The following is a 56008-nucleotide window of genomic DNA, read 5'->3' on the forward strand; positions in this document are numbered from 1 at the left end:
TTTTAAATAACTGGATTATAGGGCGAAGGAGCAAATGACTTTCGATCATGATGCTCTCGGCCCTCCATAAGGACTTATCTATCGGCAAAAGCTAGGATTGACAGTGCAACCAGTGAGAGTCATATGGCTCTGACTTTAGCTCAATAATAGGATCTTTTCTAGCTTGTTAGAGGTTACTTTATGGTGCAAAAGGGGCTTGCCACGTTGGGTATAGGACTGCCTCTGTTCCTATGTGTATAGCCACGATGGATATGTGCTATAGGAAAGGGGTTCCTACATCTGTCTGCCAAGAAAACCTAGCGGCCCTAACTTGTTAGAGAAACCTATGAAATGGACTTCATAGTGTACCTTGCCCGCTCACCTTGGCAGTGATATGGGAGTAATTAACTCGGACATATGGGAATCATGACTCGCGGTGAATGTGCATAACCTCTACAGAGGGTTACAAACTGTTATAACAGTCGTGCTCACGGTCACGAGTGGTCCGCAAAACTCACAGAATAATTGGTTACTTATTGTTGTTCATTTAAGATGTTCTATGATGATAAGATGATTCAAATGATTCTGAGATCTGATCATGTGGGTTTAAATGGGAGCTTAAGCATAACTTGATAATAATTGATGATAAAATCTTGATTTACTAAAAGTGCTAACTGCAGTAAACCAGAGTCAACCTTTTTGAGCTTTCATAACCCCATGTTATTTTGTTAAGTACGGGAAGTACTTACGCTTGTTTACTTTCAATATTTAGGATAAAAATCCCGGATGAATACAGATGTCAATGGATATGAGAAGTTTCCAGAGGACTTTTAGGCTTGTGGTTCACCAATCGACCATCTCTGTGTTGAAGCTTCTATGAGAGAGCTATCTTTTTATTTTCTGCTGTGTTGAGTAAGACTACGTTTTGTTATTAATCGTGATGTAAGATACACTATGATGATACTTTTTATAATTTATTCAGCTTATATATGTGACTAATTTCTAGACACACATGAGTTTAGTGCATTCAATTTTATCTTTAAAATTGAGTGTGACAGCCGCGTCCGGAGAGAGGGTGGGCGACCTGGGGGCGCCGACAGCATCCTTGTAATAACAAGCTGCGGCGGCGACGTCCTGGCCGAGTCCGCGGAGGCTGACTCCGTGCTGGGGGTGGAGGGGGAGTCCCCGTCAATAATCCTTGTAATCACTTGGCGAAGAGAACGCCTATGTCCTCCAAGCTGCGGCCTTTGGTCTCCGGCAGCCGCACGTAGACGAACACCCCCGCTGCCACCGCCGTGCTGGCATACAGGAAGAAGCACCCGGCCATGGTGATGCTGTTGGCAAGCGAGATGAACGTCATGCTGATGATGCTGCACGTGACCCGGTTCGCGGCGATGCCGAGGCTCATGCCCTGCGCGCGCAGCTGCAGCGGCAGGATCTCCGCGCTGTAGGTCGGCGCCAGCGGGCCGAGGCCGATGGAGAACGCGGTGACGAACGCGAGCACCGACGCGACGCACGCCAACGCCACCGCGGGTGTCGGTGTCGTCTCGCTCTCGTCGGCGCCGAAGCACAGCGCGATCCCCAGCGACGTGAGCGTGAGTGCGTGACGGCAATGCCGGCGGCGCTGGCTAGGAGGAGCGGGCGGCGGCCGAGGCGGTCAGACAGGAACGTGGCCACGAAGATCGAGAGCGTCTTGACCAGTCCGACGGCGACGGTGGCGGCGAGGACGGCGCTGGTCGACGAGATGCCCGCCTTCTTGAACACCAGCGGCGTGTAGAGGACGATGGCGTCGATGCCGGACGCCTGCTGGAAGGAGTAGAGCACGAGGACGTTGGCGAGGATCCGCCGCACCATCGGCGACGGCCGCACGAACAGCTCCCTCCACACCCCGGCGCCGCTCACCTGCGCGTCCACGGCGCGCCTGATCTCCTCGAGCCGCTCCAGGGCCTCCGCCGGCGCGTCGGAGGTGCGCTCCAGCACGGCGCGCGCGTCAGCCACCGCGGCGACTCCGGCATGGCGAGCACGCCCTTCGCGAGGAGCAGCGGCGGCGGGACGCCCAGCGCGAACATGGCGCGCCAGCCGAGCCGCAGCGGCAGCCGGCGAGCGCGTAGTTGGAGACGTAGCTGAGGAGGATCCCGGCCGTGATGAAGAAGTCGACGAGGGAGGAGAGGAGCCCGCGCGAGGACGCCGGCGCGATCTCCGCCGCGTAGACCGGCGCCACGACGACGGCGAACCCGACGCCGACGCTGGTGACGAACCGCGCGGCCATCAGCGAGGCGAAGCTGCCACCCAGCGACATGGCGAGCGCGCCCGCCATGAGGAAGGCGTTGGCGAGCACCACGGTGCCCCGCCGGCCGATGGCGTCCGCGGCCCAGCCGGCGGCTAGGATGGAGGCCAGCATGTTCATGGACCCCGACAGCACCTCCACCTGCTCGTCCGTGAGACCCAGGTCGTCGCGCATGAACAGCTCCGCGCCGCTCATCAGCGCGAGATCTGCAGGTGGATAGGGAAGAGAAGAAAGCACGGCCGGACGCCATTGTCATGAAGGATGACGAAGATGAAGCACGTACGAGACGAGAGTAGCAGTGACGAGTGGACCACACGTACTGTAGCCCATGAGGATGGTGGTCATGGAGGCGAGCGTGGCGCAGACGAAGGCGAACATGTTCCGGCGTGGCGGGGATGGCTCCACCTCCACGGCGGACGAGGGGAGCAGCGGCTCGGCGACGACATCGGCGGCGCCATGGTGCTCCGTAGTGCCCACTGTTTTGGTTTTTTTTGCCTTGTCGCTGGTGAGGACGACTGAGATAGTGGCCTGGCCACTGAATATATCGGATCCCAGTGTGTGTCAGTGTCAACTCGGATGCTGGAGAATTATTTGGGATGCATCAGGAAAGTAAAGGGGATCAAATCAAAGTGTTGGCACCTTGAAAAGGAGCATATGAACATGGTCCTATGAAACAGGACAATCATACAAAGCCATGCGATTCGGTGGTAGGGTAACGTGATTAGCATAGCACCGGGTTACCTTTTTGTTTGCCCACGCCACTAGTTTATGAGGATTAATGACAGTGATTATCACCTAACACGTACGACATAAGGGGCCCTTGCTGACATGAATACCACTAGCTCGACTCAACTCGCTCTGCTACGGCGTGCATGCTTGTTGTCGAAGCTGAAGGTGTGGCGAGTGACGACGGGAAGAAGACGACGCTCGGGGGGGGGGGGGGGGGGGGGGGGGGGGGGGGTGTCGGAGTATGCCACAGATCCTAAGTTTGAGTCTCTTCGCACTAAATGCGTGCATCCCTTCTTTTCATTTTTCGAGCAGCAGCACAATTAATGTAAATTTGTAGTTTGTAATGTATTTGAAATTGTGCTACAAATACTTTGTTGATCATGTGCGTGTATTAGTTAACTAATTCACTACTGTGTGTTTATGAAGTTAATTTGAATCATTTGCAATCAGGTCTGAAATTGGGTGGGAAACGCGATTTCAAATATGGCAAGGAATTTCAAATTCAAAAGTTTGAAACTGGTTTTCAGAGGCGTTTCTGTTTACCGGCCCTAAAAATACATTTTTAGAGGTGGCTGCAACCACCCCTGAAAATACCAATTTCAGGGGTGGATTTCCTAACGGAACCGTCCCTAGAAATGTATTTTCAAGGGCGGTTAAAAGACGATGGCTAAAGATGCCCCATCTTTACAATCGGTTGCATTGTAGCGGTTTGGAAAATCGGCCCTAAAAATCCAATTTAACCTGTCCCTAAAGAAGTTTTCTGTACTAGTGATGGTAACTTGTATGACTTTGAGATTTATTCAAACGATCGTATCATACGTTTTAGTTCATTTTAGTAGTAACTGTACAGTGTCTGGACGCACACTGCTCTAACTGTTATGGGCTCGTGAGATTAATTTGGAGATTTATCGGACCGTTGTGTCAATTTGGAATCGGACTTGTCACTGTGCACTACTGTAGACAAGTGGGCGCGCTGCCGTTAATTTGAAGTGAATACGAACCGGGCCAACTCTTGACAAGTGACAAAGAATCTAAAAGCAGCTACATACATGTCATAACGGTCATCATCTCAATTATTTGGTGAGCCGACATCATACAGTACATTGTTTTAGATGTATACAAGTATAAAGGTAGTGATAAATTAAAAGAGATATAAGGCTTATTAAGAAATATAAGCAAACACACGAATTTGGCGAATATTCAATAAATACAGTCCCTGTAGTAGTATTTATATGGACTATGCACACGCTTAAGAACCTGCGGCAGTAGAATTAAGACGCGTGGGCTGCATGCATTTTGCATCATCATATATATCAGGACGATCCAGGAGTCAATTGGTCGTCGTCGTCGGCGGCGGCTTCTTCTTATTCTTAAGCTTGCGGTAGTCGTAGAGGAAGAGAACCGCGCAAAAAACGACGAGTGTGGGGACGAGCAGCATGACGACTTTGGTGGAGGTACCCCACTTGCGAGCGCTGCCGGCGGCGTAGGCTACGAGGAGGGCGAGCACGTCCAGCAGCATGGCGGTGTACATCGGCCAGAGTTGGAGGATAGTGCTAGGGCTTGCCGCCTGCTGCCCAGCTTTCTTCCCACCCTGCAGTATCATCCGCAGCAGCAGCGCGGCGATGATGCTGATGGACGCCATGAAGGAAAGGGAGTTGCTGTAGAAGAAGACGTTGTACCGCGTCTTGCCTGTGTCGTGGAGGACCGGGTCGCCGGCGGCGGAGTGCCCGCCGCCGTCCTCCCTCCACAGCCCGCCAGGTGGCTTCAGGCCCGTCAGGTACGTCACGCTGGCGCCCAGTGTCCCTGCCAGCATCAGGTACAGCACCGTCTTCATGTCGGCCTCTTGGTCGTCGTCTTCAGTCGCCGGCCGATCAGTAGTACTAGTACCTGCGCCTTGTTTCCAGGGGAAGCATCTCACGTAGACCGCCACCAGAATGGCCGCGGCGGCGAGCACGGCGGCGAGCACGAGCACGATGATGGAGGTCTTCAGATGCATGGAGCTTCCGGCAGAGTAGGCGCCCATGAGGCCGAGCATCCCGGCCACCATGCAGACGTAGAGCGCGTAGCAGTTGATGCCCGGCCTGTACAGGTACCTGTTGCGGAGGAGGACGATCACTACAGGAAAACGCCTCTTTGCCGACTGCTTGCCCCGGTCGGCAAAGGCATAAACCCAGTCGGCAAAGGCTTTGCCGACCGCAAAGCCACGTGGCAGTCGGCAAAGAGCAGTCGGCAAAGCCTGGGTCGGCAAAGGCGGATTTGCCGACTGCCACGTGGCACACAGTCGGCAAATCCTTTGCCAACTGCCACGCCAGCAGTCGGCATAGCCACGTGGCGCCGTCAGCACTGACGGCAGGCTTTGCCGACTGCTGTTTCCTCGGCAGTCGGCAAAGATTTTTTTTTTCAGAAATTGTTTGCCGACTGGCCGCCAGCTCGGCAGTCGGCAAAGAAAGAAATTTTTTTTTTGAAATGTTCTTTGCCGACTGCTTTCGGAGTTGCAGTCGGCAAAGGTTTGACCTCTTTGCCGACTGCCTCCCATTGCAGTCGGCAAAGACTCTGTCCTGGGTTTTTTTTGCCCAGCTTGGCAAAGCTGGAATTTTTTTTTTTGCTTTTGTTTTCTGTTTTCTCGCATCAAAACCCTGCAAAATCACAAATTATAATCCAATTTCACCAGAAGCACCGGTAGCACCATTTATATCACAATTTCATCACATTTGTCGCCAACATCACCACATATATCACAATAACGCACAACATCACATATATCTCACATATATGTCACAATAACAACCACACAAGTGCATTACAACCATCACATGAAGTCCAACACGTCGAACACCACAAGTCGACGTCCATCACACGAAGTTCAACATAACAAGTCTAGGTCCATAACGAAGAAAAGAAATACATGACAACAACTTCGACGATACGGTGGATACATGATAACAGAATCGACAAGTACCTAGCTCGTCGCGCCGTCCCCGGTCTCGTCGTCCGCTCCACCCCCAGAGCCCCCAGGGTTTGCCCACGGAAACCCCCTTGGACCAAATTGAGGCGCCTGCGCGTACTGCCACCCTCCGCGCACCGGCGGCCACGAGTACGTCGGAGGAGGGCCACGCGGAGGTGGATACGGTGGATAGGGTGCAGGTGGTGGATACGACATCATCTGATGGCCGGGACCTCCAGGAGACGGGTTCGAACCCGTCGACTGTACCTGCACAAGTTAAACGCCAAGTGATGTCATTAGTATCTGCAGCATGGACGCACAAGTTAAAGCAAGAGTCAATATACTCACCGGGGTCCCTCCAGGAGCGACAAGAGCAGGCACAGGAAAAAACTCTGAAGGAGGAGGCGGTGGAGCGAACATTGGAAGAGGAGGCGGTGTAGACGCCCCGGGCGTCTGCATGGACTGGAAGAAGCTGGCCATGTTCTGCATCTGAGTGTTGTAGTGCTGCTGCAGGCTTTGCTGGTAAGCCATCTGTTGCGCCATCATCTGCGCGTGCAACGTGGCGATCCTCTCCTCCATCTTGGCCTCCATCTGGGCCTGCAATATTACATCCGCAGTGTTGATTGTATGTACAGGTGCGAAACGAGTGAACGACGAACGAAACGGCACTTACCTGTGACGCTGACTGCCGCCGGGGCGCTACGGGGATGTCGCTGGAGCTCGTGGGCGTGGATCGAACCTGGGTCAGCGTAGGAACCTGGGACGGGTCGAGGGCGCTGTGGGCCATGTAGTAGCGGCCGTGCTGCTTCCCTGGTCCCAACCTCTGCAGGAGGTCTGTGTCCAGGGGCTCGGCGGTGGGGTCGAACGTCTCCCCGTAGCGCTGGCGAGCCGCGACGGTGTACTCGGTGGCCTTCTCGTAGGCGGTGGGGTTGGTGTACGCATCGGGCCCGTCCTCCGGGTTGTAGACGTTGTTTGGATCCGTCGCCTTGCCCTTGTGAGAGAGGAGGTACGCGGTGTACTCGTTGATTTCCTGCCCACCGTGCGTCTGCGTCTGCATTGAAAACACAAACATGGTTACAAGTATTGACAATTGAGCGCAAGGATTAAGACATGAACGGACGCATACCCATCTTGTCGCGAACTGGGGGAGGGGCTGATTCCCTTGGTGGTGTGACACCCCTCGCATCTGCGCGCGGCGGCCCTGACGGTCGGCGCGCCTCGCGTACGCCTCATCCGTGCGCCACATGCGCACAATCTCCGTCCAGCATTCCCTGTGGTTGTCGCACCACGACGGACACACCTGCATGACATCAAGTATTTGACATGCGAGAAGATTAGTGTAATGTTTCACTGAAGGAATCTGAACGAATGTTGTCATACTTAATTACCTGCTCGTATTGCGCTTGGGTGAGGTCGGCCTCCCTCGAGTTCATTCTCTGGCGGATTTGGGGCTTCTTGATGTTCTCTCCAAGCACGTTGACGTGGAAGTCGCGGATGGCCTGTATGCGCGCCTCATGGTACAGGTCCTTGAGACGATCTTTGCAGACCGCCTCCTGCACTCGCGCCGCCTGGGCTGCTTTACCCTCCTCGCACGTGAAGAAGTCCTGCACACAGACACATCATGTAGCATTTCCTTTTTGCAAGAAGTCCGACGAATGCGTACTATTTAGCAATGCGGTGCGATGAAAGACTCACCCAAAACTCCCTCTTTATCTTTGCCGCGATGGTCTCGCCACCCTCCTCGACGAGGTAGAAGTGGGACCACTTGGTGGGCACCTTCATCTCGCCGTTGACGTTGACAAGGCCAGGGTAGTACTCCTTAATTAGGAGGCCCTGGATGCCATTGATATGGCGTGCTTGACCTGCTCCACTCACAATCTTCCAGGAACTGCACGAGTCATTAAGAACAATTATTAGTCTTCAGTTCGATTTTTGACATGTCATATGAACAAGTAGCGAAATCAATAATGGTTACTTACGTCTGGCCCACGGGTGTGATCACCGGGCGCTGGTGGAATTGCGGCCGCACCCTAGGAAGCTGCGTGGGCCCGCGCGAGTACACCTTGGCCACGCCTGACGAAGTCGAAGCCGTCTCGCCTGGTGTAGGCGCGTCGTCGCCGTCGTCGTCGTCATCGTCGTCGTCGTCGTCGTCGCCGCCGCCGCGCTCGTCGTCACGCGACGTCGTCCCCCCTTGCGAGGACGAGAACGGCAGCCTCCTGGTCGCCTGGCGACGTCCGCTGGGGGGCTGGGACCCCCTACTAGACGACCCGCGCACCAACACCTCCTCCTCCTCCTCGTCGTCGTCGGTGGTCTCCTGCGGGGGGACCTGGTACGCCGAGCGTACTGCTCGATGCGGCCGCTGCCGCCGTCCGCCTGGCATTTTGTCGAGTGCCTGCAATGACAAAGAACAAAACTGTTAGCATAAATAAATGACAAGTACTTGTAAAGGAACATAATAATAACAATATAGTATTACATGGCCTCGTAATTATCTCCGCGAACGGCAATATCTCGGGCGTGGAGTCGTCATCTCTATCACTATCGTCGTCATCGCTATCAATATTGTCGAGCTCCCTTAAGTCATCACTGTCATCATCATCCTCATTGTCTCCATAGTCATCATCATGTACCTCCTCCTGGACAACTCCATCGCGCTGCATCTGCCATCGCTCAAGCATTCTTAAGTCCCTAGCATCCTGCACCTCCTCACCCTCGTCCTCATCGATTTCGTTGTCTACTTCCATGCCCATGAGCGAACCAATGTCGATCTCCAAGGTACCTTCTAGCCCCTCAGGTTGATAGAACTCATCGGTGCTTGGGTCAAAGTTGTAATCGTCGTCGTTTGGGAGAGGCGCTTTGCCGCGCGGCGACACCAAATGCACAAGGCTCCACCCCGCAAGCTTCTCGTCTTTTTGGCACGCCCATGGGAGGTACTTACTGTAGCAAGGCAACACAAAAAAACTGGGATCGAAAATCGAAAAAAAAAATTAATTCTTTGCCGATTGCCATCAGTGGCAGTTGGCAAAGAGCCTTTGCCGACTGCCAGGGAGGATGGCAGTTGGCAAAGCCTGCGCCTTTGCCGACTGCTGACGGAGTGGCAGTCGGCAAAGGTGACGGCGTGGATGGCGTCAACCATGGCCTGCCTTTGCCGACTGCAATTCTTTGCCAACTGCCTGGCAGTCGGCAAATCCAGGCAGTCGGCAAATCCTGCTTTGCCGACTGCAGGAAATTCCAGTTGGCAAAGGGACCTCTTTGCCGAGTGTCGAAAAAAAACAGTTGGCAAATAAAATTGCAGTCGGCAAAGAGCCAGTTTTCTGTAGTGGATGAGCGCCACAGACGCCATGAAGCTCGCCGCGTTGCAGTAGTAGAAGACCCTGTAGTGGACGGGGGTACTTGTCCTGGAGCACCGGGAAGCCGGCGCGGTGGCCGCACCTGGCGTCGTCTTCCTCCCAGAAGCCGCCCGGCGGGGTCAGGCCGGCCTGGTACGCCAGCGTGGCGCCCAGGATCGCAAGCATCAGCAGCACCTCACGCTTCTTCTTCAACCGATCTTCTTCTTCTTCTTCCTTCTTCTTGGTCGTGCTCGTGCTCGTGCTCGTGCTGCCGCTGTCCGCAGCGGCGGGCGCCGCCGGCTCATCGAGCGTGAAGAACAGGATGTGGATCACCACGTAGATGAGGACGACACCGGCCAGGGCGACCGTGTAGACGGAGGTGCTGGCGTCCCTGGAGCCACCGGCGGCGTACGCGCCGATGAGGGCGAACAGGTCCAGTATCATCACCGCCTCCAGCGCGTACTTCCTCAGCACAAGCTGCCGGTAGAGCAGCATCGCCGTGATGACCAGGGACGCCACCAGCGCCGCCGAGTTGAAGTAGAAGAAGACCTTGTACCGCACGGGGTGCGTCGTCAGGAGTATTGGGTCGCCGACGTTGTGACCCTCCCCGCTTCTTGCCCACACGCCGCCAGGTGGATCCACACCTGCTGTGTAAGAAATGGTTGCCGCAAGAATGGGAAGCAACTGGATATCTTCACGATTCTTTTGCCAGTCGACTTTGGGTTCTCCCTCCTGTAGACATCTAGTACGTACAAGAAATTAAAGGATAATATATATTATTAGTTGTTACCGATCGAGTTTACTTTCTTTTGTCACTGTTAACTACTCTATTTACTATTTTATTATTATTCACCATCATACTGTTGTGACGACCCAGCAATTGATTAATCTTTTCCTTACTAACATATAGTCCACCCATTTTGTTGTCAATTGAGGGTAGCAAAAATGGACCCTACCAAAGGTTCAATGGTTTAGAGATTTTGGTGTTGAGTGACAACATACCCAATGGAATTAACATATATTGTTCGCTAGTATACAAGTAATTGGTCTCATGGATGTGTAGCGATAGACTTAGGTATGAGGTGGCTTATATATCCAAGTCCATCACTGCACATCCATGGAATTGGTCTGATGCGCAGGAGAACTCTAGTGCATAACACCGGTGCACATAGGAAAGCTGTGATGCTCTCTTCGATGATCACACAGGAAATATGTATGACATCCATTCGTCCAACGGCTAGTTTTTGTCACAGGAAAGCTCTGGTGCCCTGACTCTAGTGTACACAGGAGAAATCTGGTGCTCACGTAAAGGCAAGCAACGGCTAGTTTTTAGCACCGGAAAGCTCGGCCGCAGGAGAAACCCAGTGCTCACTATATACACCCATACCAGGCCATTTGGAGTGTGTAAGTGCTTGGAGAAGCTAGTCTGCAAGATTTTTTGCCTTTAGAGATAACAACACTTAGAAAATTCTAGTTTATATTTAGATAAAACTTGTGTAGATTTTTATCAGCAGGTTTTAGTCTTAGTATTTAAGGGACCTAATTCAACCCTCCTCTTATCCGTCACGGTCCCTTCATTGAGACTTTTTTTACCTTCAATTCAACCCTCCTCATATCCGTCATGGTCCATTCACTGAGCCTTTTTTTTACCTCACTAAACCCTCATATGCTATCACATCAATGACAAAAAAACAGTGGGTTTCAAAATATATTGTCATTTTATTAGGCTCTCCATCGGTAGTAGTGAACATACATACACCCATCTATCTTCTGGAAAATTACCTAATTAGCTCTCGGTGAGGATGAGGCTGTGTATATTTACTGCTTGGTGCACGTAGATTTGAAACATTAATTTTTTCGGAGAATGATAGCGTACAGCTACATGTACAAAAAAAAATACTATAGATATATGAATTCTTCCAGAATTGTTTAAGATGTTAACAAATTTATGTAGTAGTAAAGAAAAATGTTTTACATGTCATAAATTGGATGAATGCAGCACAGAGGAAATTAAGTTCCAACCTAAAAAACTGAACTATATATGAATGCTAGTGACAGAAAAAAAAAGGGTATGTACTTGGTACCTGCCGCCAGTGTCGGGCTTCTGGGCAACAAGCAGCAGGGTGGAAATGGCGGCCGCAACTAGGACGAGCAGGAGGACAATGTAGGCGGTGCGCTCGCTGTCCCTGCAGCTCCCGGAGATGTAACCGCCCCCAAGGCCCAAGAGTGCTATGACGATGGGCCCATACAGCGCCAACCGCCTCACTCTCAGGTCGAAGCGCTCCTCGAGCTGCTTCTTCAGCTTGTGAAAGCTCACAATGAGCATGACGGCCAGCAGGGATGCGACGAAGGCGGTGGTGTTGAAGAAGAAGAAAGCCTTGTAGCGGGTGGGGTGGAGGCGCTGCAGCACCGGGTCGCCGGCGGTGTGGTGCCCCTCCTCGGTGCTCCGCCAGAAGCCGCCGGGCGGGTTCAGCCCGGCCACGTACGCGTCGGTCGCCGCGAACACGGCCAGCACCAACTGGATCTCGCGCTGACTGGTGATGGTCTGCTTCTGTCGTCGTTCCGCCGCCTCCTCCAACGACGACGACGACGACGGCAGACTTTTATTCACCTGAGATTTGGGATCAACAACGTTGTAAGTGAGGCAGGCGATGGCGTAGGCGAAGATGCCGGACGCCAGCAAGCAGGCGCCGCAACGGGTGGTGAAGTCGTCGTGGCTGCTCCCGGCGCCGTAGGCCCCCATGAGGCCCAGCATGTCGACCATCATGATGAAGCGCACGAGGTAGAGCAGCAGCCTGTTGCCCAAGTGCTGGTCGTCCTGGTGGACGATGAGGAGGAGGCCGACCAGGAGCGACGCGGCGAAGGAGATGGCGTTGAAGTAGTAGAAGACGATGTAGCGCGTGTAGTTAGTGTGGCGGAGGATGGAGTCGCCGACCAGCTGCCCTTCCGGCGTGTCCGCCAGCCATGAGCCGCCGGGCAGGTTGAGCCCCGCCGCGTAGGTCACCGTCGCCACCAGAGTCGCCAGGAGCAGCAGGCACTTCTTCAGATCGTACTCCGTCGATCCGCCGCCGTTGGCATGTCCGCCGGAATTATTGTTATTGGCCATTGTATTGTATTGTTGGGTGCTTGCATTGGACTGATCGAGCGACGTGGATGAAGCTTTGCGTTGGGTAGAGCTAGCTGATGTCCATGGCCTGGATTTATATAGCTCGTTCTGCGATGATGTCTGCATGCGTATGTCCCAGTAATGGCATTGCTTGATCAGGTCATCCTGTTTTCGACTTTATATATAATTCCCTTGTCATTCCAAGGATCTACTTTAAGTAGTAAATGTTTTATGCATGCCCTTTATCTGCTGCATCCGGTACTCTCGTGCATGCAAGTGACCATTGCCAGCACGTTAGGTTTCGGTCCGTCATGCATGTCTCGTATTTTTAATTTCCAGCCGTGCTTATGGCCGGTATTCCCACGCAACGCGACAAAAGACCTCGATCTGATCTACACGGCAGGTTTCGGTTCCTCATGTCTTCCATACGTACTTGTTGTGGAGTACGTCATGACTTTAATTTCCGGAATTGATTGAGTACCAAATTTGGGCTATCATTAAATTTATCTCAATGCCGGATGGATGGTTCAGGCTTTGTTCAGTTGCACGGTTGTTGATCCCCGAGAGCATTATTTCTACTCCGGGAATTAGTGGATTCCCATGTTGTCACCCTATCCCTGTTGGGAATTAGTGCGAATCCGAGCTGTTCCTCCCACGCCTTCTTTTGAGAGGCTTTTACTTGTGTACCCTTAAAAAAGATGCCACACTTCTGCGTACCCCTCAAAAGTTGGTCGTCACCTACGTGCCATCGCTCGAACTTTTCTTTTCCCTCATGCCATTCCGTCGGCATTTGCTCCTAACGGTGGGTAACGGCTCTGGAGAATGACTCAGTTGCCCTTGGGCTTGTATGGGTGTCTGAACTTTTTCGTTTCCCCTGTGCCATTGCCAGGCCAATTTTCATTTCCTCTGTGCCATTACTGTTCATCGGAGCCTACTCCTACTGTCCAACCGTGACCTACTCCTACGGTCCTGCACGATTTCTTTTAACTATCGGAGAAAAATGGTGCTGTATTTGCATTGCTATCATTTCAACTCTCTCATCAACGAGCCTTGCCTTGATCCACATGATCCAAGAAGATAGCTAGTTAGCCCTGCATCCCTGGAGCAAAAGAATAAGCCCTGTCAGCAGCGAACCACTGTCCAAGGCAGCTGCCAGCCAGACAGCCCGCTCAAATTCTCACCCCACGCAAGACCCCAAACCACACTACTGTTGACACGTTTGGTGTGGCTGGCCTCCACCTCGATCGATCGATCGTATTCGTCCGCACGTACCTACGCACGGGGTCGGCGGGAGACGCCGCATCGGGATCTATAGTTTGATTAATTATTTTTCTAGATATATGTACGGCATGGAGTACATACGTACTAATAATGTAGATTATACGGCCGGGAGTAATATTCTTACGACGTATAGTTTGAGACAGAGGAAGTATGTATCCTGTTGAGTTGTCTGCCTCCATCAGCGATGCAAAGACCGTCGATCCAGACAGTTGTCTCGTGGCAGATTATATATATATATATATATATATATATATATATATATATATATATATATATATATATATATATATATATATATATATATATATATATATATATATATATATATATATATATATAAGGTCGATGGTGGTAGCATGCGTGGCAAGCAAGGTCACGGTCGCCGCACATGACACGCCCATTATTGGCAAACTAGCTAGCAAAATATAAAAGATGATGGCATCTGCCTGCATGTATTAGCTAGTCGTTGCTACATACACATGAGGCCATTATATTGGCCTTAGTTTGCAAGAGATGCATGGCATGCAACTGAACTTAAGCCGCACGTCATGGCACGGACGGATGATGCATCCGCCATTCCGGCCCATCTCTCGCGCCTGGCCTGATTCTGTACGCTACCTCCAGGTGACCAGGCCTTGACATGTGCGTGACCCGTGTCGTGTCGTGACGTGTTATTGGATGATGGAGACGTGCATGGCCATGGCCGGGTGTACGCACGCACGCACACTTGGACGGACGGAGAGGACAGGTTCTGTCTGTTCCTGCCCTGTTGGGTCGCATGCATGCCTCTTGGCCCTGCCGCCTTGCCCTGCGCTCGCTTTTCTCGTCGTCCTTTGGAAGGGAGTTGGGAGTCAGGAGAGATTTGAATGCATGGGCATAGAGGCCTTGTTTAGACCACCTCCAAATTTCAAGTTTTTTCACTTTCTCTATCATATCAATTTTTAGACGCATACATAGAGCATTAAATGTTGGTAAAAAAAATAACTAATTGCATAGTTTAGTTATAAATCACGAGACGAATCTTTTGAGCCTAGTTAGTCCATGATCGGACAAAGTTTGTCAAATACAAACGAAACGTGCTACAGTGTCCAGATTGCAAAAATTTGCAATCTAAACAAGGCCGGAGTATCCGGTACGGTTGAGTTCACCGTCTTTGTTTTACAGCAGAGCTCACCGTCTTTGACGATAGCTTTTGGTCCCACATGGAGATTTGCATGCATGCACGCACAAGTGCGCGCGACTTCGTGCAATTTATCATGCATGCATGCTGCCACAGTGATACATTTTTTTTGAGAGAGAACACAGTGATGCATTTATTTGTGTCACTGCACGTAGAGCTACTAGGCACCAGAGCTACCACATACCTGACGCAACTGATCATCTGGCATCTGCGTTTCACATTTTGCTTTGCTGGACTCGGATCCGAGGGCACGTACGTGTGCATCCATACGCCAGTAAAACAGCTAGCATGCATGTTGTGCACTGTTGCACTGTTGCACTATCGAAATTAATTGAACATGTAAACAGACGAATCGACCTCGCAAAAAAAAGCATACACCGTACCAGTGCACCAACAGTATACAGGTTAATAAACAACAGTAGTACGTTCAATCAAAGTACTGTGCTCAGTAGTACGTGTACGTGCATGCATGGCCCCTGCAGTTCATTTCTTGAAAATATGTGTACGTGCGTCGGCCCCTCCAGCGCACGTTCAAAAAAAGGACCGACAGGCTTGAAAATATGGCCCCTCCAGCGCTCATTGCAATGATCCAGGGGCAAGGATGGTATTTTTCTAGTCCGGTCCCACATGTCAGAGCCGCCAAACGGTCAACACCTAACAGAATGCCGACGGAATGGCATGAGGGAAAAGAAAAGTTCGAGCGATGGCACGTAGGTGACGACCAACTTTTGAGGGGTACGCAGAAGTGTGGCATCTTTTTTAAGGGTACACAGGTAAAAGCCTCTTCTTTTGATGATCGAAAGGTATAGATGATCATAAGGCCCGAGGCCCATCGACACACCAAATGGCCCATCGTTTTGGCCTGGCCCAGAAATGGCACGGCACGATGGGACGGCTATGCCTAGGGCACTCCCTTAGCCTGACGTGCCTGTCTGTCCTAGCACTTTTTTTTTTGCAAAAGGTATGTTATTAAGGCCCATATCAGTCATCCCCTCTCATATAACAACACCAAAACCTAACTCACCGTAGCCCAACTTCACTACACGTCCTCTGACAACTTCTCTCTTCCGCTCCACACCTCTCCTCCACGCTACTCTAACTAACCCTGGGCAAAAATAACCGAGAACCGAACCGAAATAACCGGAACCAAAATCGAATTAACTGAAACCGAAAATTTCGGTTCCTAGTTCAGTTCCTGATATTGAAGAACCGAAATAACCGAAGAAAATTCGGTTCCTACTCTCGGTTAACCGAAAGAACCAAATTACATGAATTATACTTCACTTAGGATTATGTTTGGTTTATGTGTAGTGTTTTATATTTGAACTGCTATATATTTGTGTTATTATATTGCTATTGTTTTCTTATATATTATTATTATTAAAAATGAATATAGTGTTGCATAAATTTGCCTTAGAACAAGTATATTTATTATTGTCTTGAGGTCTTCTGAAAAAATTCGGTTAGTTCGGTTAGAACTGGAACCGAATCGAAATGACCGAGAACCGAAATGCTCGGTTCCTAAAATTTTTTGGAACCGATCGGTTCCCGTTTTCTAGGAACCGAATTTTATCAATAACCGAAGGAACTGAACCAAAACCGAACCGAGAACCGAATAACCACCCTCAACTCCAACGCCAGTGCCTCTCCCATTTCTTCTCCACCAGTGTGCAAGGCGGCGGTGCGGTTGTGTAGGGGCGTGGATGCGCACTGCAACAGCGTTGGGCACAGTGGGCCCCTAGGGCCTACCCGGAATGGCCCGACCATGGTAAGAGGTGTGCCTAGGCCATAGGCGGAGCCCGTGGGCTGGCATGGCCCAGCATGAATAGCTCATCGGGCCATGCCTTTAATGGGCCCAGACCATATGTGTCGAGCCCTGCCGTCCATATGTGCGTGGCTTCTTATTTTCCGCATCTTGGCAACGTCGCAGCCACGTAATCAGTTCTTGGCAATGCATGACCGGACAGTAATAAAGCGACATCATTGCAATGAACAGATAGGGATTGAGTGTTTTTGTAGCAGTGGCATCTTCTTACGATCTGTACAGCACATAGCTCATTTAAAATACCATGTTCAGAACTTGAATAAAACCATTGTCATCAAACTACGCGTCCGAATTTTATTATGTTCCGTAACAAACAAGAACTTCAAAGCAAGACACCACTTGAGAGTGTGTGTGTGTATATATATATATATAATATTTCTGTAGCTGGCTATAGAATAACTTATTCTGTGGCCACTTTGAGTTACTATAGTTACTATACTAATTTACGAGACTACAGTAACTCCTTACTAAGTGATTTACTATAATATTATGATAAATATCACCATGAGTTGTAGTAACATGAGTATCGTAAATGCATATTCATGTTATCGTAAATTGGTATAAACATTATCGTAAATCAAGGTGGCTATAGAATAAGTTATTCTATGACCAGCTGCATATATATATATATATATATATATATATATATATATATATATATATATATATATATATATATATATATATATATATATATATATATATATATATATATATATGGAGAGTATATCAGTAGCCAGCTACAAAATAAGTTATTCTTGTAAAACAATTTTCTTGTTAAGCGCCTTATAACATGTTAATGCATTTTAAACTTGCCTCCGATTTTACAGGAACTTTCATATATTACCATGTTACATTTGATGATTGACAGTTTGACACTGAATTACTGATGCTGATGGTGTAAATGGTACTGTCAGTGTAAACATGGGTAACCATGCATGGAGAAAGAATGAACTAGTCAATTAAATAGTACATGAATGTCCTTTAATATTATATATAGGCAATTTTGTGTCTGTAAAAAAGATGCAATTAAAATTATAGACCAATTGATCTTGTTTTGCTGATAGAAATGTTAGGATTAGAAATGTTAGTACATTTGAATTATGATTACTACAGATTTTTATCCTCAGGGCAAGCTAGAACTCTTGTTCTTGTTATTTCTTTTATTAAATCTCATTTTGTTAAACTAAGAATTTTAGGGCTTATACTACGCTCTTAAGTACTACAATGGCATAAACAATCATTTGAAGTCTAAACCATCTCACTTAAGCTCAGCAGTAGGGTTTAAAGTGAGATCTAGGAAGAGGTAGCCATGCTAAACTCAAGAGGATATCAATATTTAAACTTTATAATGACTATTTACTCCAAAGGAATCTCAATGGCCATTATGATATAGCCTCATGTAATCCGCATTAACCTCTACCATTTCTCAAGAATCATGTTTGTGGTAGTGAGTGATGAATGTGGTTTTTCACGTAGCAGGCGAAGGCGAAGGCGGCGCCTGACACCAGCACCGAGGCGCAGATGGTGGTGAACTTGTCGTGGCTGACCCCGGCGGTGTAGGCGCCCAAGAGGCCGAGCCCGTCGACCAGCAACACGGTCCACATGAGGAGCAGGTAGCCGAAGCTCGCTTCTCTGTGCATGAGGAGGAGGCTGACGAGAAGCGACGCGGCGAACGAGATGGTGTTGGAGTGGGCCTGTTTGGTATTGCTCCAGCTCTAGCTAAAATAGCTTCGGTTGTGGCTTCTATGATGGAGTAGATTCTTTAGCAGGGCTGAAGCTAATTTGAGGAAACGTTTGGTAAAACAGCTTTGTCTAGTATTGAAAGAAGTGAAATGTCCATAGCGCCCTTCTCTTTTTTTATTTTTCTTTTTTTTCTTTTCTTCCTTATTTTTCCTTATTTATTTATCTTTTCTTCTGATATTATTCTCGGCTTGGACCGGCCTTCCTGGGTAAAACCTTCTGGAGTCTTCTTGGTGGCGAAGGAGGTCGGCTCGAGGGGCTGACGCGCGGGCCCGAAAACCCCCGAGCCCCCGGAGGCCGCGGGAAGTTTTGTCTTCTTGTGTCACGCTCCGGACATGACCCTGTCGGAGGAGCAGTTAGCAGGGCCACACCTAGGGAGCGGCGCCAGGGAGCCCCCGGGCATCGGTAGCTGGGTCTTTGTCTTCTTGTGCTCGGGCCTTGGCTGGCATCGTTAGCCGAGCAAGAGCCAAGGGCCAGGCTAGGAGGTGCCGTAGATCGGGAGCCCAAGGCTCGGGGAAGCCCCGAGCCCCAGGCGAAAACTGCGGTCGAGTCAGGCTCGGCCGGGTCTCTTTGCCAGAGGATGCGCGCGAGCGTGTCCGATGGGCATAGCCCCTAAGCCCTCGGGCGATCTTGAAGGGGTCGATCGGAGGGTCTTCTTTGTTCAAAAACCGATAGACCCGAGGTTTAACATACATGTATGTTAGGATGTTGTCGCCGACAAAGACGCGACCGCAGGCGCATCATGTGCATGTTGCTCCGAGCCTGCAACTATGCACCGCCGGTGGAGTGCATGTAGCTACAGTGCCTGCTGCTTTGCAGGTGAAGGGACAGGTTGCCGCATCAAATCACCTGGCCCCTAACCATATATGTATTGTATGTATATTTATTCCTTTAGCAGGAGCAGATTACATGTTATTGAACCATATTTTACTACTTCTGTTTGGGTGTAAGTTCTGTATTCAATTGGTATAAATTAATTATTCGTAAATGAGAACGGTCAGAATTATTTGAACTGTTATCTAATCTTTTTTTTGTTTTTTCTGATTTTATGTATGTTTTATTTAGTTCCCCTTTAAAAATTTCTAATTTGGCTTCTTTAGAAATAATATGGTTATTTTTTGGATTTTTTTTGAATGTCTATGTGTTTTATTTGGTTTGCCTTTGAAATTTTCCAATTTGGCTTCTATACAAATGATCTGGCTATTTTTCTACTTTTTTATTTGTTGTTGTATGTTTTATTTTCTTTTTCTTTGAATTTCTTTCAATTTGCACTTCATAGTAATTATCTGGTATTTTTTTGTTATTTCATTATTTAATTTTTGTATTTATTTGATATATTTTATATGTATCGTTAGATCTAGATTGAGCGGTTATAGGAATCGAGTGATGGCTGAGATCTGAACACTTGATTGTGTTTGTTTGTTGGAATCGAGTGATTTTAAGGGATGTGACACTCAGGTGTCACCTTTCCCTAAAACACTCGAATGTCTGGTAGATACTCCCTTTCATTATGATCTTGCTTCCTTAGTGATTGTTTGTTCTTGAAGTTATCTTGTGACAACCGGCAACTGACAACTAGGATTGTTATTGTAATATTATGCTCCTTTGTTAATAGGTCTTCAACATATTTCCACATTTAAGGACAATACTGTTAGTGTGCAATTGACTAAGGACATGGCTTCATGTGGTGACAGTACTAAGGTGCAAGTGGGGGTGAAGTAGTTGATTTATTAGTAGGATATGGTTGTTGCACTAAATTTTTGGAGACCACTCCCCCCTCCGGCCCTAGTTACATCTGATCCCTACATTATGACCTGGATGTTTTTATAGCAAAGTTGTAGGGGCGGGGGAGGGGGACTTTTTCTTGCTAACGATGCTAACGCACTTCTAGACGAACATGTCGCTGGTCTGTTAGCATATACTCCCTCTATTATGTAATATAGTGTATTTTAAGAATTTTAAGACAAATTAAGATAGAACATAACAGACGCGTGTACCCTGATTTTATTTCCTAATCAGATGCTATCATCAACGTGATTAATGATTATTGGTTGATAAATGGAAGGCATTTAATGTAAAATTGGTTTTTGTCCTCTAGCTTAGAATGCATTATATTCGAGGACAAATTTTGAATGCTAGAATGCACTATATTACAGGACAGAGAGAGTACAGGCTCTAGCATCCAGGTTTAATCGTAATTGACCATAGTTAACTTTCTAGTTGATCTAAGCCATCCATAGCCTAACATTTTGGGCCTAAACTAGACACTAACATGACAACTATTCCATACGGCTTATAGACGGGATAGACTCACATCTAGGTGAACACTGATTGTCAGTGTGGGCCCATGCTATGGATGTATATGCAGTCAAGAAGGCGCTGGAAGGAGTGAACTCATCGCCTTCCCAATGGGTACGTAGTCACTAGTTCAACTGCTAGTGTTCAACCTATCATTACAACTTGGGAGGGCGCCAGGGGCTAGTAGAACTGGTGGACTGATTTCCGGCAAAAAAAATTCAAATTTATGCAAATTTGACTATAATTAGAAAATTGAACAAAAATCTCAGTTGAACAAAAAAAAAATAGAACTACCAAAATATAAATAATTAGCAGAGGTGACAGATAGAACTGATATTCGCAGGTTCTCGGCGAATATCAGCTAAATTTTGAACCCTCACTACCCTCCCTCTCTCCTTGCTCTGATGCTCTCTCGGATTCTGATATTGAATTTCACAAAGGCTACTGGTAGCACGCAAATCTTTTTTATATAGAAATCTAGTATTAGACTGTTAGTTTCTTGTTGGTTTCAAGGAAATTCAACTGCCAACCTATTTTCTGTACCCATCCCCGGTGTGTCTTTCTCTTCAATTCTCACATTGAATGAGAAGTCGCTCTGGATGTGAATTGTCATGGGCCCTATGAGCAAATCATAAGGGATCCGGTGTCAAATTCTTGGTTGAACAACAATCACACAAATAAAACTCCTCAGTTCAGTGTCTAATTTAAGCAAAAAAAAAAAAACTATGATCACATAGCGGCGAAGAGCTCGTCCATGTCCTCCAAGCTCCGCCCGCTAGTCTCTGGCAGCTGCAAGTACACGAACACGAACGCGGCTGCTGCCACACCAGCATACAGGAAGAAGCACCCGGGCATGGTGATCCAGTCGGCGAGAGAGATGAAAGTCATGGTCACCAATGCACACGTCACCCGGTTCACCGCCGTGCCAAGGCTGGTGCCTTGCGCGCGCAGCCGCAGCGGGATGATCTCCGAGCTGTACGCGGGCGCCAGCGGCCCGAACCCCACCGAGAACGCGGCCACGAAGGCCAGCACCGACGTGACGCACGCCGCCGTGCTTACCGTGGACGTGGCACCGGCGCAGAGCGTCAGGGCCAAAGAGGCCAGCGTCACCGCACTACCGGCGGCGCTGGCGAGGAGAATTTACCATAATTTTATTCTGGATAGTAGTTCTGGCACTACCGGCGGAGCCAGCTACAGGATAGTAGTTCTGGGAGAGGCTATTCAGCAGCCGGCTACAAAATAAGTTATTCTGTAATTTACCATAATTTTATATACTAATTTACCATAATGTCAATACATATTTACGATAGTTGGGTTACTATAACACATGGGAATATTTACTATAACGTTATAGTAAACCACTTAGTAAGAAGTTACTGTAAATCTCGTAAATTAACATAATAATTATTGTAACTTAAAGTGGCTACAGAATAAGTTATTCTGCAGCCAGCTATAGGATAGTAGTTCTATATATATAGAACTACTATTCTGTAGCTGGCTACAGAATAACTTATTCTGTAGCCACTTTGCGTTATGATAATTACTATGTTAATTTATGAGATTATAGTAACTCCTTACTAAGTGGTTTAATATAACGTTATGGTAAATATCCCCATGTGTTATAGTAACCCAACTATCGTAAATATGTATTGACATTATGGTAAATTAGTATATAAAATTATAGTAAATGGAGGTGGCTACAGAATAGCTTATTTTGTAGCCGGCTACTGAATAGCCTCTCCCTATATATATATATATATATATATATACACACGTATGTATGTATATATGTATGTATGTATGTATTCTATTGTATGCGTGAACTAGCAAGCTGTGTGGGATATACATAGCAATTGCAAAACCATCGAAGAACTGAATTGTAAGACTTCACCCACTACCCACTCTTCTTTTATCTGTCGTGACCATTTGGATGGGGATCCAACTGTGAAAGTCTTCTTCCATCACCCAATCCTCTTCATCTGTCATGACCATTTTAAATTTGTTCCTTCGCCCTTGTGGTTTTGTGTCACTAGCCATTGACCTGAACTCCTGCGTAAGCTAACAATGTAAGCAGACATCTGTATTTTAAAAGAGATATAAATATTATTACTAGGTTAATTAGTTTGCTCATTCGTTCATGAGTTAGTTGGCTCATTAATTCGTTAGTTGTGTGGCTCGTAGTGACGCACCGGTTGTCACCTCGTTCATTCATAAGTTGGTTGAGTCGTTATTTCATATGTTAGTTCGCTCTTTGTTATTACACCTCGTTCATATATAGCAACGCACAATGTTAACGTACTTGGTGGGCAACATAATCCAAAATGAAAGAATGCTTTGTATATCAAAACAAGATGGCTGGTAAGTCTCCATATACTAAGTACCTTTGTATTTTTTATGCATTATTATGTTCCTGCCAAAGTACTTTGTATTTTCATATACAAAACATGATGGAGAAGAAATCAAAGACTAAGGAATAAGCCAATGCTTGGATTGAAGAATGATATGAAGCTCAACCTCTCTCTGTCTCCCTCACATGTGTTAGCTAAAGAATCTCTCTAGGTCATTTTCATTACCAAATCCCCTCTCTAATTGTGTTCTCTCTTTTGATGAAAGAAATGAAGATCATGACCCTCCCCTCCATTTCAAAGTGTAAGCCTCGAATCTCACTTGCCTTTATGTCTAGAAACTCAACTCAATCTCTGATCCACATGCCTGTTTGATGCAAGGAGCACTCTCTCCAATCTTATCACCCTCAAGCAAAGAGCTCCCCTCACTTGGATGCAAGAACATCAAGAAGACGAGCTTGAGCTTGGTGACCTCAAGTCACCAACTTATCAAGAGTAAGTTCATCAATCTCCTCTCACTCCCTAGAATATACCTTTCTCAGTCATGGTTTAGAAATTCCAAGCCTATCATTAGCCTCTCTAAATGTTGATCAAACCCTAAGCTACACAACCCTAGCATATCACCTAGACTAACCCCATATGTTCCCTAACACCCCTAGAGGCACTCTACACAAGCTCTAAACCAAATACCTCAAGAACACCTTTCCACATTGGTTTTGTCGACGTTCTGACGGACCATTCGACAAACACCACTAGACCGTCCAACAGAACCGAACCATTCCAACACCTGCGGACTGTTACACTTAGGCTAAATTTCCCACCAAGATCTCACAGATCGTCCAATGCTCCCACCTGTCCGACCCTAGATTCACACAAAGACCTTGTAACTTGACCGCAATCATTGAACCATTTCCTAATAACATGGGGCCATTCGTGGAACCCATGGACCGTCCGACCAATCCATTCGACAAAACATCCAGAGCACTAGTAGAAACCACCGAACCATCTAACCATGCACTGAATATTTTTTGTTTTATTACCACTTAACCTAGGCCCTTATCCATCCTAATCTAGACCCACCTCTACCTCATGGAAACACTAGTTGACCATCAAATCCCCTAGCATATTTCTCCCTCTAGCTCGTGAGGCTTAACCCTCTGAATCATGCCAAGGTCATGAATTTTTTCGAGTTTCCCTCAACTCTGTCTATACCACTTCAATAGTGGGATTCCTTATATATGAACTTATAAACATGTTGAATATTTCCCTTTAAAGTTTCTACATGTTGTTAAGTACAATTTGTATGCCCTATGATCACTGATGGTTGTTCTTGTACTATCTGTTACTACGACTTGATCCTACGTTTTAGCTGCGCTAGTGGAGTTTGCGCATGGTGACTCCAGGGATCCTCTTGCGACCATCGAGTTGGTGCAATGTTGGTCAGGAGGACGACACAAGACATCAGCCAGGCGGTCATGGAGGAGTCCTCATAGCAACCTTTATTTTGATGTAATAATAAAGTATATAAAAATGTGTGAATGAAGGTGCCAGATGAAGACACTCACACTCACGCTTCCACTATCAACTAAGATAGCGTTTGATTGGGAGTCAAGATGGGGTGGGACGGTCCCGTCTTTGGTTTCTAGGATGGGACGGGGACAGGACGACTCCAATTTCTATTTGGTTGAAGAGGGATGGGATATCAAAAGCGGGATCACCCACTGACAGGTGGGGTCCATTTGTCGGGTTTTTTTTTTCTTTTCTTCCTCCCCCGAATGGAATTTCTGCACCGACCATAGCTGCGGAACTGACCCCCTCGCCCACCGCTGCTCTGGAGTCGCCCGTCCCTGCTCACCAGAGTCGCTGGGCAAGGAGCAACTCGCGCTCGCGCATGGAGAGGAACCGGGCTATGGAGCTCGTGCGCCAAAGCCGAGGGCGGAGCTCGCCTGCCTGCTGTGGAAGGAGCCGGGGGCGCTGCTCTCCCACCCGGCCACACTGGTGGATCCAGGGACGCTGCTCGCTGCCGTGTGCTCGGTCTCACCCCCGCGCCTAGAGAGCCGGCCCACTATCGTGACCGTTTGCCGGAGCCTTGCCTCGCGTCGGCTCCTCTTCTTCCTCCTGCATGCTCTTCCTCACACCTACACAGGCCATCCCACCTAGGGTAACTCCGTGCCCTCGATTCAGAGGGGCAGGGGCGTCCCGTATTTGAGGGGAATATTCCTCTTAGGGACCGTCCCACCCCAGCTCGTTCCCAACCAATAGCCCCAAAAGAGGGACCATCCCACCAACCAAACACTACCTAAAGGTTAGACCCGGTAGTGATAATATTAGAATCATTGTCGCAGAACCGACCAATTTATAAGAGTACAAGTACAATGGCAGCCCGCAAGCGGTCGTACTGTCATACTGGAACCCATATAAACCCGGTAGTCCGTCGAGTACCACGACCGGTCTCGATAAACGATTTACAACAACCAAGATCGTACAGGATTCAACATACATGCCACATATTACATAAAGTTCACAGATACATTTCATCATCAGAGTACAAATAAAAGTTATTACAAACCGAGTTTGATAAATAAAGCGGAAGCAATTAAGTTCGAAAATAAAGTTTCCAACATAGTTGATACAGTGCCAAGTAAGATCACGGTCCACAAAAGCAAGGATAGGAATTAATAAAGAAGCCTGCCCAAGGCTTACTCCTCATCCACAGCGGGATAGAAGCAACTCTTGCAATAACCATGATACACAGTGCCATCTGCAACAATGGGAAAATAAACCCTGAGTACGAGAAAGTACTCAGCTAGACTTACCCGTCATGAACCAGAAATAAAATGACTCCAAGGATTATGCAAGGCTGTATAAGTGGACGTAACTCGACAACATTTTTGCGTAAAAGCAATTGAATCATGGTACAGTTATAATTTCTTTATCAGGTTAATTATAGCTATCCAATTCTAGATTAGCAACTATCCTATGCCAAACATGTGGTATATCATTTAGAAGCATACAATAGTAACCATAGCAGGTATTGTAATTCCATATTCATCCGAACCATCATGTTTCACAATACAGTTGCTACGATGTTGGGACTAGCCAAGTTTCTCACTATCCGGGAGAGACGGCGATTCGAATCGATTTCAACCAGCTGGGAATTTATTCCTAACACAAACCCAGGTCTACCAGCCACGATAGCCTTAGGTCACCTTTGGTACAACTCAGGTACACATTTCGCGGGTCCATACCGCGCCGCACAATCTGGAACACCAGATGCCAAGATGCTCAGGCCAAGCCTGCCCTTGGGCTCAGTCTGATCATTCCCCAGAAGGAGCGCACAACAGAACGGTTCCCGGCCTGAGTTGAATTACTCGGCTTCGCAGTCGGAACGAGTTATCTGGCCAGCTAAGTGAGAGGCATGCGTTCAATCTTGTCAAAAGCGCCAACAACGGTACGGTCCTTAATCGACACAGACGGGGATAGATCCACACCCAAGACCTCCATATCTTGTTGCTTCTCTATCGACTTCCCGTCCGGTCTCGATTTTCTTTTACCCCATGGTTCTGTTCCACGATAGCAAATATAGCCAACCGTGCTCCGGTATCCACCTATATCTCGCAGGTGACAGGACATCACCCGACTTCTACCGGTCTAAGCATGGCTAAGCATATTCGATCCTGGACCTATACCGATTAAAGGGTTAATATCTGGACAAGGAATTTATATGCATCAAGTGGTTCCATTCAACTCTTATAACCTAATGCATCAATCATAAGTACGTAAGTAAACATTTGTAAATTACTGGGAGACTTAGAATGCTCTGGGGCTTGCCTCGCAGAAAGGAAGTAGGGCGGTGGTTAGGACACTCCAGAAGCTCTTCAGGGTTCTGCTCCACGCCTTCGGGAGCTGCGGCTTGCGGATTCTCCTGTTGGTCCCCTTCCTCTGCTTCTTCGAATTCCAGCAACGTGATCTCTTCCTCCGATCCTAGATGCATGAATGTGGCATAAGTATTACGAATGCATATATGTGACACATCACTTCCTTTGTTGTTTCTAGCTAAACTACAAGTGACAGGGGCTCGTCTAGCAGTGGGAGGGTGGAGGAGGAAATAAACATAGAAGCGACGACAACGCCTCTAGACCATCATCCTCATGGCTGCGCAACAGCGACAACGGATCATCAAAAGACTTAAGCTTATCATCAGAGAGATTTTTCTTGTCCCATGCCAACTCAAGACGAGACATCACTTCCTTTGTTGTTTCATCGGCCAGGCCGATTTCATCGGGCCTAGGGCGCCCGGCCAGGGTGCAGCGCAGCAGAGCTGGCCTAGCTGGTTATGGAACCGGCCAGGTCGGTATGATAGGGAGGCCGACATCTTCTACCTCCTTTTCTTTTCGGACATCGAATGCGATGCTCCAAAATATTACTTGTGATTATATTGCTGACTAGAACATTGTTACAAAGTCCTCCTAATACTCTTGGCCACTTTTTGTCGTCAACAATCACTTTTTGAAGTAACTAAAAAGGATGTCTCTACTTCTTGCATTGATTTAATTGAATTAGACTTGCCCATGCGCAAACAAGCTTGTGTTGAGAAAGTGGTCGTAGATTCATGCTCACAAGAAATTGCAATGGAAAATGAGCAACTCAAGCAAAAAGTGGCTCGCCTCACCAAGAACTTGATCTTAATGGAAGGAAAGACGGAGCAAGCCCAACCTCATGCTCGTATGAGTTAAAACAGCTTGTGTCTAGTGATGATCTATATGGAGTCCGATTACACGATATATTAGGTCACACCCTTCGTATCTCGTATGTAATCCAAACTCATAAACCATGGTCATACGAGTTACAACTCGCATCTAATGATAATACAGAGTCATTTATTAGGTTCCGTACGAAGGCTCGGACACATTTACTACTAGGGATATAGAAAACTAACTCAGGACGTGGACGCGCCCTTGGACGACTGACATCTTGATGGAAGCTTGGAGCAAACAGATCATGTTCCAATCTAGTACGTAGCTAGGAGCAACAGCCCCGGTAATACATGAAGAGCAGCAGCACCAACTGGACTAGGGTTTTACGCGCACCGCGGCCTGAACCAGTACAAATCCTTGTGTCTCGTTTGTTACCATCTGATTCCTCTTACGTGATCATGTTGCTAGGAATTGCCGGAGCTAAATCATCCGACAAGTGGCTAACACTATTTGAGCAAAACCTTGGTGAGCGTTAAATTCGTTAGAGATTGATGGATCAAGACAATTCCGAGTGCCCATATGATTGCGTGCCAGGCAAGGAATTCCTACCTTATTTTACCATAGAATGCAACAAGAGATTGTCACACATGAGGGTCTTTCAATGTGGTATTTGGAAGCGGTCGAACTTGGCTTAGAAGTCTTACCAGCTAACGACATATTCGCTACCGGTGTAGATTTTTTGAAATTGACCATAACTTTTGAGGACATTCAATTTTTATTCCGCCAGAAGAGACTCAAACTAAGTCAAATTATCCTATGGTGCATGTAAGTGTTTTCTTAAACTCATCCTCAAATCTGGTTATATGTACTTGTGCTACCTTATAACCACACATGTGTCGTACTTTCATGTAGCAAAGAGTGGATGGATGCGGCCAAGTTGAGCGTGACGAACGCATACCTTGACCTAAATCTCATTTGAGAGGCACGTCACGCTAGACCTCTATTGTGGCAAAATGATCATCCTGCATTTAAGGGTGCCAAGGGCAAGGCGAGGGAAGAAATTAGGAAGGGCTGCCACAACGAAGCAAGGAATGCAGCTGCAATATATATTAGGAATGCATTAGTTGCTCATCAGAGATTCCAATATATAGAAGAGCCTCATACAATTTTGGGTAAGATCGACTACTTTCTTTTTTCATGTTATCTGGTAGATGGTTTACATTGACACCATTATCTTTTTTGTACTAATGCAGCGATCACTTCATCTTAGCAACCATCAATTTGAGAGTTGGTAGGATAAACCATCTATGACTCTATGAGAAAAGATAAAAAAAAACATACCAAAATTTCATCAGCGTATTACAGACGTAAGTAATCGTAGTTTATTTCTTGTGACTCTAATTTTCCATCCAATTATTGTTATAGTAAAAGTGATTATTTTGTTCATTAAACAGCGCCTACAGATATTACAATAAAGAAGGTGAACCGCATGACCCAGAGAATAAGGATACGATGATTGTTTCTCTACATCAATGGGACGACCATTTTCTAACTCAAATAGTGATAATATTGATTATATAGTTCATTGTGTTTCACCGTATTATTTTTTTGCATGTCACCGACCTGTAGTGCTTGAAGCAGCCTCTCAGAAGCGTGCTCTGTGGCTACTATGTATGTCAATGGATGAGAACCAACGGGTGTTACTACAATAACCCCGAACACTTAAGTTGATCTATCGAACCATATCATATGCATATGTTCATTCATATCAATCTAGCTAATTGTGCCCCTTTCGTTTTGTGCAGCATAAACAGTTTAGACCAAATGAAGTAATTACCCAATACGGTATTCAAGAAGTTCAAAATGATTTCTGCAAGTTCTTGGTGCGGGAGGTTCTTAAACGCGGGGGGGGGGGGGGGGGGGGGGGGGGGGGGCTTATTCTTTGATCCTAACTCAGAGTATGCTGCAGATCCTAAGTTTGAGTCTCTTGGCGCTAAATGCGTGCATCCCTTCTTTTCATTTTTTGAGCGGTAGCACAATTAATGTAAATTTGTAGTTTGTAATGTATTTGAAATTGTGCTACAAATACTTTGTTGATCATGTGCGTGTATTAGTTAACTAATTCACTACTGTGTATTTATGAAGTTAATTTGAATCATTTGCAATCACATCTGAAATTGGGTGGGAAAACGCGATTTCAAATATGGCAAGAAATTTCAAATTCAAAAGTTTGAAACTGATTTTTAGAGGCGCTTCTGTTTACCGACCCTAAAAATACATTTTCAGAGATGGCTGCAACCACCCCTGAAAATACTATTTTCAGGGGCGGATTTCCTAACAGAACCGCCCCTAGAAATGTATTTTCATGGGCGGTTGAAAGACTATCGCTAGAGATGCCCCATCTTTACAATCGGTTGCATTGTAGCTGTTTGGAAAATCGGCCCTAAAAATCCAATTTAACTGCCCCTAGAGAAGTTTTCTGTACTTAGTGATGGTAACTTGTATGACTTTGAGATTTATTCAAACGATCGTATCACATGTTTTAGTTTATTTTAGTATAACAGTGCAGTGTCTGGACGCACACTGCTCTAACTGTTATGGGCTCGTGAGATTAATTTGGAGATTTATCGGACCGTTGTGTCAATTTGGAATCGGACTTCTCACTGTGCACTACTGTAGACTAGTGCGCTGCGTTAATTTGGAAGTGAATACGAACCGGGCCAACTCTTGACAAGTGACAGAATCAAAAAGCAGCTACATATGACATAACGGTCATCATCTCAATTATTTGGTGAGCCGACATCATACAGTCACTACCGGATACAGGAGCTTTGCTCGGCAAAGCCCCAAAACACTCGGCAAACCGTTTGCCGAGTGTTACACTCGGCAAACGACACTCGGCAAACCGTTTATCGGCAAATGGTGTCAATCGTCGGGCACTCGACAAAGACTATGTCGAGTTCAAAAAAAACACTCGGCAAACATTTTTCGGGGAAAAAAAACAAGTCGCCGGCAGCACCACCATGCCGCCGCCGCCACCACCACCACCAAAGCTGCCGGGGAAGAAGAAGGGGGAGGGGAGGGGCGCCCGCTGGATCCGCCGCCGTCGAGGCCTCGCCCTCACCTGCACCACTAGATCCGCCACCATCGAGGCCGCGCCCGCATGGAGAGCAGAGATGGAGAGGGACCGTCGAGCCCTCCTGCTCCGCTCAGGCCCCCACCACCGGGGAATCCGGCCACCATGGGCGCGGATCCGGCAACCAACAGTGAATTCGGCCATCATGGGCGCGGATCCGGCCACCACGGTCGCGGATCCGCCCACCAGCGGCAGATCCGGCCACCACGGTCACGAATCCGGCCACCACGGTCATCGGAGAAGGAGATGGGGGAGGAGGGTGCGCCGGCCGCCGGGGTTACGCCGCCGCTGGTGGAGCAGCTCAGGGGAGGAGGGCACGCCGGCCGCCATTGGAGCAGCTTGGGGGAGGAGCGAGCGCCGATGGAGCACGTCGGGGGAGAAGGGCGCTCTGGCCGCCGGGGGATCACCTCCGCCCATGGAGCAGCTCGAGGGAGGAGCGACACGGCCGCCGATGGGGGAGGAGGGAGTAGGACGGGCTCGGGAGTGGTGGCATGGTGGGCTTGGTGGTGGCGGGAGGCAGCTCGGTGGGGGAGGAGCTTACGGGGCGGTGCGGTGTGGGTGCGGGAAAGGGAAAGGAGGAGGGAGGTGCGGAGGAGGGAGGTGCGGGAAAGGAGGAGGGGGGCAGGGCGGTGCGGCCGGGAAAAAATATTTTAGGAGGAGGGAGGCAGGGCGGTGCGGCGGGAAAAAAATTTTACTTCTTTGCCGAGTGTCCTGGGCACTCGGCAAAGTTTTTATTTTTATTTTTTTTCTTCTTCTTCTTCTTTCCCGGAAAAAAGATTTTACTTCTTTGTCGAGTGTCCTAGATCTGGACACTCGGCAAAGTTTTTTTTATTTTTTTCTTCTCCTTCTTTCCTAGAAAAAAGATTTTTACTTCTTTGCCGAGTGTCCTAGATCTGAGCACTCGGCAACGTTTTTTTTTCATTTTTTTTCTTCTCTTTCTTTCCCAGAAAAAAGATTTTTACTTCTTTGCCGAGTGCAAAAAAGAAAACACTCGGCAAACCCACTCTTTGCCGAGTGGTTTTTTTTACACTCCGCAAACCTCCTCTTTGCCGAGTTTTTTTTTTTTGCCGAGTGTTTTTAGCACAGCACTCGGCAAAGAACTTGTTTGCCAAGTGCCTGAAGAAATACACTCGGCAAACGTAAAAACACTCGGCAAATTTAAGGATTCCCGTAGTGAGTACATTGTTTTAGATATATACAAGTATAAAGGTAGTGATAAATTAAAAGAAATATAAGGCTTATTAAGAAATATAAGCAAACACACGAATTTGGCGAATATTCAATAAATACAGTCCCTGTAGTAGTATTTATATGGACTATGCACACGCTTAAGAACCTGCGGCAGTAGAATTAAGACGCGTGGGCTGCATGCATTTTGCATCATCATATATATCAGGACGATCCAGGAGTCAATTGGTCGTCGTCGGCGGCGGCGGCTTCTTCTTTCTTAAGCTTGCGGTAGTCGTAGAGGAAGAGAACCGCGCAAAAAACGACGAGTGTGGGGACGAGCAGCATGACGACTTTGGTGGAGGTACCCCACTTGCGAGCGCTGCCGGCGGCGTAGGCTACGAGGAGGGCGAGCACGTCCAGCAGCATGGCGGTGTACATCGGCCAGAGTTGGAGGATAGTGCTAGGGCTTGCCGCCTGCTGCCCAGCTTTCTTCCCACCCTGCAGTATCATCCGCAGCAGCAGCGCGGCGATGATGCTGATGGACGCCATGAAGGAAAGGGAGTTGCTGTAGAAGAAGACGTTGTACCGCGTCTTGCCTGTGTCGTGGAGGACCGGGTCGCCGGCGGCGGAGTGCCCGCCGCCGTCCTCCCTCCACAGCCCGCCAGGTGGCTTCAGGCCCGTCAGGTACGTCACGCTGGCGCCCAGTGTCCCTGCCAGCATCAGGTACAGCACCGTCTTCATGTCGGCCTCTTGGTCGTCGTCTTCAGTCGCCGGCCGATCAGTAGTACTAGTACCTGCGCCTTGTTTCCAGGGGAAGCATCTCACGTAGACCGCCACCAGAATGGCCGCGGCGGTGAGCACGGCGGCGAGCACGAGCACGATGATGGAGGTCTTCAGATGCATGGAGCTTCCGGCAGAGTAGGCGCCCATGAGGCCGAGCATCCCGGCCACCATGCAGACGTAGAGCGCATAGCAGTTGATGCCCAGCCTGTACAGGTGCTTGCTGCGGAGGAGGACGATGAGCGCCACGGACGCCATGAAGCTCGCCGCGTTGCAGTAGTAGAAGACCCTGTAGCGGACGGGGTACTTGTCCTGGAGCACCGGGAAGCCGACGCGGTGGCCGTACCTGGCGTCGTCTTCCTCCCAGAAGCCGCCCGGCGGGGTCAGGCCGGCCTGGTACGCCAGCGTGGCGCCCAGGATCGCAAGCATCAGCAGCACCTCACGCTTCTTCTTCAACCGATCTTCTTCCTTCTTCTTGGTCGTGCTCGTGCTCGTGCTCGTGCTGCCGCTGTCCGCAGCGGCGGGCGCCTCCGGCTCATCGAGCGTGAAGAACAGGATGTGGATCACCACGTAGATGAGGACGACACCGGCCAGGGCGACCGTGTAGACGGAGGTGCTGGCGTCCCTGGAGCCACCGGCGGCGTACGCGCCGATGAGGGCGAACAGGTCCAGTATCATCACCGCCTCCAGCGCGTACTTCCTCAGCACAAGCTGCCGGTAGAGCAGCATCGCCGTGATGACCAGGGACGCCACCAGCGCCGCCGAGTTGAAGTAGAAGAAGACCTTGTACCGCACGGGGTGCGTCGTCAGGAGTATTGGGTCGCCGACGTTGTGACCCGCCCCGCTTCTTGCCCACACGCCGCCAGGTGGATCCACACCTGCTGTGTAAGAAATGGTTGCCGCAAGAATGGGAAGCAACTGGATATCTTCACGATTCTTTTGCCAGTCGACTTTGGTTTCTCCCTCCTGTAGACATCTAGTACGTACAAGAAATTAAAGGATAATATATATTATTAGTTGTTACCGATCGAGTTTACTTTCTTTTGTCACTGTTAACTACTCTATTTACTATTTTATTATTATTCACCATCATACTGTTGTGACGACCCAGCAATTGATTAATCTTTTCCTTACTAACATATAGTCCACCCATTTTGTTGTCAATTGAGGGTAGCAAAAATGGACCCTACCAAAGGTTCAATGGTTTAGAGATTTTGGTGTTGAGTGACAACATACCCAATGGAATTAACATATATTGTTCGCTAGTATACAAGTAATTGGTCTCATGGATGTGTAGCGATGGACTTAGGTATGAGGTGGCTTATATATCCAAGTCCATCACTGCACATCCATGGAATTGGTCTGATGCGCAGGAGAACTCTAGTGCATAACACCGGTGCACATAGGAAAGCTGTGATGCTCTCTTCGATGATCACACAGGAAATATGTATGACATCCATTCGTCCAACGGCTAGTTTTTGTCACAGGAAAGCTCTGGTGCCCTGACTCTAGTGTACACAGGAGAAATCTGGTGCTCACGTAAAGGCAAGCAACGGCTAGTTTTTAGCACCGGAAAGCTCGGCCGCAGGAGAAACCCAGTGCTCACTATATACACCCATACCAGGCCATTTGGAGTGTGTAAGTGCTTGGAGAAGCTAGTCTGCAAGATTTTTTGCCTTTAGAGATAACAACACTTAGAAAATTCTAGTGTATATTTAGATAAAACTTGTGTAGATTTTTATCAGCAGGTTTTAGTCTTAGTATTTAACTGACCTAATTCAACCCTCCTCTTATCCGTCACGGTCCCTTCATTGAGCCTTTTTTTACCTTCAATTCAACCCTCCTCTTATCCGTCATGGTCCATTCACTGAGCCTTTTTTTTACCTCACTAAACCATCATATGCTATCACATCAATGACAAAAAAACAGTGGGTTTCAAAATATATTGTCATTTTATTAGGCTCTCCATCGGTAGTAGTGAACATACATACACCCATCTATCTTCTGGAAAATTACCTAATTAGCTCTCGGTGAGGATGAGGCTGTGTATATTTACTGCTTGGTGCACGTAGATTTGAAACATTAATTTTTTCGGAGAATGATAGCGTACAGCTACATGTACAAAAAAAAAATACTATAGATATATGAATTCTTCCAGAATTGTTTAAGATGTTAACAAATTTATGTAGTAGTAAAGAAAAATGTTTTACATGTCATAAATTGGATGAATGCAGCACAGAGGAAATTAAGTTCCAACCTAAAAAACTGAACTATATATGAATGCTAGTGACAGAAAAAAAAAGGGTCTGTACTTGGTACCTGCTGCCAGTGTCAACGCAAGCGGGCTTGTATTTCTGGGCAACGAGCAGCAGGGTGGAAATGGCGGCCGCAACTAGGACGAGCAGGAGGACAATGTAGGCGGTGTGCTTGCTGTCCCTGCAGCTCCCGGAGATGTAAGCGCCCCCAAGGCCCAAGAGTGCTATGACGATGGGCCCATACAGCGCCAACTGCCTCTTTCTCAGCTCGAAGCGCTCCTCGAGCTGCTTCTGCCGCTTGTGAAAGGTCACAATGAGCATGACGACCAGCAGGGATGCGACGAAGGCGGTGGTGTTGAAGAAGAAGAAAGCCTTGTAGCGGGTGGGGTGGAGGCGCTGCAGCACCGGGTCGCCGGCGGTGTGGTGCCCCTCCTCGGTGCTCCGCCAGAAGCTGCCGGGCGGGTTCAGCCCAGCCACGTACGCGTCGGTAGCCGCGAAGACGGCTAGCACCAGCTGGATCTCGCGCCTACGGGTGATGGTCTGCTTCTGTCGTCGTCCCGCCGCCTCCGACGACGACGACGACGGCAGACTTTTTTTCACCGTGAGCCAGGCGATGGCGTAGGCGAAGATGCCGGACGCCAGCAAGCAGGCGCCGCAACGGGTGGTGAAGTCGTCGTGGCTGCTCCCGGCGCCGTAGGCCCCCATGAGGCCCAGCATGTCGACCATCATGATGAAGCGCACGAGGTAGAGCAGCAGCCTGTTGCCCAAGCGCTGGTCGTCCTGGTGGACGATGAGGAGGAGGAGGCCGACCAGGAGCGACGCGGCGAAGGAGATGGCGTTGAAGTAGTAGAAGACGATGTAGCGCGTGTAGTTAGTGTGGCGGAGGATGGAGTCGCCGACCAGCTGCCCTTCCGGCGTGTCTGCCAGCCATGAGCCGCCGGGCAGGTTGAGCCCCGCCGCGTAGGTCACCGTCGCCACTAGAGTCGCCAGGAGCAGCAGGCACTTCTTCAGATCGTACTCCGTCGATCCGCCGCCGTTGGCATGTCCGCCGGAATTATTGTTATTGGCCATTGTATTGTATTGTTGGGTGCTTGCATTGGACTGATCGAGCGACGTGGATGAAGCTTTGCGTTGGGTAGAGCTAGCTGATGTCCATGGCCTGGATTTATATAGCATCGTTCTGCGATGATGTCTGCATGCGTATGTCCCAGTAATGGCATTACTTGATCAGGTCATCCTGTTTTCGACTTTATATATAATTCCCTTGTCATTCCAAGGATCTACTTTAAGTAGTAAATGTTTTATGCATGCCCTTTATCTGCTGCATCCGGTACTCTCGTGCATGCAAGTGACCATTGCCAGCACGTTAGGTTTCGGTCCGTCATGCATGTCTCGTATTTTTAATTTCCAGCCGTGCTTATGGCCGGTATTCCCACGCAACGCGACAAAAGACCTCGATCTGATCTACACGGCAGGTTTCGGTTCCTCATGTCTTCCATACGTACTTGTTGTGGAGTACGTCATGACTTTAATTTCCGGAATTGATTGAGTACCAAATTTGGGCTATCATTAAATTTATCTCAATGCCGGATGGATGGTTCAGGCTTTGTTCAGTTGCACGGTTGTTGATCCCCGAGAGCATTATTTCTACTCCGGGAATTAGTGGATTCCCATGTTGTCACCCTATCCCTGTTGGGAATTAGTGCGAATCCGAGCTGTTCCTCCCACGCCTTCTTTTGATGATCGATAGGTATAGATGATCGTAAGGCCCGAGGCCCATCGACACACCAAATGGCCCATCGTTTTGGCCTGGCCCAGAAATGGCACGGCACGATGGGACGGCTATGCCTAGGGCACTCCCTTAGCCTGACGTGCCTGTCTGTCCTAGCACTTTTTTTTTTTTTTTTTTTTTTGCAAAAGGTATGTTATTAAGGCCCATATCAGTCATCCCCTCTCATATAACAACACCAAAACCTAACTCACCGTAGCCCAACTTCACTACACGTCCTCTGACAACTTCTCTCTTCCGCTCCACACCTCTCCTCCACGCTACTCTAACTAACCCTGGGCAAAAATAACCGAGAACCGAACCGAAATAACCGGAACCAAAACCGAATTAACTGAAACCGAAAATTTCGGTTCCTAGTTCAGTTCCTGATATTGAAGAACCGAAATAACCGAAGAAAATTCGGTTCCTACTCTCGGTTAACCGAAAGAACCAAATTACATGAATTATACTTCACTTAGGATTATGTTTGGTTTATGTGTAGTGTTTTATATTTGAACTGCTATATATTTGTGTTATTATATTGCTATTGTTTTCTTATATATTATTATTATTAAAAATGAATATAGTGTTGCATAAATTTGCCTTAGAACAAGTATATTTATTATTGTCTTGAGGTCTTCTGAAAAAATTCGGTTAGTTCGGTTAGAACCGGAACCGAATCGAAATGACCGAGAACCGAAATGCTCGGTTCCTAAAATTTTTTGGAACCGATCGGTTCCCGTTTTCTAGGAACCGAATTTTATCAATAACCGAAGGAACTGAACCGAGAACCGAACCGAGAACCGAATAACCACCCTCAACTCCAACGCCAGTGCCTCTCCCATTTCTTCTCCACCAGTGTGCAAGGCGGCGGTGCGGTTGTGTAGGGGCGTGGATGCGCACTGCAACAGCGTTGGGCACAGTGGGCCCCTAGGGCCTACCCGGAATGGCCCGACCATGGTAAGAGGTGTGCCTAGGCCATAGGCAGAGCCCGTGGGCTGGCACGGCCCAGCATGAATAGCTCATCGGGCCATGCCTTTAATGGGCCCAGACCATATGTGTCGAGCCCTGCCGTCCATATGTGCGTGGCTTCTTATTTTCCGCATCTTGGCAACGTCGCAGCCACGTAATCAGTTCTTGGCAATGCATGACCAGACAGTAATAAAGCGACATCATTGCAATGAACAGATAGGGATTGAGTGTTTTTGTAGCAGTGGCATCTTCTTACGATCTGTACAGCACATAGCTCATTTAAAATACCATGTTCAGAACTTGAATAAAACCATTGTCATCAAACTACGCGTCCGAATTTTATTATGTTCCGTAACAAACAAGAACTTCAAAGCAAGACACCACTTGAGTATATATATATATATATATATATATATATATATATATATATATATATATATATATATATATATATATATATATATATATATATATATATATATATATTTCTATAGCTGGCCATAGAATAACTTATTCTGTGGTCACTTTGAGTTATGATAGTTACTATGCTAATTTACGAGACTACAGTAACTCCTTACTAAGTGATTTACTATAATATTATGGTAAATATCACCATGAGTTGTATAACACGAGTATCGTAAATGCATATTCATGTTATCGTAAATTGGTATAAACATTATCGTAAATCAAGGTGGCTATAGAATAAGTTATTCTATGGCCAGCTGCAGAATAGCCTTACCATATATATATATATATATATATATATATATATATATATATATATATATATATATGGAGAGTATATCAGTAGCCAGCTACAAAATAAGTTATTCTTGTAAAATAATTTTCTTGTTAAGCGCCTTATAACATGTTAATGCATTTTAAACTTGCCTCCGATTTTACAGGAACTTTCATATATTACCATGTTACATTTGATGATTGACAGTTTGACACTGAATTACTGATGCTGATGGTGTAAATGGTACTGTCAGTGTAAACATGGGTAACCATGCATGGAGAAAGAATGAACTAGTCAATTAAATAGTACATGAATGTCCTTTAATATTATATATAGGCAATTTTGTGTCTGTAAAAAAGATGCAATTAAAATTATAGACCAATTGATCTTGTTTTGCTGATAGAAATGTTAGGATTAGAAATGTTAGTACATTTGAATTATGATTACTACAGATTTTTATCCTCAGGGCAAGCTAGAACTCTTGTTCTTGTTATTTCTTTTATTAAATCTCATTTTGTTAAACTAAGAATTTTAGGGCTTATACTACGCTCTTAAGTACTACAATGGCATAAACAATCATTTGAAGTCTAAACCATCTCACTTAAGCTCAGCAGTTGGGTTTAAAGTGAGATCTAGGAAGAGGTAGCCATGCTAAACTCTAGAGGATATCAATATTTAAACTTTATAATGACTATTTACTCCAAAGGAATCTCAATGGCCATTAAGATATAGCCTCATGTAATCCGCATTTACCTCTACCATCTCTCAAGAATCATGTTTGTGGTAGTGAGTGATGAATGTGGTTTTTCACGTAGCAGGCGAAGGCGAAGGCGGCACCTGACAGCAGCACCGAGGCACAGATGGTGGTGAACTTGTCGTGGCTGACCCCGGCGGTGTAGGCGCCCAAGAGGCCGAGCCCGTCGACCAGCAACACGGTCCACATGAGGAGCAGGTAGCCGAAGCTCGCTTCTCTGTGCATGAGGAGGAGGCCGACGAGAAACGACGCGGCGAAGGAGATGGTGTTGAAGTGGGCCTGTTTGGTATTGCTCCAGCTCCAGCTAAAATAGCTTCGGTTGTGGCTTCTATGATGGAGTAGATTTTTTAGCGGGGCTGAAGCTATTTTGAGCAAACGTTTGGTAAAACAGCTTTGCCTGGTATTGAAAGAAGTGAAATGTCCATAGCGCCCTTCTCTTTTTTTCTTTTTCTTTTTTTTCTTTTCTTCCTTATTTTTCCTTTTTTATTTCTCTTTTCTTCCGATATTATTCTCGGCTTGGACCGGCCTTCCCGGGTGAAACCTTCTGGAGTCTTCTTGGTGGCGAAGGAGGTCGGCTCGGGGGGCTGACGTGCGGGCCTGGAAGCCCCCGAGCCCCCGGAGGCCGCGAGAAGCTTTGTCTTCTTGTGTCACGCTCCGGACATGACCCTATCGAAGGAGCAGTTAGCAGGGGCACACCTAGAAAGCGGTGCCAGGGAGCCCCTTGAAAGCTCTAGTTTGTTTTTGGTGAATTGATAAAACCCTAAATGCTAACCTAGTTTATCAAATGATCATGAGATAGGTAGCACATTCCAAGTGGTGAAGCAAATGAAGATCATGACATGATGATGGTGATGCCATGGGATGATCAAGTGCTTGGACTTGAAAAGAAGAAAGAGAAAAACAAAAGGCTCAAGGCAAAGGTATAAATGGTAGGAGCTATTTTGTTTTGGTGATCAAGACACTTAGAGAGTGTGATCACATTTAGGTTTGATAGCCGTATTATTAAGAGGGGTGAAACTCGTATTGAAATACGGTTATCAAAGTGCCACTAGATGCTCTAACTCATTGCATATGCATTTAGTATCTAGTGGAGCGCTAACACCCTTGAAAATGTTTTGTGAAAATATGCTAACACATGTGCACAAGGTGATACACTGGGTGGTTAGCACATTTGAGCAAGGGTTAGGAACTTCACCGGCGGAGTGTCCTCCCGTAGAGTGCGGACAGTCCGACGGTGCCACCGGTGCCCTAGACAAAAAAGATGGAGGTCACGGTAAGTGACCGGATGCTGGTCTCTAAAGGACCGACGCGTCCGGTCAGTAGCAGCAGAAAAAGCGCAGCGTCGGTCATCGACCGGACGCTGGCGCTAAAATGACCGGACGCTGGCTGGCTGCGTCCGATCACACTAACATGGTCGCACACAGAGGAGTCACCGAGTGACCGGACGCTAGGTATGTCCGGTCGAGCATGACCGGACGCGTCCGGTCATGAAAAGTCATCTCTGGATGCTTACTGGAAATGACCGGACGTTGGGGTTCAGCGTCCGGTCACTTTGAGCTGCAGCGCCCGGTCATCACTTGACCGTTGAGATCGAGCGATCAACATTTGAAGAGAGGGGACACGTGGCACGCATCGCATGACCGGACGCTGAGGTCCAGCGTCCGGTCGATTTGACCAGAGCGTCCGGTCACCCCGTGTTGTGCCTAGTGAAGGGGTACAACGGCTCTATTTCATAGGGGCTTCTATTTAAGCCCCATGGCCGGCTCAAGCTCACTCTCTTGGCTATTTGCATTGACATAGCAACCTTGTGAGCTTAGCCAAAGCCTTCCCACTCATCTCCATTATTGATTCATCATCTTTGTGAGATTGGGAGAGAATCCAAGTGCATTGCTTGAGTGATTGCATCTAGAGGCACTTGGTGTTTGCGTTTCGCTTTGGGATTCGCTTGTTACTCTTGGTGGTTGCCGCCACCTAGATGGCTTGGAGCAGCGAGGATCATCGAGTGGAGGGTGGTGATTGTCTCTGGCTCTGATCGTGGTGATTGTGATGGGTTTTTGACCTTTCCCCGGCGGAGAGCCAAAAGGTACTCTAGTGGATTGCTTGTGGCTTATTGTGATCCTCATCTTATGTTGGTTGTGCGGCACCCTATTGAGGGTTTGGCATGTGATGCCAATTAGCTTGTGAACCTCCAAGTGAGTGAATCGCCACAACGAGGAGTAGCTTGCCGGCAAGCAAGTGAACCTCGGTAAAAAATCATTGTGTCATCATTTGATTCTGAGGTGATTGGTCTTCATTGTTATTCATTCTTGTGATTGATTGGCTTCTTCCTCGACTCGGTGGTATAACCTTCTTGCTCACTCTCATTACATTACCGTAAACTAGTTGTCAAGCTCTTTAGTGTAGCTAATTGTGAGAGCTTGTTAGTTTGGTTAGTGTGGCTCTTTAGTTAGTTTTTTAGAGCACACTAACTTAGTGTAGTGTCATAGCTATTGTGTGGATAGAAACTATATAAACTAGAATTGTGGTAGGTGGCTTGCTATTTTAGTAGGCTAGCGCAACACTTGCTTCGCCTCATAATTGTCTAACCGGTTTGTTAAGTGTTGTTGTAGAAAATTTTAATAGGCTATTCACCCCCCCCTCTAGCCATTAGGACCTTTCACCCCCGAGCATCGGTAGCTAGGGCTTGTCTTCTTGTGCCCGGGCCTTGGCTGGCATCGTTAGCCGGGCAAGAGCCAAGGGCCAGGCTAGGAGGTGCCGTAGATCGGGAGCCCAAGGCTCGGGGAAGCCCCGAGCCCCAGGTGAAAACTGCGGTCGAGTCATGCTCGGCCGGGTCTCTTTGCCAGAGGATGCGCGCGAGCGTGTCCGATGGGCATAGCCCCCAAGCCCTCGGGCGATCTTGAAGGGGTCGATCGGAGGGTCTTCTTCGTTCGAAAACCGATAGACCCGAGGTTTAACATACATGTATGTTAGGATGTCGTCGCCGACAAAGACGCGACCGTAGGCGCATCATGTGCATGTTGCTCTGAGCCTGCAACTATGCACCGCCGGTGGAGTGCATGCAGCTACAGTGCCTGCTGCTTTGCAGGTGAAGGGACAGGTTGCCCCATCAAATCACCTGGCCCCTAACCATATATGTATTGTATGTATATTTATTCCTTTAGCAGGAGCAGATTATATGTTATTGAACCATATTTTACTACTTCTGTTTGGGTGTAAGTTCTGTATTCAATTGGTGTAAATTGATTATTCGTAAATGAGAATGGTCAGAATTATTTGAACTGTTATCTGATCTTTTTTTGGTTTTTTCTGATTTTATGTATGTTTTATTTAGTTCCCCTTTAAAAATTTCTAATTTGGCTTCCGTAGAAATAATATGGTTATTTTTTTGGATTTTTTTTGAATGTCTATGTGTTTTATTTGGTTTGCCTTTGAAATTTTCCAATTTGGCTTCTATACAAATGATCTCGCTATTTTTCTACTTTTTTATTTGTTATTGTATGTTTTATTTTCTTTTTCTCTGAATTTCTTTCAATTTGCACTTCATAGTAATTATCTGGTATTTTTTTGTTATTTCATTATTTAATTTTTGTATTTATTTGATATATTTTATATGTATCGTTAGATCTAGATTGAGCGGTTATAGGAATCGAGTGATGGCTGAGACCTGAACACTTGATTGTGTTTGTTTGTTGGAATCGAGTGATTTTAAGGGATGTGACACTCAGGTGTCACCTTTCCCTAAAACACTCGAATGTCCAGTAGATACTCCCTTTCATTATGATCTTGCTTCCTTAGTGATTGTTTGTTCTTGAAGTTATCTTGTGACAACCGGCAACTGACAACTAGGATTGTTATTGTAATATTATGCTCCTTTGTTAATAGGTCTTCAACATATTTCCACATTTAAGGACAATATTGTTAGTGTGCAATTGACTAAGGACATGGCTTCATGTGGTGACAGTACTAAGGTGCTTGTTTAGTTTGTAGGGTTAGCCATGCAAGTGGGGGTGAAGTAGTTGATTTATTAGTAGGATATGGTTGTTGCACTAAATTTCTGGAGACCACTCCCCCCTCCGGCCCTAGTTACATCTGATCCCTACATTATGACCTGGATGTTTTATAGCCTTGTTGTAGGGGCGGGGGAGGGGGGGGGGGGGGGGGGGGGGGGGGGGGGGGCTTTTTCTTGCTAACGATGCTAAGGCACTTCTAGACGAACATGTCGCTGGTCTATTAGCATCTACTCCCTCTATTATGTAATATAGTGCATTCTAAGAATTTTAAGACAAATTAAGAGAGAACATAACAGATGCATGTACATTCATTTTATTTCCTAATCAGACGTTATCATCAACGTGATTAATGGCTATTGGTTGATAAATGGAAGGCATTTAATGTAAAATTGGTTTTTGTCCTCTAGAATGTATTATATTTGAGGACAAATTTTGAATGCTAGAATGCACTATATTACAGGACGGAGGGAGTACAAGTTCTAGCATCCAGGTTTAATCGTAATTGACCATAGTTAACTTTCTAGTTGATCTAAGCCATCCATAGCCTAACATTTGGGGCCTAAACTAGACACTAACATGACAACTATTCCATACGGCTTATAGACGGGATAGACTCACATCTAGGTGAACACTGATTGTCAGTGTGGGCCCATGCTATGGATGTATATGCAGTCAAGAAGGCGCTGGAAGGAGTGAACTCATCGCCTTCCCAATGGGTAGTCACTAGTTCACTGCTAGTGTTCAACCTATCATTACAAAACTTGGGAGGGCGCCAGGGGCTAGTAGAACTGGTGGACTGATTTTCGGCAAAAAAAAAATTAAATTTATGCAAATTTGACTATAATTAGAAAATTGAACAAAAATCTCAGTTGAACAAAAAAATAGAACTACCAAATATAAATAATTAGCAGAGGTGACAGGTAGAACTGATATTCACAGGTTCTCGGCGAATATCAGCTAAATTTTGAACCCTCACTACCCTCCCTCTCTCCTTGCTCTGATGCTCTCTCGGATTGTGATATTGAATTTCACAAAGGCTACTGGTAGCACGCAAATCTTTTTTTTTTTTAGAAATCTAGTATTAGACTGTTAGTTTCTTGATGGTTTCAAGGAAATTCAACTGCCAACCTATTTTCTGTACCCATCCCCGGTGTGTCTTTCTCTTCAATTCTCACATTGAATGAGAGGTCGCTCTGGATGTGAATTGTCATGGGCCCTATGAGCAAATCATAAGGGATCCGGTGTCAAATTCTTGGTTGAACAACAATCACACAAATAAAACTCCTCAGTTCAGTGTCTAATTTAAGCAAAAAAAAAAAAAAAAACTATGATCACATAGCGGCGAAGAGCTCGTCCATGTCCTCCAAGCTCCGCCCGCTAGTCTCTGGCAGCTGCAAGTACACGAACACGAACGCGGCTGCTGCCACACCAGCATACAGGAAGAAGCACCCGGGCATGGTGATCCAGTCGGCGAGAGAGATGAAAGTCATGGTCACCAATGCACACGTCACCCGGTTCACCGCCGTGCCAAGGCTGGTGCCTTGCGCGCGCAGCCGCAGCGGGATGATCTCCGAGCTGTACGCGGGCGCCAGCGGCCCGAACCCCACCGAGAACGCGGCCACGAAGGCCAGCACCGACGTGACGCACGCCGCCGTGCTTACCGTGGACGTGGCACCGGCGCAGAGCGTCAGGGCCAAAGAGGCCAGCGTCACCGCACTACCGGCGGCGCTGGCGAGGAGAAGCGGGCGCCGGCCGATGCGGTCGGAGAAGAGCGTCGCAACGAGGATGAAGCATGTCTTGACCACCCCTACGGCGATGGCGGCGCCGAGGATGGCGCTGTTCGATGACATGCCGGACTTCTGGAACACCAACGGGCTGTACAGCACGATGGCGTCGATGCCGGACGCTTGCTGGAAGAACAGCACGCCGACCACGCAGACGAGGATCCGGCGCACGCTTTTCGTCGGCCGCAACAGCATCTCCTTCCACACGCCGCCGCTGCTGCCGGCTGCCCGCGGCGCCTCGACGGCTTGCTTGATCTCCTGGAGGCGGAGGTCGGCCTCCGCTGGGGTGTCCGAGGTGCGCACGAGCACGGTGCGCGCCTCCCCGTAGCGCCCGCGCATCATCAGCCACCGCGGCGACTCCGGCATGGCCAGCACCCCCGCGGCGAGGAACACCGGTGGGAGTGCGCCGACGGCGAACATGACGCGCCAGCCGGTGTGCACTGGCAGGCCGGCGAACGCGTAGTTCGACACGTAGCTAAGCAAGATGCCGACGTTGATAAACATCTGCACGATCGCGAGCATACGTACGTACATCAGCCAAAGAGCTAGCTAGCTGAAAAGAGGAACCACAACCACAACGATGCCGGCACATATATATACGTGCGTACGTCTAGCAAGGACGACAGGACGCCGCGCGTGGACGCCGGCGAGATCTCGGCGTTGTACACCGGCGCGACGATCCAGGAGTCAATTGGTCGTCGTCGGCGGCGGCTGCTGCTTCTTATTCTTAAGCTTGCGGTAGTCGTAGAGGACGAGAACCGCGCAAAAAACGACGAGTGTGGGGACGAGCAGCATGACGACTTTGGTGGAGGTACCCCACTTGCGAGCGCTGCCGGCGGCGTAGGCTACGAGGAGGGCGAGCACGTCCAGCAGCATGGCGGTGTGCATCGGCCAGAGTTGGAGGTACCCCACTTGCGAGCGCTGCCGGCGGCAAGACCCTGCAGTATCATCCGCAGCATCATCGCCGCCCTGCTGCTGCCCAGCATTCTTCCCACCCTGCAGTATCATCCGCAGCAGCAGGGCGGCGATGATGCTGATGGACGCCATGAAGGAAAGGGAGTTGCTGTAGAAGAAGACGTTGTACCGCGTCTTGCCTGTGTCGTGGAGGACCGGGTCGCCGGCGGCGGAGTGCCCGCCGCCGTCCTCCCTCCACAGCCCGCCAGGTGGCTTCAGGCCCGTCAGGTACGTCACGCTGGCGCCCAGTGTCCCTACCAGCATCAGGTACAGCACCGTCTTCATGTCGGGCTCTTGGTGGTCGTCTTCAGTCGCCGGCCGATCAGTAGTACTAGTACCTGCGCCTTGTTTCCAGGGGAAGCATCTCACGTAGACCGCCACCAGAATGGCCGCGGCGGTGAGCACGGCGGCGAGCACGAGCACGATGATGGAGGTCTTCAGATGCATGGAGCTTCCGGCAGAGTAGGCGCCCATGAGGCCGAGCATCCCGGCCACCATGCAGACGTAGAGCGCGTAGCAGTTGATGCCCGGCCTGTACAGGTACCTGTTGCGGAGGAGGACGATGAGCGCCACGGACGCCATGAAGCTCGCCGCGTTGCAGTAGTAGAAGACCCTGTAGCGGACGGGGTACTTGTCCTGGAGCACCGGGAAGCCGGCGCGGTGGCCGCACCTGGCGTCGTCTTCCTCCCAGAAGCCGCCCGGCGGGGTCAGGCCGGCCTGGTACGCCAGCGTGGCGCCCAGGATCGCAAGCATCAGCAGCACCTCACGCTTCTTCTTCAACCGATTCTTCCTTCTTCTTGTCGTCGTGCTCGTGCTCGTGCTGCCGCAGTCCGCAGCGGCGGCCGCCGCCGGCTCGAGCGTGAAGAACAGGATGTGTATCACCACGTAGATGAGGACGGCGCCGGACAGGGCGACCGTGTAGACGGAGGTGCTGGCGTCCCTGGAACCACCGGCGGCGTACGCACCGATGAGGGCGAACAGGTCCAGTATCATCACCGCCTCCAGCGCGTACTTCCTCAGCACAAGCCGCCGGTAGAGCAGCATCGCCGTGATGACCAGCGACGCCACCAGCGCCGCCGAGTTGAAGTAGAAGAAGACCTTGTACCGCACGGGGTGCGTCGTCAGGAGTATTGGGTCGCCGACGTTGTGACCCTCCCCGCTTCTTGCCCACACGCCGCCAGGTGGATCCACACCTGCTGTGTAAGAAATGGTTGCCGCAAGAATGGGAAGCAACTGGACATCTTCACGATTCTTTTGCCAGTCGTCTTTGGTTTCTCCCTCATGTAGACATCTAGTACGTACAAGAAATTAAAGGATAATATATATTATTAGTTGTTACCGATCGAGTTTACTTTCTTTTGTCACTGTTAACTACTCTATTTACTATTTTATTATTATTCACCATCATACTGTTGTGACGACCCAGCAATTGATTAATCTTTTCCTTACTAACATTTAGTGCACCCATTTTGTTGTGAATTGAGGGTAAGAAAAATGGACCCTACCAAAGGTTCCAATGGTTTAGAGATTTTGGTGTTGTGTGACAACATACCCAATGGAATTAATAACAATGTTCGCTACTATACAAGTAATTGATCTCATGGATGTGTAGTGATGGACTTAGGTATGAGGTGGCTTATATATCCAAGTCCATCACTGCACATCCATGGAATTGGTCTGATGCGCAGAAAAACTCTAGTGCATAACACCGGTGTGCTTTCTTCAGTGATCACACAGGAAATATGGATGACATCTATTAGTCCAACGGCTAGTTTTTGTCACAGGAAAGCTCTGCTGCCATGACTCTAGTGTACACAGGAGAAATCTGGTGCTCACATAAAGGCAAGCAAGGGAAACCCGGTGCTCACTGTAGAAGCAACCAAAGGGTCGAATGGCTACTTGCTTGTGTTGGGCCTATATATACACTCATTCCAGGCCATTTGGAGTGTGTAAGTGCTTGGAGAAACTAGTAAAAGTGTTGACGTGCTCTTGTATGTGCTCTAGCCACCGAAGTGCATTAGTTAGTGCTTAGGCTAGTTTATGTCGCATTAGTGCTTTACTTTAGATGTTAGACTACAGTTTAGTGATGTTGCAACCTGTTTGCTACCGGTGCTTATACGCACCAAGAAGAGTTGTACACAGGGCTTGTAATCTTGTAATATCACATCAACTGTGTTTGTGGTGTGTGGCTGTCGGTGTGTAGTACGAGGGATGAGAGGCCCTCTACGGTTTGACAGAAGCTTTCCATAGTGAAGACGTCATGGAGCGGCGCGAAGAGGCAACATGGATAACCATGAGCTATTCACGGTTACCAAACCGGGAGATTGGCCCTGTGAGGGCATTCTTGCGAGGGGCTCCTAATAAGACTAGTTGAAAGCATGTGCTTTCTGATATCGATCTTGGGAAAAAACATCATCGAGTGGTAGTTTGCTTCTCTAGCCATTTATATTCTTACACTCCTAGTTGTGTGCTTTTACCTTATTAGTCTATCTTGCTAGATTAGTTGACAGGTTTCAAACTTCGGGTGCAAGATTTTTTGGCTCTAGAGGTAGCAACACTTTGAAAAATCTAGTGTATATTTACATAAAACTTGTGTAGATTTTTATCAGCAGGTTTTGGTCTTAGTATTTAAGTGACCTAATTCAACCCTCCTCTTATCCATCATGGTCCCTTCACTGAGCCCTTTATTTTACCTCACTAAACCATCATATGCTCTCACATCAATGAAAAAAACAGTGGGCTTGAAAATATATTGTCATTTCATTAGGCTCTCCATCTGTAGTAATTAACATACATACACCCATCTACTATCTTCTGGAAAATTACCTAATTAGCTCTCGGTGAGGATGAGGCTGTGTATATTTACTGTTTGGTACATGTAGATTTGAAACATTAATTAATTTATTCGGAGAATGATAGCGTACGTACAGCTACATGTACAAAAAAAAATTACTATACATATATGAATTCTTCCAGAATTGTTTAAGATGTTAACAAATTTATGTAGTAGTAAAGAAAAAATGTTTTACACGTCATAAATTGGATGAATGCAGCACAGAGGAAATTAAGTTCCAACCTAAAAAACTGAACTATATATGAAGTGACAGAAAAAAAGGGTCTGTACTTGGTACCTGCTGCACTTGTTGAGGCGCTGCTGGATGTTGTCAACGCAACGCTTGTATTTCTGGGCAACAAGCAGCAGGGTGGAAATGGCGGCCGCAACTAGGACGAGCAGGAGGACAATGGTGTGCCTGCTGTCCCTGCAGCTCCCGGAGATGTAAGCGCCCCCAAGGCCCAAGATTGCTATGACGATGGGCCCATACAGCGCCAACTGCCTCACTCTCAGGTCGAAGCGCTCCTCGAGCTGCTTCTGCAGCTTGTGAAAGCTCACAATGAGAATGACGGCCAGCAGGGATGCGACGAAGGCGGTGGTGTTGAAGAAGAGAAAGCCTTGTAGCGGGTGGGGTGGAGGCGCTGCAGCACCGGGTCGCCGGCGGTGTGGTGCCCCTCCTCGGTGCTCCGCCAGAAGCCGCCGGGCGGGTTCAGCCCGGCCACGTACGCGTCGGTCGCCGCGAACACGGCCAGCACCAGCTGGATCTCGCGCTGACTGGTGATGGTCTGCTTCTGTCGTCGTTCCGCCGCCTCCTCCAACGACGACGACGACGACGGCAGACTTTTATTCACCTGAGATTTGGGATCAACAACGTTGTAAGTGACCCAGGCGATGGCGTAGGCGAAGATGCCGGACGCCAGCAACCAGGCGCCGCAACGGGTGGTGAAGTCGTCGTGGCTGCTCCCGGCGCCGTAGGCCCCCATGAGGCCCAGCATGTCGACCATCATGATGAAGCGCACGAGGTAGAGCAGCAGCCTGTTGTCCAAGCGCTGGTCGTCCTGGTGGACGATGAGGAGGAGGCCGACCAGGAGCGACGCGGCGAAGGAGATGGCGTTGAAGTAGTAGAAGACGATGTAGCGCGTGTAGTTAGTGTGGCGGAGGATGGAGTCGCCGACCAGCTGCCCTTCCGGCGTGTCCGCCAGCCATGAGCCGCCGGGCAGGTTGAGCCCCGCCGCGTAGGTCACCGTCGCCACCAGAGTCGCCAGGAGCAGCAGGCACTTCTTCAGATCGTACTCCGTCGATCCGCCGCCGTTGGCATGTCCGCCGGAATTATTGTTATTGGCCATTGTATTGTATTGTTGGGTGCTTGCATTGGACTGATCGAGCGACGTGGATGAAGCTTTGCGTTGGGTAGAGCTAGCTGATGTCCATGGCCTGGATTTATATAGCATCGTTCTGCGATGATGTCTGCATGCGTATGTCCCAGTAATGGCATTACTTGATCAGGTCATCCTGTTTTCGACTTTATATATAATTCCCTTGTCATTCCAAGGATCTACTTTAAGTAGTAAATGTTTTATGCATGCCCTTTATCTGCTGCATCCGGTACTCTCGTGCATGCAAGTGACCATTGCCAGCACGTTAGGTTTCGGTCCGTCATGCATGTCTCGTATTTTTAATTTCCAGCCGTGCTTATGGCCGGTATTCCCACGCAACGCGACAAAAGACCTCGATCTGATCTACACGGCAGGTTTCGGTTCCTCATGTCTTCCATACGTACTTGTTGTGGAGTACGTCATGACTTTAATTTCCGGAATTGATTGAGTACCAAATTTGGGCTATCATTAAATTTATCTCAATGCCGGATGGATGGTTCAGGCTTTGTTCAGTTGCACGGTTGTTGATCCCCGAGAGCATTATTTCTACTCCGGGAATTAGTGGATTCCCATCACTACGGGATACTGATTAATTACCGAGTGTGATAAACACTCGGCAAATATGGATAAACACTCGGTAAATTGTTTACCGAGTGCCACACTCGGTAAACATTACTCGGTAAACAACGACTCGGTAAAGTTAGTTTACCGAGTGTCAACTAACGGGGCACTCGGAGAATAAATCTTACCGAGTGCTACGCCGGCACTCGGTAAACAACTACGACGTGACGGTCGTCAGTCCCCAAACTTGCCGTTAACGGCGTACTTTACCGAGTGTTAGACATAGCACTCGGTAAAAAGATAACCATTTTCATGATTAAAACAATTCCGCAAATATTTTTTCCTAATATAGTTTACCGAGTGTACCAGTAACACTCGGTAAAAGTGTAACTCGTTAACCGAGTGTTCCACTCGGTAAAAAATGGCACATATATCCGAGTGGGGTTGTGGCACTCGGTAAAAAATGGCACCACTCGGCAAAATTAACAGAATCAGAACCAATTTGGTTCTGTTCTCTGTTTTACCGAGTGCAACACTCGGTAAACATGACCATTGACCGAGTGTAACACTCGGTAAAACTTGTCCACAGTATTTTTTTTTGTTTGTTTCAGTGCATATCCAGCCACAATTAACAACAATTATAACAGAATATCACAGTTACCAACAGATAGACAATATATATCACATATATGTCCACAAATGTCACATCCACTCATTATAACCAACATATAGCTACAACAAATGTCACAAGCACAATGCAAAGTCCACAAACACCATCAACATGTCCAAAGTCCACAAAGTTCAACCCACTTCTAAGTTCAACATACAAACAAGTGAAACATGGTCCTGTGGTCAGCCCTACCGAGAAACGGAGACAAGTCCAAGTCTTGATCGTTGTTCGATCCAGCTGTAGAAGGTCCCTGGAATGAGGGAGCAAAAGAAAATAAACATATTTGTCAATTAATCATAAGGTAGTATGCCAAATTCAATATTCCTTCGAAAGACCAGTTAACAGTGACATCAATATATAGGCATATAATAGATAACACATATCAAGTTAGTTGCTGTTTAGGTCTCCTCTATGTGCAAGATATCGTCACACATGGTCGATTAGACTAAACATGAATTGGGCAAACACCTATGTACTCATGTAGAACCTAACATGATGCCTTTCAAGGTCTGAACAATATTACTAATAATCTAACTTATACATGTATGTATCCTACTCTCTTCTAGGTTCTAACATGATAGTGTTGACTGTAGCACAATCTGAACTGAAAAAGCCTTTCAAGATGAAGAGTGACTCACAGGAGTGCCGTCGCGCGGAGGTGGAGGCACCAACGGTATCATCGGCGGCGGCGGAGGCGGTGGAGGCTGGCCTATGCTCTGAGAAAAGCTGGCCATGTACTCGTACCAGGCCTTCTGCGACTGCTGGAAGGCCTCAAGCTGGGCCTGCACTCGCGCCCTCTCCTGTGCCAACTCGGCCTGGTGCGATAGCTGGAGGGCCTGAAACTGGCTCTGTGAGGCCTGCTGTGACTCCTGCAGGGCTTCAATCTGGGCCTACAATTATTTATCACATAGTTAGTTAGAATGCAATAAAGAACGGGTAAAAAAGGTGGGAATGGACTATGGACAACGAATGCACAGAACTAACCTAGAGTGCTACCACCTGGGGCTGTGAGCGTGGTCGTATGGCCGGGCTCAGCTGCAAGACAAGCATGGAAAAACTAACAGGTACTACTAGCTAGCTAGCTAAGTAGCTACAGATGATTGGAAATGCAATCCAAATGCCTTTATACATGCCTGAGTTGACACAGTCAAGGACTGGGATGTTTTCTCTAGCTCCTGCGTGATTTTGTTACGGTTACTGGAAAAAAAATGCCATCCATATATATGCTTACTCCCAAGCAAGACTGCTGCTATCTCCAAGCTAAGTCAACTTGGGCATGAGCTGAAAGTTCTCCGGATCGTGGCCGCCAATAAGCCATAACCTTGCGGCAATTGTCACCGTGATGATGGCACCCTAAGATTGTTCTGAATTCTGATGACAAACAACTAACTACTCCTGAACTACTTCCTAGACTGACCTGCATGACATGATGCCTTGTGCTTTGCTTACTTCCCCAGACCCGAATCATACTTTCCACTAATTCTCACTTTTGGAGCACATATATTTCTGGTACCATGAACTACTTCCTAGACTTTAATTTGCCGGTTTAGTCGGTTCATGACTATTAGTTTCTATGACTGGACCGAATCGGGCAGGAGGTGCTCTACCACTGGATGCTATTCTCAAGATGTATACCAAAACCAAAGGTGATCTCCAACAACAATTCTCTCTTACACACTTCCATACATAGAGGGGACAATGCTATGCACTGCAGTAGCATTTTTTTTGGATAGAATCTACAGAAACTTCTCTTACGAAAGCTACAAATCTCAGAACTTATTTTCTTACATTGATACTTTGCATCTACTGCCCAAGTAAACCACAAAGCACAACACGTGTCTGCCGCGCCTCTGTTCTAGTGTTTCTAGCGAGGATGATGAAGATGAAGAGCCTCAGAATACCTCAGAAAAGGGTGGACGATTGGATGGAGTTGGAGCCGGGGGCTGCGCGTCGCGTGCTCGGTGTCGAGCGGGAGGCCGGGGAGCTCGTCGGAGTCAGACGACGCCGTGGATCGCCCAGGTGTCCAGCGCGCTCGCGTCCAGGACGGCCAGCGTCGAGCTGGAGCTTCAGCCCTTCCTTTCCCCTTCTCCAGCTGCTTCGTCTTCCACCGCGCGCGCCGGTTCTGCGACGGCGTGGAGGGGAGGAGGCGAGGGGTGGGGGGAGGGAAGGGGGAGGGGGGGGGAGGGGATGGAGGAGACGCAGGGGAGGCGCGGAGCGCGAGGGCGGCGCGGGGGAGAGCGCGGGCGCAAGGCGGGGGAGGGGGGAGGCGCCGGGCGGGGGACGGCGGCGGTGCGGCGGGGATGCGAGGGGAGGCGCCGGCGTCGGTGTGTGCGGCGGGGATGCGCGGGCGTGGGGGATGCGCGGGGGACGGGCGTGCGGCGGCGGTGCGGCGTCTGCACGATTTGAGGGAGAAAACGACTAAGTTATTGGGCTGCGGTGGTTCTGTTTACCGAGTGCCTAGATATACGGCACTCGGTAAACTCAAGCACCGCAGCCCAATTACATGTGGGCCTGGCACATTTACCGAGTGCCAGATCTACGGCACTCGGTAAACAGAAGCACCGCAGCCCAATAACATGTGGGCCTGGTACATGTTTACCGAGTGCCTAGATCTATGGCACTCGGTAAAGAGACAGGTGGGCCGTGGCTAATCTTTACCGAGTGTTTGAGGTCACACTCGGTAAAGTCTCCATTATTTCATGCAAAACAAAATGAAAAAATGCCAATTTAATCCTAAAATTCACCAAACTTTCACATGAACTATTTCATCTCATCTATTTACTATCAAAAAATTCCAAGTTCAAATCATAATGTTGAATTTCACTCTTAATAGAAATCCTACTCTTCATTGTGAATTTAGTGTCTCTTTGGGAGATGTACCTGTTCGGCAACGACGAATGTAAAAATTCTTCCGAAACGTTATGAAAATTTTTCTATAATATAGATGTATGCTTCAATGTTAATTCTTCCAATCTCGTGATTTATCGAGTTCGATTTTAATTATTACAATTAAATTTACACGATATGTATCTAATTATCATAAAGAATGAAAATTTTGTGAAATATAGTAAATAAATCGAAATAAACACCATATTTTGGAAGGAGTACTAAATATCATATGTGGATAGAGGAAAAAGAATGAAGGGAAAAACAAGAAATTTGGTTGAATTTTACCGAGTGTTGCGCCAGGACACTCGGTAAAAGATAATGTTTACCGAGTGTTGTGAACTTACACTCGGTAAAACTTTATTATTACCGAGTGCAAATACTTCTACACTCGGCAAACATGTCATGCCGTGACGCCATTTGGCGCACGGCTGGTATACTAGGAGACGTGGCAGCTCAATACCGAGTGTCTTTTTACCGAGTGCGCCCCTTCGGTAAAATTGTAGTTCTACCGAGTGTTTGATGTTACCGAGTGTTCGGACTCGGTAAAGAGGTCTGCTACCGGGTGTTTATGTTTCCGAGTGTTGGCACTCGGTAATAAATGTTTTCCGAGTGTCCCGACTTTTGACACTCGGTAATTGTCTGGGCACTCGGTAACTACACAGTGTCCGGTAGTGCATGTTGTCACCTATCCCTGTTGGGAATTAGTGCGAATCCGAGCTGTTCCTCCCACGCCTTCTTTTGATGATCGATAGGTATAGATGATCGTAAGGCCCGAGGCCCATCGACACACCAAATGGCCCATCGTTTTGGCCTGGCCCAGAAATGGCACGGCACGATGGGACGGCTATGCCTAGGGCACTCCCTTAGCTGACATGCCTGTCTGTCCTAGCACTTTTTTTTTTTTTTTTTTTTTTGCAAAAGGTATGTTATTAAGGCCCATATCAGTCATCCCCTCTCATATAACAACACCAAAACCTAACTCACCGTAGCCCAACTTCACTACACGTCCTCTGACAACTTCTCTCTTCCGCTCCACACTCTCCTCCATGCTACTCTAACTAACCCTGGGCAAAAATAACCGAGAACCGAATGCCCACCCTCAAACTCCAACGCCAGTGCCTCTCCCATTTTTTCCACCAGTGTGCAAGGCGGCGGTGCGGTTGTGTAGGGGCGTGGATGCGCACTGCAACAGCGTTGGGCACAGTGGGCCCCTAGGGCCTACCCGGAATGGCCCGACCATGGTAAGAGGTGTGCCTAGGCCATAGGCAGAGCCCGTGGGCTGGCACGGCCCAGCATGAATAGCTCATCAGGCCATGCCTTTAATGGGCCCAGACCATATGTGTCGAGCCCTGCCGTCCATATGTGCGTGGCTTCTTATTTTCCGCATCTTGGCAACGTCGCAGCCACGTAATCAGTTCTTGGCAATGCATGACCGGACAGTAATAAAGCGACATCATTGCAATGAACAGATAGGGATTGAGTGTTTTTGTAGCAGTGGCATCTTCTTACGATCTGTACAGCACATAGCTCATTTAAAATACCATGTTCAGAACTTGAAATAAAACCATTGTCATCAAACTACGCGTCCGAATTTTATTATGTTCCGTAACAAAC

At 48.0% G+C, this 56008-nt stretch overlaps 3 protein-coding genes and 3 pseudogenes across 3 annotated transcripts; all 6 read right to left on the reverse strand.

Moving 5' to 3' along the window:
* Window positions 1-720: 720 nt before the first annotated feature.
* On the reverse strand, window positions 721-2928 carry LOC136489446 (polyol transporter 5-like; annotated as a pseudogene).
* Window positions 2929-4325: 1397 nt separating this feature from the next.
* Window positions 4326-12374, reverse strand: LOC136489447 (uncharacterized; annotated as a pseudogene).
* LOC136485530 (uncharacterized) lies at window positions 5802-7392 on the reverse strand. The gene is made up of 5 exons (XM_066482388.1): window positions 7328-7392; window positions 7066-7239; window positions 6613-6990; window positions 6288-6536; window positions 5802-6206 (listed from the first exon to the last, which is right to left on the reverse strand). Exons 1-5 carry the CDS (start codon window positions 7370-7372, stop codon window positions 5955-5957), a joined length of 1098 nt encoding a protein of 365 aa, XP_066338485.1. The 5' UTR covers window positions 7373-7392; the 3' UTR covers window positions 5802-5954.
* Window positions 12375-32271: 19897 nt separating the features above from the next.
* LOC136489448 (uncharacterized) lies at window positions 32272-36155 on the reverse strand. The gene is made up of 2 exons (XM_066486080.1): window positions 35149-36155; window positions 32272-33805 (listed from the first exon to the last, which is right to left on the reverse strand). Exons 1-2 carry the CDS (start codon window positions 36153-36155, stop codon window positions 32272-32274), a joined length of 2541 nt encoding a protein of 846 aa, XP_066342177.1.
* An 8416-nt stretch (window positions 36156-44571) lies between these two features.
* LOC136485531 (polyol transporter 5-like) lies at window positions 44572-45784 on the reverse strand. The gene is made up of 2 exons (XM_066482389.1): window positions 45720-45784; window positions 44572-45615 (listed from the first exon to the last, which is right to left on the reverse strand). The coding sequence occupies exon 2, from the start codon at window positions 45613-45615 to the stop codon at window positions 44659-44661; it is 957 nt and encodes a 318-aa protein (XP_066338486.1). The 5' UTR covers window positions 45720-45784; the 3' UTR covers window positions 44572-44658.
* Window positions 45728-50244, reverse strand: LOC136489449 (uncharacterized; annotated as a pseudogene).
* Window positions 50245-56008: the final 5764 nt, after the last annotated feature.

Source organism: Miscanthus floridulus, chromosome 10 (genome assembly GCF_019320115.1).
Source record: "Miscanthus floridulus cultivar M001 chromosome 10, ASM1932011v1, whole genome shotgun sequence".
Lineage (NCBI taxonomy): Eukaryota > Viridiplantae > Streptophyta > Magnoliopsida > Poales > Poaceae > Miscanthus > Miscanthus floridulus.

What these genes read in the sequence shown, in the direction of transcription:
- LOC136485530 (XM_066482388.1), bottom strand. Translation starts at nt 7,372, where the DNA reads ATGAACTCGAGGGAGGCCGACCTCACCCAAGCGCAATACGAGCAG. An exon ending in CCCAAGCGCAATACGAGCAG is followed by an intron (nt 7,240 to 7,327) that starts GTAATTAAGTAT and finishes GATGTCATGCAG; the next exon opens with GTGTGTCCGTCGTGGTGCGA. An exon ending in TCGCTCCTGGAGGGACCCCG is followed by an intron (nt 6,207 to 6,287) that starts GTGAGTATATTG and finishes TAACTTGTGCAG; the next exon opens with GTACAGTCGACGGGTTCGAA.
- LOC136485531 (XM_066482389.1), bottom strand. Translation starts at nt 45,615, where the DNA reads ATGTTTATCAACGTCGGCATCTTGCTTAGCTACGTGTCGAACTACGCG.
- LOC136489448 (XM_066486080.1), bottom strand. Translation starts at nt 36,155, where the DNA reads ATGGCCAATAACAATAATTCCGGCGGACATGCCAACGGCGGCGGATCG. An exon ending in TGCGTTGACACTGGCAGCAG is followed by an intron (nt 33,806 to 35,148) that starts GTACCAAGTACA and finishes TGTACGTACTAG; the next exon opens with ATGTCTACAGGAGGGAGAAA.